Below are 72,089 nucleotides of genomic sequence, written 5' to 3'. Positions count from 1 at the left end.
GTCAGAGTTAAGCAGAAGGAAGTTAATAAGCATCCAGTGTCTAATGTCCTTCACACATTCCTCAATTCTATTAAGCTGGTGTCTCTCATCAGGTTTTGCAGAAACATACAACTCTGTGTCATCAGCATAACAGTGGAAACTAATACAATGTTTATGAATAATATCACCCAGAGGTAACATGTATAAAGAAAAAAGCAGTGGACCCATGACAGAACCTTGTGGAACACCAAACTTTACCTCAGTACATCTAGAAATATTACCATTTATATCAACATACTGATAGCGATCAGTTAAATAAGAGCTGAGCCAGGAGTGGGCCATTCCCTTAATTCCCACAACATTTTCTAGTTTATCCAGAAGAATGGAATGATCAATGGTATCAAATGCTGCACTAAGGTCAAGCAACACAAGCAGCGAGACACAGCCCTGATCAGACGCCAACAGTAGGTCATTTACTACTTTAACCACCCTGGCGAAAAAAAAAAGTATTTTATTGTATTTAAAGTATATTCATATTTTCAATAGTATATTGAAAATGTACTTACACAAATTGTACTTTTTGTAAATATATAAAAAGTATACTAACATCACGCTTTCACACTAACACTTTTAACACACTTTAAAATAATTATACTATATTACACTTTATAGAAATATATTATACTAAAATATACTTTAAGTGAAAGTCATGTGTAATTTCTAAAGTGTACTAATTTTTAAGGTACTTATAATACAAAGTGCTAATTAAGCATATATTAGTACATATAAAGTCATATACTTAAAGTATACAAAATATACTTTTTGTTCCACTTTAGCACATAAAAGTACACTAAATACACGTCAAGTTGCACTTTTCTACAATTTAATTACAATTAAAATATATTTAGTACAAAATTAGTTGTTCCAAAATAGCATGCCTCAAGTTAACTAATCATAAACACACTTGAAGTATATTGATGATTAGTGTGGCTTCAAGTACACAAAAGTATGCTAAATTTTAGTACATTTAGCACATTTATTTTTCACCAGGGCAAAGCTGTCTCTGTGCTATGATTAGGTCTAAATCCTGACTGATACATTTCATGGATGTTACTCCTACTGTATGTAAATAGGAGCACAGGAGGGGGACGAGTCCTCAGGTTCCCCTAGATCCAGCTGCTTTTGCAATTTAGACTGGTCCTGAGCCGGTGCATGTGGGGGGACACATGGCTTTCCCAGGCTGAACACAACAGATGGATGAGGGAACATTGCTGCCTCTATTGCGGTGCACCAGGCCATTTCCAAAGTTCCTGCCCAGAGTTAGTGGGAAAAGGCCAAACCCCGTCCAGCTTCCAGAGGGCTGTGATGGTGGTGACCTCTCCTGATTTACTTGTTGCTGGTCTCTTCATTACAATTTCCATTGCCTGAGGTGGTTAGGAGTACTTTCTTGGAGCTTTTGTGGACTCTGGGGGTTGCAGGTAAATTTATGTACTCTTTCCTTGCTGAGCATCTGTCAATCCCTGTCACCAGCCTGGATTCTCTCCTTTCTTTAAGAGCCTTGGATGGTCAACCCCTGGGTGATGGTTGTTGGAGAACTGTTGCATTGGGAGTCCTGATTGATGTCCTTCCACTTCATCCAGTCCCCAGAGTATCCAGTGGTGTTGGGATGTCCTTGGCTAAAGCTCCATAACCCACACCTAGACTGTAGTGAAAATTCATTATGTCTGATAATTATAACTATTCTTTTAAGTTCGTTTCTTAAGACACGTATTTTTAAGTATGTTACCTCGCTTGTTGACAGTTTCGGCGAACACTTCCGCCTTCTTCAAAACAGTCACCAGATGTCGAGTGGTGACGTGCCTTATCAGCTGATGTTACTCTATGGAGGCGTGAACGTCCCGCCCAATTTGACAGGTAGTCCACGCCTCCTGCTGTCAGGTCGCTGCCCCAGGACTGAAATGAACAATATCTTCTCTGGACATCTGAACATCCCATCGCACACAAAATGTCAGTAATCAGAACACTATACGACCGAACACAGAACATCACGGAGGAGAAAGACAGACAGGAGGAGGAACAACACATCCAACAGGCATTAAAAAACTGCCAATATCCACCGTGGGCAATTCGAAAAGGAAAATCACAGACACAAAAAAAGGAAAGAAACAAACAAACAAGAAAAAACACAGAAAAAACAAACCGGGGCTTTGTCACATTACCATACATAAAAGGAGTTACAGAATGCATCCAACGATCCATGAGGAAATACCACATCAACACCCCGGTCAAACCATACAAGAACCTCCGACAGCTGCTAGTTCACCCCAAAGATAAAATACAACTGGACAATAAATGCAATATCATATATGAAATCCCTTGCCGTTCATGCAATAAAGTCTATATTGGTGAAATGGGCAGATGCTTCCACACTCGCAGGAAAGAACACCAATTAGAATGTGAAAAAGAAACAACAAAAAGACTCACAAGATCCGAAAAAGAAAAAGCACACCAAGAAAACTTAAAATCAGCCATTTCAGACCACTGCAAACGAAAAAATCATATTATGAATTGGGAAGAGGCCAGAGTCATTCGCGCTGAAGAGAATAGATATCAGCGTTGGATTTTAGAGGCAGTGGAGATACGTAAGCGGGCGCAGAGGACCATGAACCGGGATGAGGGAGCGTACGCGCTGTCACACACCTGGAGCGCAGTCCTGGGGCAGCGACCTGACAGCAGGAGGCGTGGACTACCTGTCAAATTGGGCGGGACGTTCACGCCTCCATAGAGTAACATCAGCTGATAAGGCACGTCACCACTCGACATCTGGTGACTGTTTTGAAGAAGGCGGAAGTGTTCGCCGAAACTGTCAACAAGCGAGGTAACATACTTAAAAATACGTGTCTTAAGAAACGAACTTAAAAGAATAGTCACACCTAGACTGGTCTACATGTTTTGTTAGTGAGTGGGACCCTGCCTGTTGCACTTCCTGCCTCTTACGTCAATCAATCTAGTGTTGTGAGCCCTTGTCACTTCCCGAGTTCCCTCTGAGTACCACGACTTGCAGGAAGTGTTCAGCAAAAAGACAGCTACAGCCCTCCCACCCCATAGGCCTTATGACTGATCTGCTGCCAGGTAGCTCTCTTCCTAGAGGCTGCATCTTTTGTGTGTCTGTGTGTGTGTCTGCCCCTGAATGACAGGCTATGGACAGTTGCATCAAGGAGGCTCTGGCATCAGGTTTCATCCACCCATCATCTTTCACCTGCTTCACCTTGAAGACCATGGTTCCACATCTCTTTGGACTTCATCATGGGCTTACCTCCATCCCAAGGTAACACTGTTGTTGGAGAGAGATTCTCAAAGACTTGTCATTTTCTGCCCCTACCCAAACTTTCCTCTGCTGCTGAAACTGATAGACTGATGTGTGAACATGTCTTGAGTTTTTGGTCTTCCCCAGGACATCATCTCTGATCATGGACCCGAGTTCACCTCCAGTTTCTGGCAGGCATTCTGCAAGCTCATTGGTGCCACCATCAGTCAATCATCTGGCTTCCACCCACAGTCGAATGGGCAGACAGAGAGGCTGAATCAAGACCTGGAGGCTACCCTGAGATGTTTAGTGTCAGCTAATCCAGCCTCCTGGAGTGACTGCTTTCCATGGGCAGAATATGCCCATAACACCCTCAGGTGCAGCTCCACTAGTATGTCTCCATTTGAATGTCTGTTCAGTTATAAGCTTCCTTTGTATCCTGAGCAGAAGGAGGATTCTAGTGTTCCTTCAGCCCTGAGGTTTGTCCGGAGGTGTAAGCAGACTTGGAGAAGGGCCTGATGAGCTCTGCTTAGAGCCTCTAAGAGGTACTGGATCCAGGCTAACTGACGGCGCAGACCTGATCCATCTTTCTGCCCTGGGCAGAGGGTTTGGCTGTCTGCCACAGACCTTCCCCTGAGGGTGGAGAACCAGAAGCTGGTGCCTTGCTTTGTGGGTCATTCACAGTGGAGCGGTGGGTCAATCTAGTCTCCTATTGTCTACAGCTGCCCCGGTCCATGAAGGTCAACCTCCCCTTCCATGTCTCCTGGTTGTGGCTGGTTATTTCTTCCCTTCCAAGTCCTTGATGGGCAGCCAGCTTTCACCATCCACAGGCTCCTGAACTCTTGCTGGGTCCAGGGTGGGATTCAATACCTGGTGGAGTGGGAGGGGTATGGACTGGAGGAGCAGACTTGGGTCCTGGCCCAGGACATTTTGGACCGTGACCTCATAAGGGACTTTCATTGGGCACACTCAGATTGCCCTGGGAACATCAGGAGGCCCTCCTAGGGAGGGGAGTCCTGTCAGGATTTGGGACTTTTCTCACGTTGTTGTACCTCTCTTCAGATTTGATTTTATTGATTTAATTAGCTTTGCCATTGCAAGAGGGACATATTTTGTGTGTGTGTGTGTATATATATATGCAACCACTACAGCTTGTGCCAATTACAGTGGCCCCATTGTACCAAATCTGCATGTCTTTTGAACTGTGGGGGAAACCACTAGATGGACTCATTTTGCCCTTTTGTGTCTATTTTGCTAATTCTAGACACCTATGTCTAGTTAGCATAAAGTGTATATATCTTTGTGTCTCTCTACAATTGGGGCTGGTTCATATGCTGTGGTGGCTCAGGGGATCTTGCACCATCTTTCAATCTGGAGACCTGGGTTCAAACCCCTGCCTCTTTGACAATCTCATGAAGCATTGCATAGTATGACATGGATATGTGAATTTCTTTTCAGAAGAAGCACTTCTGTTTGTCTTTTAGTGTTTTGTAAACACGTGGGTCTGCTGCTGGGGTCACTGTGATTTTCTGAATTAATGCCCAGTCTCCTAGAAACAGCCCATGTTTACCTTCTGTGTAGCACCTTCTGGAATAATGAATTTCAGCATCCTGTCACAAGAAGGTTCTGGGTTCAAACCCTGCAGCTGACTGGGTCTTTCTGTATGGCATGTGCATGTTCTCTTTTTAGGTCAGTATCTCAAATAGTTTGAGACTGGACTCTGACTTGGTCACTTTAAAACACAGATTATCTTCATTTTAAACCCTTTTTTTCCATTTCCTTGGAGCACTTCCATCATTCTTATCGCTCAGTCCCTTTGTGAATGTAAGCTGATCTGCACCAGGCCCTCCACCCACCATGTCTCCTGAGATTTGTTTGATCAGGGCCTGGTTCACTGGCCATCATTCTTTTAATCAGGGCTTTTGTAAGAAGAGCAGACTCTGTCCATAATCAGACTTTGTCTGACTCTGCTTACCCTCTAGACAATTTATTTGCCCAGAGGTTTTTACACCATTTAAAAACAGTTGTTGGTTTGTTTGGGTTTTTTTGACTTGGTTGAAGATCAGACTTGTATTATGAGTAATATATTAAACTCAGATGGGGTTAAAGGAACACAAATTTTTATATTGTAACTGGACTTTTGACGCTGGGTATCATGTTAGTTTGAGGAATGGATGTAGCACAACTACATTACCCATCAGCCACAGCACATTGCATGACCTGGTCACATGCCTCACTCATAATTTGCACCTGTTTCTCTATGCTGCCTCCCTGTCCTCTAGAGCAGTAGTGTCAAACTCATGGTTCAGGAGCCACATACAGCCCATCTCATATCAAGTGGGCCAGACCAGAAAAAAATTGCAAAATAACCTTTGTCAACTCCAAATCTTTAGCATTGTTTTTTTCAGTAGGCTATGCTTTATGCTTCAGCCTACATTTGTAGCCTACATAATCTCTGATCACAAGGGATCTAGATTATTACACATTTATTCACAGAGAGGCCAATGGACTTGATCTCATCTCATTTATCTCTAGCCGCTTTATCCTGTTCTACAGGGTCACAGGCAAGCTGGAGCCTATCCCAGCTGACTACGGGCGAAAGGCGGGGTACACCCTGGACAAGTCGCCAGGTCATCACAGGGCTGACACATAGACACAGACAACCATTCACACTCACAATCAATTTAGAGTCACCAGTTAACCTAACCTGCATGTATTTGGACTGTGGGGGAAACCGGAGCACCCAGAGGAAACCCACGCAGACTCCACACAGAAAGGCCCTTGCTGGCCACGGGGCTCGAACCTGGACCTCCTTGCTGTGAGGCGACAGTGCTAACCACTACACCACCGTGCCACCCCCAATGGGTTTGAAATAAAATTAATTTCACTCTCAAACAACTGTTTTTTTTATAGAGTTGAGTGAATACATTTTTACATCTGACAACCTGAACCAACTCCCCACACTAAACTCAAGTGGGAGCTATGAAGAAAGTAGCCTAAACTTCCTGCCTAAAAATGTAAATGTGCAAATTTATGAAAAATAAAGTTAAATTAACAAACATAAGTTATAGCAGTGCATGAGCAATACGATTAGCCTACATCAGATCAAACTATTTTGTAGGCTAGGCCTACTGAAGCTGAGAATGATATACTACACAATATTCATTGTCTTTTAAAGTGAAACCAGAGTAATCTTACAACCCCGATTCCAAAAAAGTTGGGACAAAGTACAAATTGTAAATAAAAATGGAATGCAATAATTTACAAATCTCAAAAACTGATATTGTATTCACAATAGAATATAGACAACATATCAAATGTCAAAAGTGAGACATTTTGAAATTTCATGACAGCAACACATCTCAAAAAAGTTGGGACAGGGGCAATAAGAGGCTGGAAAAGTTAAAGGTACAAAAACATAACAGCTGGAGGACCAAATTGCAACTCATTAGGTCAACTGGCAATAGGTCATTAACATGACTGGGTATAAAAAGAGCATCTTGGAGTGGCAGCAGCTCTCAGAAGTAAAGATGGGAAGAGGATCACCAATCCCCCTAATTCTGTGCCGACAAATAGTGGAGCAATATCAGAAAGGAGTTCGACAGTGTAAAATTGCAAAGAGTTTGAACATAACATATCATCATCTACAGTGCATAATATCATCAAAAGACTCAGAGAATCTGAAAGAATCTCTGTGCGTAAGGGTCAAGGCTGGAAAACCATACTGGGTGCCCGTGATCTTTGGGCTCTTAGACGACACTGCATCACATACAGGCATGCTTCTGTATTGGAAATCACAAAATGGGCTCAGGAATATTTCCAGAGAACATTATCTGTGAACACAATTTACCGTGCCATCCGCCGTTGCCAGCTAAAACTCTATAGTTCAAAGAAGAAGCTTTATCTAAACATGATCCAGAAGCGCAGACGTCTTCTCTGGGCCAAGGCTCATTTAAAATGGACTGTGGCAAAGTGGAAAACTGTTCTGTGGTCAGACGAATCAAAATTTGAAGTTCTTTATGGAAATCAGGGACTCCGTGTCATTCGGACTAAAGAAGAGAAGGATGACCCAAGTTATTATCAGCGCTCAGTTCAGAAGCCTGCATCTCTGATGGTATGGGGTTGCATTAGTGTGTGTGTGGCATGGGCAGCTTACACATCTGGAAAGACACCATCAATGCTGAAAGGTATATCCAGGTTCTAGAGCAACATATGCTCCCATCCAGATGATGTCTCTTTCAGGGAAGACCTTGCATTTTCCAACATGACAATGCCAAACCACATACTGCATCAATTACAGCATCATGGCTGCGTAGAAGAAGGGTCCGGGTACTGAACTGGCCAGCCTGCAGTCCAGATCTTTCACCCATAGAAAACATTTGGCGCATCATAAAACAGAAGATACGACAAAAAAGACCTAAGACAGTTGAGCAACTAGAATCCTACATTAGACAAGAATGGGTTAACATTCCTATCCCTAAACTTGAGCAACTTGTCTCCTCAGTCCCCAGACGTTTACAGACTGTTGTAAAGAGAAAAGGGGATGTCTCACAGTGGTAAACATGGCCTTGTCCCAACTTTTTTGAGATGTGTTGTCATGAAATTTAAAATCACCTAATTTTTCTCTTTAAATGATACATTTTCTCAGTTTAAACATTTGATATGCCATCTATGTTCTATTCTGAATAAAATATGGAATTTTGAAACTTCCACATCATTGCATTCCATTTTTATTTACAATTTGTACTTTGTCCCAACTTTTTTGGAATTGGGGTTGTATTTTCAAAGAACTGCATTCTTCAGACTGCAAACATCTGTGAACATTGCAAGAATTGGGCCCAAGCCTTAATGCTGATTAACCTTCCTCCCCGCTTTCTCTCACCAAGTCTATCGGCTGCTGCTGGCTCCTGACACTTGGCATCTTTTAGCCTTCACGAGGGCATCAATATCAGGTTTCAAATCCTGAGTAGCAGCACATTTCACAATGTCATTCAAGTGTGTGTTTGATAACCTTGAGCGGTGCTTTGTTTTGTTGAGTTTCATAACAGAGAATGCCTGTTCACAAAGATAGGTAGTCCCAAACATGGATAAAACCTTTGCAGCCAGGGATGTTAATTTGGGGTACCCTGGCAAGAGATATTGATAAAACGTGCACTGTAAAAAAAAGAATAGTTGAGAATACTTGAAATTTCAAGGCAACAGTCTGCATTAAGAATTTTATGTTTTGCCAATGATGTGCCCATGATAATCCAAACTATGATAAAACTGTTATCTTTATTAAGAATTCTTAATTAAGTCAATTTTCAATTCCTCATTCTGCCAACATAGATTTCTCTTTTTGCTGAACAGTGGCATTCACAGTAGTACAAAAAGGCAATTGAGGTTATCAGACTTTTTTGGGGGGCTTTTTTCACCTTTATTTGCATAGGACAGTGTAGAGACAGGAAATGAGTGGGAGAGAGGGATCGGGAAATGACCTCAGGTCGGAATCGAACCCAAGTCCCCGGATTTATAGTATGGCACCTTATCCACCTGAGCCACACCCACAACATAGGTTTTAAAAACTTTATTTCAATATTGAAGTTTTGTAATTGTGTAGAACAATGAAAAAAGGCATGTATAGTTTAATGATAAATTGTGAATTCATCCTCAAGTTCACTGAAAACCTGAAATCTCCGCTCGAACTCCTGCAGCAATTCTGTTATCTTGTCTTTGTACTGATCCAAATCAGCATTATGTTCAGTCGCATGCATAGCTGTGAGCAATGGGAAATGAGAGGTGTCACCATTAGATAGCTGTGTCTCCCAGAGTGACTGTTTCAACTTGAATGCGCGTATGCTATCGTAAAACTGAGTGACAACTTTTCTGCGGCCTTGCAACATTTTGTTAAGATTATTCAGGTGCTGTGTAATATCCACCATAAAGGCCAGATCCTGCACCCATTCCGGGCATTTAAATTCCTCTACTGGTCTGTCCTTTTTCTCCATGAACTGTCCAATTTCCTCTCGTAGTTCAAAGAAACGCTCGAGTACGGCACCTGGGCTTAACCACCGTACTTCAGTGCGGTATGGTAAGCCAGCCAGGATGTAATTATCACTGAGAAAACAGTCAAACTGACAGTGATTCAGACCTCGCGCTCTGATGAAATTTACAGCTTGCACAACCACACTCATAACATGATCCATTTTTAGTGCTTTACAACACAACGCCTCCTGGTGCAAAATACAGTGAAATGCCCAAACATCTTGTCCTCCGTTTGTGGCCTGCACTTTCTCTCTGAATTTTGTCGCAACGCCTGCCTTTCTCCCAACCATTGATGGGGTGCGATCTGTAGCCAAACTGACAGCACAGGACCAGTCCACTCTGACCTTGTCCAGCGCTCTAACGAGAGAGCTGAATATGTCATTCACTGTTGTAGTGTCCTTCATAGGCACCAACTCAAGGAACTCCTCAGTGACAGTCAAAGTCTCATCAACACCACGAATAAATATGCACAGTTGTGCAACATCTGTGACATCGGTGCTCTCATCAATTGTAACCGAAAATGCAATAAATGACTTGATTTTGTCATTCATTTAGCTGCCCAAGTCTCGTGAGAGATCTTCAACCCTATCTGCAATAGTGTTCCTCGATAGACTAATGTTGGCAAAGGCAGATTGCTTTTCAGGGCACACGACTTCTGCAGCCTTCAGCATGCATTTTTTCATGAGTTCACCATCAGAAAATGGCTTGGATGCTTGCACCAACTTGTTTGCAGTAAGGTAGCTAGCTTTCACTGCTCCATCACTGACCTCACGACTGCGAGTAAATGCAGACTGCTGTGTCTTCAGACCAGCCAACGATTCGTTTATCTTCTCTTTTCTTAATTGTCCATACAAATTGTGAAATTTTTCTTTATGATGAGTCTCATAGTGGCGCCGAATATTATATTCTTTGAGTACTGCAATCTGTTGATTACATGCCAAGCACACTGGTTTTGTATTCCCCTCTGTGAATAAATAATACTCAGTCCATTTTTCCTGGAAAACTCTGCACTCTACGTCAACTTTTCTTCTTTTTGACAAAGACATTTTGGTAATGGGGGTATCACTCTTGATCATTTTGATAGCAACTTAATAGTGGTGAGGCAAGACTGCCATTCATGGAATCAGACAGCATATCTGGGCACGTTGCTAAAATGTGCTGTTTATTTCCTGATCTGTTATGTCAGTGCTGCTTTTTTTGGCTGCCCCTAGCGGCTGAATTGAGCATTTCGGTTATTTCTTTAAAAATTCATAAGTCGTCACAGGAATGGGCTAGAGATTTACTTTTTTTTGACATCCTTAGAAATTTTTTCTCTACAAGTCTGGGGACGGATCCAGCCCGTGAGCCGTATGTTTGACACCCCTGCTCTAGAGGATGTTGCTCTGCCAACTTGATATCTAATTAACTTCAAATATATAAAAATTTGTGTTTGTGGTATCACCAAAGGTTTGTATTTGGACACTGAACAGTAAAATCTCAGAACTTTTTTTTTTTTAGACAGGTCAAAGCAGACTCTTTTTAGGTAGGTCAAGAGTTATGAGAACAGTTCCAGTGTGTGGACTGTCCAGTGCTGTAAACTCTCTGACTCAAACTCTGTGCTCACACTCATCAAATAGGGACTCCTCCAAGCAGCTGAAAATAAAGCTAATTGATGCCCGCAAAGCAGAGGACGCTATAAAAAGAGTTCCTGTTCACAATTTCCACTGTCTCTGAAATGTGCTTTAGAAATGGCAGTTAAAGGGGAACTGTGGAAGTCAAAGCAAGATCAGAAACACAAACAAAATTCAGGTGTCACCACCCACATGTTGGGCAGAAAGGCATCATGAAATCCCCAAATGACATTCAGGACTTGCAGGAATGGTCATGTCATTCAGGCACAAACATCTGCATGGATGTCACCAGAGGGAAACCTTACCCGTAACCTTATCATAAAATTTCATGCAAAGTAAGATCTCTATCGGCCAAAGGCATTTTGTAAACAAGTTCTATGAGCACAATGCACTAAAAATGGAACTCTCTGGCCACAGTCACCAAAGATTTGTTGGAGAAAAAAGGAGCAACAGTTGATAAAAAGAACACCTTTCCAACTGTACTTTGCACAGGTAGATGGAAAAATATATCTGCAGGTCCTCAGTTCCCAAACATTTAGAATGTTGTTAAAAGTAGATGTGATGCAACACAGTTGTAAACAGGGCCCTGTCCCGACTTTTTTTTTTAAACGTGTTCTTGGCATTAAATTCAAAATGAGCATGTTTTTCAAAAGACAACAAAATTGATCAGTTTCAACATTTGATATGTTGTCTCTGTACCATTTTCAATGAAACATAGGGTTTCTGTGATTTTGCAAATTATCGCATTCTATTTTTATTTACAGTTTACACAGCGTCACAACTTTTTGGAATTGGGGTTTTATAATAAGACAATCAAATTTAGCATACCGCTAAAGGGACATTTACAAGTCACACTTGGAAGACGCTCTGGACACTTGCAGTAATGCTTTTATGGCTGAGGACTACAGTTGACTTGCTAACTTTAGGACTGCAGTTATCATGAACAGTTTTGCACTCAAGTTTCCATTAATGAAGAGTTATAACATCAACGAAACTGACTTCATGTTAAAACTGTTAGTTGTCTGTTGTTGTCCAGGCAGGGCCGGCTCTAGGTCTTTGGCTGCCCTAGGCGAGATTGAGTTTTGGCGCCCCCCCCCCAAGAAAAAAAAAACCCTCTAATAACATCTAAATAACACTTTAATCTAATCACTCTATTCTATTACTATTAAACAATGTACGGTGCATGGACAATAAACAAGAAGTCATTTTTATCTTTTTCATTATTGTTATTATTATTATTATCATTATTAACATAAAGTGTCACAAAGTAAAATGACCACACAAATTCAATACATATCTCCATATAATGAGCAAAAACTCTTCCACACCCTGTTCAAAGTGTAGTGCATGGACAATAAACAAGAAATTATTTTTAGTTTCTTTTTTGCTATTAAAAGTTAAATCATCTCTGAAGAATTAACAAATTAAATGAATAAAAAATTCTACAATTCTAAATTGTGCAAACTTAAGCACCCTGTTAGGACATCAATGGGCTGTATTTTCAAACAAAAGTGCTATTATGGGTACTTTGTTATTGAAGTCTATTGCTGTTTGCATCTAGTTAGCTAGGCAGACATTGATTCAGGCGTCTAAAATATTAATTTGCCACTATAATGGTTGATATGAGAGATTAGATCAGACTTACCTCTATACTTGGCTCTGTTTGTTTCTTCCTGCAGCCTTCGTTTGCGCCCTTGTGCACCCGAGAGTTTGGATTTCTTCATTTAAGCACTTGTAGTCTGGGCTACTTTTTGCAGTGGATAGCCATTCTCATTCCCCGATAAACACCACTCCCTCCGCCCCCCCTTATAACCTATGATTGTGCATTTTTAGTAGGCATAAGGAAATCACCGACCACTACTGCGTAGGTTACACTTGTTTTTCAACCTTTTTGAGCCAGGGCGCACTTTTTTCAATGAAAAAATCTCAAGGCACATCACCAATAGAAAATGTTGACTGAAACTAAAACGCTGTTGCCAATATTTACAATATACAGTCATTCTATAATTTTCCACGGTACACTTGGTGATCTATCACGGCACACTAGTGTTCCGCAGTACTAGAGTTCGGCAGCACAGTGGTTGAAAACACTGTACACCACTGATGCACTTGGTAACATCTCCATTCAATAACTCCATCCCTCCTTTTTGGTGGGGTTTTGGTCGCCCTTGGCACCCCTGGGCACACTTTGTGCTCTAGGCAATTGCCTAGGTTGCCTATCGCAATCACCGGCTATGATTACATGGCCAAAACAGAGAATAGCCGCGGATGCGCACTTGCACGCCTGAAGACACACTATAGACAGGGCGAACCACTGTTGAGCGCTTATTGTTTCATGATTAACAACCACCACCCCACCCCACCCCACCCTGCTTTTTTTGACAAATCGCACCCTGACTACATGCTTTGCTGTACAATTAAATTAGGCTAAGACATTATAATGCTGACTCATTTTCAGAATAGTGGAAGTCATAATTTTTCTCCCCCCGTTTCTGCGCCCCTGGATGGACGCAGCGCCCTTAGCATTTGCCTATATTGCCTATGCCACGGGCCGGCTCTGTGTCCAGGTGAGCATGGGTTCCTTTTTGGGTCTGGTTCCTCTCAAGGTTTCTTCCTCATGTCATCTGGGGGAGTTTTTCCTTGCCACCGTTGCCACGGGCTTGCTCATTGGGGATAGATTAGGGATAAAATTGGCTCATGTCTTGGGTCATTCAGATTCTGTAAAGCTTCTTTGGGACAATGTCTATTGTTAAAAGCACTATACAAACAAACTTGAAACATTTTGTGCTCTAAAATCTTTGGTGTTGGCCTTTTATTTTAAGTCTCTCCTCATAAATATGAGCATCATTTTTTTTTCTAAAATCAGGTTAACATTCTGTGTCTGCTATTTTGTGCCAAAACACATCTGAACAAGGAAGAGAAAATAACAAACTTCAGAAATGAATGTAAATAATCAAATACAACTTTACATTTTATTTACAATTATAAAGGATATACTTGTGTGTGAACCTGTTTTGGATTATGCTATTCAACAAGCGATCCTGCAGCTCCGAGTGATTTGACTGGTCTCGATATGTTTGAGATTTCAGTCATGTTCATGACTGTTTCAGTGATTGGCAGCTGGTTATGAGGTTCTGCCCCATTTGAGAAGTTTAATCATCATATGGAGAAGCCAAGCATCTAGAAGAGGGAATAAATGTTTTGTCTGTAAGAGTCTCTGTTAATATAGAACTTCACTGTGGCCTCAACAGGACCATAAATATTCAGCCAGAAGCTCAGATGCAACCAAAGGTCAGACGTCCAAAAACATCAGACCTATACAACACAAACACCAGCCAACAAAATGTGTATAAGATCAGGTTAACTGTCCCTGTTCCAGATGTTCCTCAGATCTTTAATTATCATACAAAAATGCTATCACTGGTCTCTGAAACTGAATCAATCAAACCCAAAGCTAAAACATCACAGATTCCTTCCTGCTTTTCAAAAGATCCCACACAGTCACCACTAGATGTATGAATATGCCTGTAATAATCCCCTGCAGAATCATGGGGGTTTATATTTATGAGATCAGAAGCTGTGTTGGGCAGCATGGTGGTGTAGTGGTTAGTGCTGTCACCTCACAGCAAGAAGGTCTGGGTTCGAGCCCTGTGGCCGATGAGGGCCTTTCTGTGCGGAGTTTGCATGTTCTCCCCGTGTCCGCGTGGGTTTTCTCCGGGTGCTCCGGTTTCCCCCACAGTCCAAAGACATGCAGGTTAGGTTAACTGGTGACTCTAAATTGACCGTAGGTGTGAATGGTTGTCTGTGTCTATGTGTCAGCCCTGTGATGACCTGGCGACTTGTCCAGGGTGTACCCTGCCTTTCGCCTATAGTCAGCTGGGATAGGCTCCAGCTTGCCTGCGACCCTGTAGAACAGGATAAAGCAGCTAGAGATAATGAGATGAGATGAGAAGCTGTGTTTGTTTTTGTCCCTTCTATAAGGGATGAGTGGAAACTCTTTAAAAAGGGAATAAATCTTAGGATTATGCTGGTTTTTTTGGGGTTTTTTTTCAGTATGATTTCCACAGCTGTTTCATTCATGGTGTAGTGGTTAGCACTGTCACCTCACAGCAAGAAGGTTCTGGGTTTGAGCTCAGTGCCTGACGGGGGCCTTTCTGTGTGGAGTTTGCATGTTCTCCCCATGTCTGCGTGGGTTTTCTCCGGGTGCTCTGGTTTCCCCCAAAGACATGCAGGTTAGGTTAACTGGTGGCTCTAAACTGACCATAGGTGTGAATGGTTGTTTGTCTCTGTGTGTCAGCCCTGCAATGATCTGACAACTTGTCTAGGGTGTACCCCGCCTCTCGCCCATAGTCAGCTGGGATAGGCTCCAGCTTGCCCATGACTCTGCACAGGTTAAGTGGTTATGGATAATGGGATGGATGTTTCATTAATGGGATAAAAAAATGAGTAGCAAGGAATTTTCTCTATTCTCGTGATGAACTGTGTCAGAGTCGGTGCATCAGTTCTCTCAATCGAGCAAACACGGGCCATGAGACCATGGACTATGACCTTCTTCAGGAATCCACTTTCAAAAAATAATCACACATTTTGTCATGAAAATCTTCATCCTTTCTGCAAATGTGTTTCAGTCTCGCTGGCTGTGAATAAAGGATGGGATTTTTGCAGTGCTGGGCTGTGAGGAGCCGAGCTGCAGGAAGTGATGATGATAGTTTCCAAGATAATATTAGTCTAAAAATATCAAGCAAGGCTGAACAATACTCCATGAGGCTGAAGAAGGATGAGGACATGTCCTGTGAATTTGTCATAAAATGTTTGCTCGATGAATCCAACAAAAAGTGGGCAGGTCCTTTTCCAGGGTTCTCAATCCTCATTAGGAATTCCTTTGTCCAGGCTTCTGAAGTCCGTGGAAAGAAAAAAAAAGTGCAAGAGAAATGTTCTTGGTGGAATAGAGGAGGAGGAGGAGGAGGATGGGGTCAAGAAACTCTTTATGACTTGATCATCCACAGTTTGGTGAAACGTGCTGTTTCTGTTTCAGATTGAGGATAACTTGATGTCACTGCACACACACAGAGCAGGAGAAGAAAACAGACACAAGGCACGATTACACTGCAAACTGTTCGCTTCTGGACAAGATTTAAAACCTGAGATCTGGATTGATGAGATTAGTTATCTTGTTTTAAAAGTAATTTACTAGTTTCTTCCTTGGAATCCAGTGCATTTTTGTGAACACCAATCAGAGCCCACTTATTCCCAGACTGGAACCAACTTATTTAAAGACTTTTTATTGTATATACTTTTTTTTCTGCATGGACAGATTTCATGAGCACTGAGTATTTTTTTTTCCTAGAATTCAGTGTTAATTTGCTGTATTTTAGTGACTCGTTTTTGCACTGTAATCATCACAGCACTATGATATAAAACAACTGGAGACAACAAAGATGTCGTCTTTTAAAAGACCAGTTTCAGGTTAGAGAAAAAAGAACAAAAATTATATTGTAAGATTAAATTGTAATTCAAATAAAAATGATAACACTGTTTGACATTTAAAAGCAACATTAAACCACAGTATTTCTCATCTCATCTCATTATCTCTAGCCACTTTATCCTTCTACAGGGTCGCAGGCAAGCTGGAGCCTATCCCAGCTGACTATGGGCGAAAGGCGGGGTACACCCTGGACAAGTCGCCAGGTCATCACAGGGCTGACCCATAGACACAGACAACCATTCACACTCACACCTACGGTCAATTTAGAGTCACCAGTTAACCTAACCTGCATGTCTTTGGACTGTGGGGGAAACCGGAGCACCCGGAGGAAACCCACACGGACACGGGGAGAACATGCAAACTCCGCACAGAAAGGCCCTCGCCGGCCACGGGGCTCGAACCCGAACCTTCTTGCTGTGAGGCGACAGCGCTAACCACTACACCACCGTGCCACCCCCACAGTATTTCTTTTGAATAAAAAATTATTAAAAGTAGCAAATGTATCTCCCAATAAAATAAAACTATTTCAAACTTAATGTAAAACTGTCTGTAAATAGATTTAATAATCTCATATTTGGTTTATTTGAGTCTGATAATATGAACTATGACATAAATCTGACAGTATTTTGTGATTATTCCACTGGCGATGATGCTATTTATGTTTTGCAGTAAATGATGGCTCTGAAGAACTCTGAGGATGGGTCATGAGATACTGAGCTTCTTTAGAAATACATCCAGTATGTGCACTTCTGTGCTTTCTTTGTGATGTACTTAAAAAAAAAAGTGACAGTATTTTGAATATGGGTAAATTATTCTCATACTTCTTGTCATGGCATTATAAATCTTGTTATCCATTATTAATGTCCAGGAACATTGCTGACTACTTCAATGACAGCAGAGACACCAGGAACCTGTGGCAGGGGATTCAGACCATCACAGACTACAGTACAAGCCCTTGCCACAGACCTGTGATAACTCCACCTCTCTGCTGAATCAGTTGAACGACTTCTTCGCTCGCTTTGAGACAGACAACAGCACCACGGCACAGAAGACCCCACCACCTCCCGGCGACCAGGTGTTGATGCTGTCCCCAGACAGCGTGAGGAGAGCTCTCAGGACGACAAATGCACGGAAAGCACCGGGTCCTGATAAAATTCCTGGTCGTGTCCTGAGAGACTGTGCCGAGGAGCACACAGATGTCTTTACAGACATCTTCAACATCTCGTTGAGCCAGGCTGTTGTCCCCACATGCCTCAAAGCCACCACCATCATCCCGGTTCCGAAGAAGCCGTCTCCCTCCTGCTTCAATGACTACCGCCCGGTCGCACTCACTCCCATCCTCATGCGGTGCTTCGAGTGGCTAGTCATGCGGCATATCAAGTCTGCCCTCCCCCCCACCCTGGACCCTTTCCAGTTTGCATATCAGTCCAACCGTTCGACCGATGACGCCATCTCCACTGCCCTCCACTTAGCCCTCACCCACCTGGAGACAAAAGGCTCGTACGTCAGAATGCTGTTCATAGACTTTAGCTCAGCATTCAACACAATCATTCCTCAGCAGCTCATTCATAAACTGGACCAGCTGGGACTCAACACCTCCCTGTGCAACTGGCTGCTGGCCTTCCTGATGGGGAGACCACAGGCTGTACGGGTTGGCAGCAACTCCTCCAGCACCATCACATTGAACACAGGGGCCCCCCAAGGATGTGTGCTGAGCCCCCTCCTCTTCACTCTGCTGACCCACGACTGCACACCAACATCCAGCTCAAATCTCTTCATTAAGTTTGCGGATGGCACGACTGTAGTGGGTCTCATCAACAATGGCGATGAGACAATCTACAGGAGTGAGATGAGCCGCTTGGCCATGTGGTGCAAGGACAACAATCTCCGCTTGAACATGGAGAAGACGAAGGAGATTGTTGTGGACTTCAGGAGAGCGCACACCCAGCATGCTCCACTAACTATCAGTGGTGCTGCAGTGGAGAGGGTGAGCAGCACCAAGTTTCTGGGTGTGCGCATCTCTGAAGACCTGTCCTGGAGCAACAACACCACATCACTGGCCAAAAAAGCCCAACAGCATCTGTACTCCCTCCACAAACTGAGGAGAGCAAGAGCCCCGGCTCCCATCATGCACACATTCTACAGAGGCACCATCGAGAACATCCTGACCAGCTGCATCACCGTGTGGTAGAGCACCTGCACCGTGTCCTGCTGCAAGACTCTGCAGCGCATCGTGAGAGCAGCTGAGAGGATCATTGGTGTCTCTCTCCCTTCTCTTATGGATATCTATAACTCCTGCCTCACCTGCAAAGCCATCAGGATTGCAGGTGACCCCACCCACCCATCTCACAGCCTTTTCAGCCTGCTGCCGTCGGGGAGGAGACTGCGGAGTCCCCGGGCCAAAACCAGCAGGCTCAAGGACAGTTTCTTTCACCAGGCGGTCAGGAGGCTCAACTCCCTCCCTGTTCTGCCCCTCCTCCCTCCTCTGCCCCCTGCCACAGATTCTGCCCATACACCCCCCTGCCCCCCCTTCAGCAACTGACATCATGTCACCCTCACTGCCCCCCCCAACACACACACACACACACACACACACACACACACACACACACACTCTCAACATTCATTCGCACACTGAACTCAGGGACTGCACATTTCACTTTACCTCGCTCATTTGCACTATTCCGCACTACCTCACCTTAACAGCTATTAGTTTGTTTATACTGCTTATTTCATGTTTACCTGCTATACCTCAAGTGCCCTTGACTGTTTATTTTATGTCCTTTTGCTCCAATTTATATGTGTGTATATGTGTATGTATGTGTGTGTGTGTGTGTGTGTGTGTGTGTGTGTGTGTGTGTGAGATATATATATACACGTGTGTGTGTATGTGTATATACATGTACACATTATATATACAGTTGAATTTTATATACTTACATACACTTATATTTACATACACTTTAGGAAAAGACACAATCTTTTTTTTTTCTCATAGTCAGACATGAAATCAGACATTCACTTTAACTTTTTCATGTCTGTCTGAATATTTAAAATTATTTCAATGTACTTAATGCCAAATTAATCAGAGAAGGAGTTTTTTATTCAATATTTTAATTGCTTTTATCAAATCAGAAGTTTACATACACTGCAGTTTGTGTGCCTTTAAACAATGTAGGAACGCCCAGATGATTATGTCATGTCTTTGGAAGCTTCTGATAGGTTAATTGGCAACATTTGAATTAATTGGAGACACACCTGAGACACACACCTGTGATTGTATTTTAAGGAACACCTCAAACACAGTGCTTCCTTGTACACAACATGGGTAAATCTAAAGAAATTGATCAAGATCTCAGACTAAGAATGGTTAACTTGCACAAGTCTGGCTCATCTTTGGGGGAAATTTCAAGAAGCCTGAAGGTGCCACGGTCTTCAGTTCAAACCATTATACGAAAGTATAAACAATGTGGGAATGTCGAGCCATCATACCGCACAGGAAGGAGACGGATCCTGAGTCCCAAAGATGAGCGGGTTCTGGTCAGTGCTGTGCGTAAGAACCCAAGAATGAATGCAAAGGACCTCGTGAAGATGATGGCTGAAGCTGGTAAGAGTGTGTCACTGTCCACGGTGAAACGAGTTCTGCACCAACATGGGCTGAAAGGCCACTCTGCCAGGAGAAAGCCATTACTCCAACACAAACATAAACAGGCCAGATTACAGTTTGCAAATGAACACAGGGGAAGGGATCTCAATTTTTGGAGACATGTCTTGTGGTCGGATGAAACTAAAATTGAGCTGTTTGGCCATAATCAACAACGATATGTTTGGAGAAAAAAAGGAGACGCTTACAATCCTAACAACACCATACCAACAGTGAAACATGGCGGAGGCAGCATCATGTTGTGGGGTTGTTTTGCTGCAGGAGGTACTGGTGCACTTCACAAAATCAATGGAGTAATGAAGAAGGAACAGTATGTGGAGATACTGAACCAACACCTGAAAGCATCTGCCAGGAAGTTAAAGCTTGGCCGCAAATGGGTCTTCCAAATGGACAATGACCCGAAGCACACCGCCAAACTGGTCAAAAAATGGCTTGATGACAACAAAGTCAATGTTTTGGAGTGGCCATCACAAAGCCCCGACCTCAACCCTATTGAGCATTTGTGGGCAGAGCTGAAACGACATGTGCATGCAAAGCAGCCAAAAAATATGGCCCAGTTATACCAGTTCTGTCAAGAGGAATGGGCCAAAATTCCTGTCAAGTACTGTGCAAAGCTTGAAGGTTATCCAAAACGTTTGACCCAAGTCAGACAGTTTAAGGGCAATTGTACCAAGTACTGATGAAGTGTATGTAAGCTTCTGATTTGATAAAAGCAATTAAAATATTGAATAAAAAACTCCTTCTCTGATTAATTTGGCATTAAGTACATTGAAATAATTTTAAATATTCAGACAGACATGAAAAAGTTAAAGTGAATGTCTGATTTCATGTCTGACTATGAGAAAAAAAAAGATTGTGTCTTTTCCTAAAGTGTATGTAAATATACAGTTTCAACTGTATATACTTGGATGTCCATCGCTCCGCGATGATGACTTCAATGGCATCTAAGATGGGATCGCAGCCCAAATGCTGAGGCATACGTGCGTCCGCACACTGGGAATATGAGGGTGGTGGTGCTGGGGTCAGGTATCCTCTCCTTCCTATCTTGTCGTTTCCGATCCAGCTCGTCAAGTCTGTTCTCCTCGAAGGTTTTTACTCCTTGGCAGACAGCATGGCGTCAGGCACATCTGTCTGTAGCAATGGTCTCCCATTCTTGATGTGGAATGCTGCATGCAGCAAGGGACAATTTCAACGAGTCCTTGAAGCGCTTGTATGGGTGTCTGACCTTTCTTGTACCAGAAGCAAGTTCGCAGTAGAACACCGTCTTCAGGAGTCGTGAATCGTCTATTCGTACCACATGGCCAGCCCATCTCAGTTGAGATTTCATGATGAATGCTTCAATGCCAGGCATGTTTGCTCGACGGAGCACTTCTGTATTGGGAACCTTGTCTGTCCAGGAGATACCGATGATCTTGTGCAGGCAGCGGAGGTGAAATCTGTCCAGTGCTTTTAGCTGCTTTTTGTACAGTGTCCATGTTTCACAACTGTAAAGAAGGGCCGTAATGACGACTGCCTTGTAGACTGCCAGTTTTGTCTGGAGTCTGATGCCATGTTCACCCCACAGCCATGTCCAGAGCCTGCCAAAAGAGGAGCCTGCCTTCGCAATCCTGTTTGACACTTCTTTGTCCATGCTGCAGGATGAGGTCAGTGTACTTCCCAGGTAGGTAAAGCTCTCTACATTGTTCAGCTCTATTCCTTCAATCACAATGTGAGGGGCTGGTAGTGACAGCCCTGGCGCAGGCTGAAGCATCACTTCTGTTTTCTTCAGGCTAATTGTCAAACCAAAGGCTTTGCTGGCTGTTGACAGGCAACTAGCGAGTTCTTTCAGCTCTGCTTCACTGAGAGCAGCAAGGGTGCAATCATCTGCAAAGAGGAAGTCTCTCACTAGGGCCTCCAATACTTTGGTTTTAGCTTTAAGACACCGTAGGTCAAAGACCCGCCCGTCGTATCTGTAGTGGATGGTTACCCCTGCATCTGTCGCAGAGAGTGCTTTGAACAACATGGTAGCAAACATGAGGCTGAAAAGGGTGGGTGCCATAACACATCCTTGTTTTACACCATTCGTGATCGGAAAAGAGTCAGACACCATACCGTTTCCCACAACACAGGCCATCATCCCATCGTGGATGGACCTGATGATGCTGACAAACTTCGGGGGACAGCCCAGTTTAGACAGGATAGACCACAGGCCCTCACGGCTAACAGTGTCAAACGCCTTTGTTAAATCCACAAACATAATGTACAGGTTTTGATTTTGTTCGCAACACTTTTCCTGGATTTGACGGAGTGTGAATATCATGTCAATAGTTCCTCTGTTGCTTCTGAAGCCACACTGGCTTTCAGACACCACGTCATCCAGCAGGTGCTGAGTGATGCAGTTGAGGACAATGCGGGCCATGACTTTCCCTGCAGCACTTAGCAGCGAGATCCCCCTGTGGTTGTCACATGATGCTGTGTCTCCTTTATGCTTGTAAAGGTGGATGATGTTGGCGTCTTTGAAGTCTTGTGGTACTGATCCCTCCTTCCAAAACATTTGCATCAGTTCTGTCAGCTTGGCTGTGACAGCTTCCCCTCCTTCTTTGAGGACCTCAGGAGGTATACCATCTGGCCCTGGTGCTTTTCCTCCTTGGAGTTGCTTAATGGCCTTCTGGGTTTCCTCCAGGCTGGGAGGGTCGTCTAGAAAGGCCATAAGTGGGTGCTGTGGCATGTCCTGGATTGCCTGTTGGTCAATGTTGGAGGGTCTGTTGAGCAGCTGACTGAAGTGTTGTCTCCAACGCTCAGTTATGTCACTTTTCTCTGTAAGGAGAGTACCATCAGCTGAACGGACAGGTGCCATAGCGTTGGAAGAGGGGCCATACACCGCCTTCAGACCAACGAAGAACTTTCTTGTGTTGTGCTCATCTACAGTACATACTGTTGCAGTTCAGCAGCCTTGAACTCCTACCATTTGTCCTTCATTCGTCTGAGTTCTGTTTGGACTTTACTCCTGAGGTGCTTCAAGTGGTCATGCTTTGCGGTGGAGTTCTTGTCATTCAGCCACCTTGTGAAAGCTTCATGCTTTTGCTTGAGGAGGCTGGTGATTTCTTCATTGTTGTTATCAAACCAGTCCTGGTGTTTGCGCTTTGTGTGACCTAGTGTGAGTTCGGATGTGCCATACATTACTTTGCAAAAGTTTCCCCACGCTTTCTCTGGGTTACTTTCAGCGGGCAGTTTCTTGATCTGTTCCCCGAGGTTTCGTGCTAACAACTCTTTTGTTTCTGGATGTGAGAGTTTCGAGACATCAAGCTTCTTCTTGATGCTGTCTTTCCTCCTCCTGTGTGTATGGTGTGCACTGGCAGTTGAGAAGAAGACCTTTGATCGCAGCAGCGTATGATCAGTCCAGCAGTCAGCTCCTCTCATTGCCCTTGTGATCTGCACATCTCGAATGTCTTGCTGTCTTGTTCTTATAAAGTCAATTTGATGCCAACACTTTGAGCGGGGGTGCATCCAAGTGACCTTGTGGATGTCTGGTAGCTGGTACAGGGTGTTTGTGACTGTGAGGCCATGCTCAGAGCAGAGAGTGAGGAGCATCTGGCCATATGAGTTTTCCCTCCCTATACCATGGGGTCCTATGACATCTGGCCATGATTGGGAGTCGCTGCCCACACGAACATTGAAGTCTCCCATAAGCAACAACTTGTCATGTTTGGGTACAGCATGCAGCAAATGTGCGAGTTTCTCATAGAATAGTTCTTTCTGCTCTTGTGCATAGTTCATGGTAGGGGCATACACACTGATGAGTGTCAGCTGCGTCTTCCCTTTCAGGGGTAGTCTCATTACCATAAGGTGATCATTAATTCCTCTGGGAAGGGTTTCTAGGTTTCTCACAAGTGGGATACGGATGGCGAAGCCAACTCCAGATTCTCTGGGCTTGTTCTGATACTTTCCTGACCAGAAGAATGTGTATCTGCTGCCAGTCTTGGTTACCTCCCCTGTATTGGCCAAGCGTGTTTCACTCAGTGTAGCAATGTCAATGTTGTACCATTGTAGCTCATGTGCTACAAGAGCTGTGCGTCGTTCTGGTCGGTCAGAGTCTTTCCTATCCATCAGGGTTCTGACGTTCCAGACTACAACACAAAGCATTGTCTTCTCGTGTGTGTGCTTTGATGCATATTGTCTCTGGTTTTGACCGCATTGTTAGATGTCCAGACAGTTGCGGTACACTGACAGGATGAGCTGAGACAAGCTTTCTTTAGGTCACCTTTTCTAGACCCCACCCCTGCAGGGGGGAGCAGTGCTAACCCTGAAGAGGGCTGCTCCATTGCCAGGATGGCTGCCGAACCCTACCCTTGCCTCATGTGGGCAGAGAGTGACCATCCAGTCCTGACCGCCTGCGTGCAGGTCCATGGCTAGCAGCTCCCAGCACCATCTTACACCTGCCACCGTTGCCACTCGTCCATCGCCACAGGTCTTTGGGGAAAGAGAAAGATAGAGCCATTGAGTCCTGGGCAAGTAAGGCAGAGGGTGAGAAAGAAGTCAGAGACCGTGGGTTGCCCAAGCTCCATGACCTCCCTCTCGGTTCAGCCGTGTTATGCCAGGAGGGATGCAGAACATAACATCCTGGCCACAACTAAACTGCAGACACTTAGCCATGGCAGTGAAATGTAGAGAGAGGGTAGCTGGTGGTTTGGAGTCAGGGTTTTCCTTCCCCTAGATGGACTGCCTGCCATGGCTGACGAGCTCCATCTGCCCGACTGTTGTTGCTGTTGGTGATATATACACACACACACACATACACACACACACACACACATACAGTGTGTATATATATATATATATATATATATATATATATATATATATATATATATATAAAATCATACACCTGTGAGTGTTTAGTCTATGTCTATTTCTTACCTAGAGTGTTTATTACTGTTTATATTGTTTATTTCAGTTATTCTATTTTTATTTATTGCATTTCCTGTTTGCACCGTGGGTCAGAGAGGACTGAAATTTCATCTGTGCTGTATGTTGAGCATGTATAGCATATCTGACAATGGTTGACTTGACTTGATTATAAATAAAATATGATTATTCAGCCTGGTTTTTAGATGCTTTTAGTTTTATTTCAAGCTTTAAAGTTTATAATTGTATTGACAGATAATTTAGCTTCTTTTTAGAAATAAATTCTTTAAAAAATATGCCAGTAGAGCAAGACTATTTCAACTGGTTCAACTATTTTAACTGGTGACTCTAAATTGACCGTAGGTGTGAATGTGAGTGTGAATGGTTGTCTGTGTCTGTCAGCCCTGTGATGACCTGGCGACTTGTCCAGGGTGTACCCCACCTTTCGCCCGTAGTCAGCTGGGATAGGCTCCAGCTTGCCTGTGGCCCTGTAGAACAGGATAAAGCAGCTAGAGACAATGAGATGAGATGTATACTATAAATCATGCCATCTGAAAGAAAATACCAAGGAGTTCAGGACAAATCCACCAGATCCCAGAAGAACTTCTCCCTCAGCTGTCCACCCTCAGTGATAAACTGCCTCCCAGATGGCTCCATCTGGGCATTTTTCTTCTCCCACATTCATCCATACAGGAACTCAGGAATGTCTGATGCACAATCCACCTACACCAGTAGGCCTGCTACCTGTCACACAGGTACAGCACAACAGTCACTTTATTCCTCAAATTCAGGGATTTTTATGCTGCTGGATCCTGGTGACAAGCTTTACTTGACTTATTCATAGTAGACATATCAGGTGAAAATTCACTCCAACTTTCTTGAAACTGCTCTCATTGAATTCAGAACTGAATGCAGAACAACATACTTTTCACAGAATTAAAATGTTTATCCGTTCTTGAGATATTACAAATCAAAGATTGAAAAAACAGCTTAATTTTTTAAAAACTGCTGTAATATGTATTAGGATAATATGGTCTAAAATGGGCCTCATTAACGAATGAGATCAAATGTTTTTTCTTAATAACTTTTCTATTTTTCCATAAAAAGTAATAAAAGATCATTTTTAATACCCTCTTTGTGCTCTGTCGGCCTTTTGTATTTCTCAAAAGTAGGGCCTACTCATGTCAGTAACATCGTTGAGAGCACGAGCTCAAAACAGCCTTCAAACATGGCCGCCACCAACTACAACTCCCAAGAACCACAGTACCCTCTGTCTCCAGTTTATTAAATGCACGTGTCTCTCATTATCGTCACGGGGCTCGAACCCAGACCTTCTTGCTGTGAGGCGACAGCACTAACCACTACACCACCGTGCCGCCCCCCAATGACCATTATTTTCTAAAATAGTTATTTATTTACATGGATCAGTTTGATTTGAAAAAAATAAGAAGGTAAAGCTATGAAAACTCACTTCAAAGTCTCCCATGAATCATAAAATCAAAACTAGCAGACTGGAAAATTTTGCTGAATACTTCATCAGTGAGAGTGAGAGAACATCCCTATGAAAGTTATCCGATTGATATTCATGAGTAATTCAGTCAGAAACCGATCAGGAGAGGGAGAGAGAGAGAGAGAGAGCCTGACCACTTTCCTGTCACTCAAAAAGCACCAGCAGTTTCCTGATGTCCCGTGAGCAGAGAGTGTACCCTGTTGTACCAACTTCAACCTGTCATTACTCCCAAAGTACTGAACAGATCATAATGAGATAATTTTCTTTGGAAAGCAGAAATTATAAGCTTTTTAATGATAGTATTCATGATTAGAAAATATTCAAGAGTTAAGCAGTGACAGATTTGGAAACTTACATGAGTGTCTGCATGCAGAACTTTCACAGCACGGCCAGCAAGCATCTGATATGCCTACTCATAGCCTTATTTTACTGAAGTCCACACAGCTGCAGTATGTATAACAGTTGTGTTGTGTGTATTGTATTGTCCTCAATGGAGAAATTCCTGCTCTGTCATCCATTGTGCCTTTTTTTTTCTTCTAATTTCACTGTTGTCTGCAAACAGGCCTTGGAGATTCTATTTCACTCTACTTTACTTTAAATTTAAATTTAGTTAGAATGATAATCCATCCATTATCTGTAACCACTTATCCTGTGCGGGGTCGCAGGCAAACTGGAGCCTATCCCAGCTGACTATGGGTGAGAGGCGGAGTACACCCTGGACAAGTTGCCAGGTCATTGCAGGGCTTTAGAATGATAAATACGCTATCTAATCTAATCTAATCTAATCTAATCTAATCTAATCTAATCTAATCTAATCTAATCTATCCACTCTTTAAACTCCTCCCCTGTAGTGGCAGTCCAGATGTGCACAGTTTTTTTTTTTAATACATTTTGTTTCTGTAGTCATGTGGACACCAGCTGAACCATCACATGATAACCAACAAGAGAGTGGAGATGGAGCACCGTGGTGGCTCTGGTCAACACCATCTTACTGAAAGGAGCTGCACAGTGAAATTTACAGAAATGTTTTTCTTTATTCTTGGTCAAATAGAAACTGCTGAGAAAAATCAAGTGGTTAAAAAAGAAAGCAGAACAAAATAAATGGTATCGTTTCCTCAAAGAAGAAGCTCTATAATCAAAAACATTTCAAAGAATTTTTCCTACATTGGGCTGTGCTCTGAATCAGCAACTTAAATCTATGATTATGCAGCTGGTTGAGTCAATTTTCTGGGCTCCTCATTCAGATGATGCAAACATGCAGTATAATATAACAGCGGGATACAGTTAAAAAATGAAGAAACAAATTATTAATATGATGTATGAATCAGAATATATTGTGTATTTGTACCGTATATGGCTAGAACCACAATAAAGCTCTGTAGTCTAATCTCTCTCAGCTCTCCCACTGCACAGATTCACTTTCTGCTTTTGTGTGTGTGTTATCTGCACCATAACGTGATTTGAATTTCCAAGAGGTGCTCAAGGTTGAAAATAATCAACAGCTTTTATTTTGCTGTTGAAATAATCCAGAGTTTTCCCTCATCACTAGTTGGACAGGAAATTAACTGTTTGTGCTTTTCCTCTTCCTCAGACAAGTTTGTCATTAAAATCACCAAGAATAATGATCGGAGTGTTACGGTGCTTATTATCCAGCTGTGTAATGCAGTCACCGAGCAGACAATGTGTGTCAGGGCTTGTGAAGGAATTTACGCACCAGCCACAATGAGAGAAGAGAATTCTCTAGAACAGTGCACTGGTATACAGTTGATGGAAAGCTGTTCCAGGTAAAGGTGATGGTATAATTATTATTTCCAGTTAGTAAAAGTCAGTTTGTCCAGTTCATTTCTGGAAGCTCGCACAATGGAGAGAAATAATCCATGACACAAGAGACTCGACACACTTCCCTCCCTTTCACGTGATGTATTTTTTGTTTGGTAAGAATTAAGTGTTTGCCAGTTACATTTCCATGAGGAATTTGTATGGGCTTGTGTTGTGTATGCACAACCACCGATTGCTTGTGTATTTTATCCATGTGATGTGCATTTTATTGGAATAGAAATGGAACAAGTAAGTGAGCAGACACCAAATGCAGCTGCCCTGGTTGGCATCATCTTGGTAAAATGAGTCATATCAAGAAATTTATTGGCGTTTCTTTCCTTCTCCTGTTGCATAAGGGTGAAAAGAAACAGCCATGAAAAGCCATACAGTGTCTTGCAAAAATATTCATCCCCCGTGGTGTTTGTCCTGTTTTGTTGCATTACAAGCTGGAAGTAAAATGGATTTTTGGAGGGTTAGCACTATTTGATTTACACAACATGCCTACCACGTTAAAGGTGCACATGGTTGTTTTATTGTGACACAAACAATAATTAATATGGGAAAAAAATTGAAATCTGGAGTGTGCATAAGTATTCACCCCCTTTCATATGAAACCCCTCAATAAGAGCTGGTCCAACCAATTCACTTCATAAGTCACATAATTAGTTGATTAAGATCCACCTGTGTGCGATCAGTGTCACATGATTATTTTTGTTTGTTTGTTTTGTGTATACGCTTTTTATCTGTTTTGTACTATGAGAGCTAAGTAAAACCGGAGTCAAATTCCTCGTGTGTGTCCACATACCTGGCAATAAAAGTGATTCTGATTCTGATTTGTCACATCATGTCTGTATAAATCAACCTGTTCTGGAAGGACCCTGACTCTGCAACACTACTAAGCCAGTAACATGAAAACCAAGGAGCACTCCAAATAGGTCAGAGACAAAGTTGTGGAGAAGTATAGCTCAGGGTTGGGTTATAAAAAATATCCCAAACTTTGAACATCCCAGGGAGCACCATTAAATCCATTAGAGCAAAATGAAAAGAACATGGCACCACTACAAACCTGACAAGAGAAAGCCGCCCATCAAAACTCACAGACTGGGCAAGGAGGGCATTCATTGGAGATGCAACAAAGACACCAAAGATAACACTGAAGGAGCTGCAAAGATCCACAGTAGAGTTGGGAGTATCTGTCCAAAGGGCCACTTTAAGCCATACACTCCAAAGGGTGGGGCTTTATGGAAGAGTGGCCAGAAAAAAGCCATTGCTTCAAGAAAAAATAAGAAGAAGAAGAAGAAGGAGAAAACACATTTGGAGTTTGCCCAACAGCATGTGGCAGACTCCCCAAACACATGGAAGAAGATTCTCTGTTCAAATGAGACTAAAATCCAACTTTTTGGCCATCATGGGAAATGCCATGTGTGGTGCAAACCCAACACCCTGAGAACACCATTCCTACAGTGAAGCATGGTGGTGGCAGCATCATGCTGTGGAGATATTTTTCATCTGCAGGGACAGAAAAGCTGGTCAAGACTGAAGGAAAGATGGATGGCACTAAACACGGCAATTCTGGAGGAAAACCTGTTTGAGTCGGCCAGAGGTTTGAGACTGGGACGAAGGTTCACGTTCCAGCAGGACAATGACCCTAAACATACTGCTAAAGCTCCACTGGAGTGGTTTAAAGGGAAACATTTAAATGTCTTGGATTGGCCTAATCAAAGCCCAGACCTCAATCCAATTGAGAATCTGTGGCATAACTTGAAGATTGCTGTACACCAATGCAACCCATCTAACTTGAAGGAGTTGGAGGAGTTTTTCCTTGAGGAATGAGTAAAAATCTCAGTGGCTAGATGTGCTAAGCTAATAGAGACATACCACATGAGACTTGCAGCTGTAATTGCAGCAAAAGGTGGCTCTACAAAGTATTGGCTTTGGGGGGTGAATACCTATGCACACTCCAGATTTCTGTTTTTTCATCTTAATTGTTGTTTGTGTCACAATAAAACAACAATTTTCATCTTTAAAGTGGTAGGCATGTTGTGTAAATCAAATGGTGCTAACCCCCCCCCCCCCAAAAAAAAAAAAAAAAATCCATTTTAATTCCAGCTTGTAATGCAACAAACAAAACAGGACAAACACCAAGGGGGATAAATACTTTTTGCAAGATGCTGTATATCATATAGTGTGTCTGTGTGTGTTAAATATATAATGGTTAAAAGAAAGCAGAACATATAGGTGTCATTTCCTCATCGAAAAAAGCTCAATAATCAAAAAGCTCATTTGTTCTCATCCTGGGTTATATTCTGAGTTGGCATTCCCGACACTGTTTTACTAACATGTCATCCATTCTGCCTTCCTGTCAGCCCAACCCAGTCAGATCATTCTCCTCTGATTTCTGGAATCAATAATGCATTTCAAACCACAGACCTGCTGCTCAGTGGATGTCTTTTTTAGTCTGTGTTGCATAAAAATCACAGTTTCAGTCCATCTGGCACCAACACCCAGCTGCGATGTTGAGTCACAGAGATCAGACTTTCTCTTCATTCTGATGTTTGATGTGAACATGAACTCAAGCTCTTGACCTGAATCTGTATGATTTATTCATTGTCCTGCTGTCACTTGATTGGCTTATTGCATCATTGTACAAATGCTCAGAGTGGTGTTATTATTTATGATTGCACAAACTGCTCAAAATAACAGACAACACTTCACATCCCCTGTACGACTAACTGGTCAGACATCAGAGTGTTTTCAGTCAGAGGCTCCTTCAACTCGACTGTAACAAGAACCACGACAGGAAGTCATTCCTGCCCTCTGCAGAAGAGATATGATATAACAGCTTCCCTCTGTTTCAGGACAGGAGACTTATTCTCCAAGTGGCATCACACATTCTTCAACAAAAACAATGAGAAGTTTAATTTATATAACACCTTTCACCAACCCAAGGATGCTTTACAGAGTAAAGGCACAACAGAAAGACAAACAAATCAACCATCAGAAGACATCACGGATGAGAGACACAGAGAAGGAGCACAACAAAGTCACAATAACATGAGTATAAAGACAGCAGATGGGCTCAAAGCACAGAAAAGGAAAGAACAGTCAGTGATCAGGAGATGAAGGAGACTAGAGGGAGAAGAGAGAAGATTTAAGATGAGTGTTGACTTTGGGGAGAGATGTACAATCATGAAGGCTCTGGCAGAGACAATTCCACAGCTTGGGGCTGCAACCCTAAATGCCCTGGAATCCATGGTGGATAGTTTACATTAGGGACAGACAACAGAAGATGAAGATCTGAGACTGTGAATGAGAGAGTAGGGGTGAAGTAGTTCCATTAGATATTGAGGAGAGTGGTCATGGAGTGCTTTAAATGTGAACAGAATCATTTTATACTGAATGTGATATAGAAGAGAGAGTCAATGGAGGTTCTGGAGAATAAGGGTGATATGTGCCAAGTGTTTAGTGTGGGTGAGGACTCTGACTGCAGAGGTTTGAATATACTGAAGCTGAGCAATAGATTTGGCTGGAAGACCAATGAACAGAGGATTACAATAATCTCATCATGATTTAATAAAAGCATGGATGAGTGTTTCAGTATCCTTGGTATTGAGTGCAGGATGGAGATGTGCAAAGTTGTCAAGTCAAAGTCCCTCTCATGCCAGAATCTGGTCTTCCCAGGCAGTCTCCTGTCCCAGTACTAACCAACTCTTTAAGGTGTATGGGTGTGGTGCCAGTCTCCATTTCGATAGCCCTCGGCCTCTCACTTATATAGCTAGGGTTACAGTGGGGGGCTAGTCCTCTGGTAACCGCAAGAGTTTGACTTCCCCCCTCACATCTGTATGGCAGCGTGCCTTACCAGATGGTAGTATTATGTTTTTAAAAGTTATCATTCAGCTTTAGATTGTGGATTCATTCAGAAAGGGAGGGGACAAGGCAGATGTGGAAGGCCTGCAGATCATGGAAATCTGCATTTCATCTGCATATCACTGAAAATTCAAACCTTGATGGCAAATAATTTGGCCCAGGGGTAGGAAGTAGGTAATGAACAGAAGAAGACCGAAGACAGGACCCTGTGGGATGCCACAACTGATGGATGCCATTGAGAACTTGTATTTGGTGATGGAAATAAACTGCTGTCTATCTGTCTGAGAATATTTTAACCAGGAAAAGACAAGCTGTAATGCCAATAGCAGAGAGACAGGAGACAAGTAGTTCAAACAGTATCAAACAGTATCAAAAGCACAGTGAGGGTCTAGAAGAAGGAGGATATTCAGAGCCCCAGCTTCAGATGAGAGATGGGCTCAGCAATAATGGATGTCAGGGTTTTATGAGAGGGAGGGAGCAGGATCTAACTGACAGGAAGATGAGTTTGAGTTTTTAATTAGCTCAACAACAGGCAGTGGAGGAGAAACAGTGAAAGAAGATGGTAAGTGCAAAGAGAAAACCACTCTACAGGAATTTTGGGAGAGGAGGAGATAGTGTTAGTTGTAAATAAAGATAATTTCAGAAAGAAGCACTCCACCCAGTAGCAGATGGCTGAATAATCTTGTTAATCATAGAAAAAGTTATTTAGACCTACTGGGGAATGCAACTCCCTCGCATTCTGAATAATAAAATAATTGATGCTCACAAAGCAGGAGAAGGCTACAAGAATGTAGCAAAGTGTTTTCAGGTAGCTGTTTCCTCAGATTGTAATGTTATCAAGAAATGGCAGTTAAGAGAAACAGTGGAGCTCAAGGTGAGATCTGGAAGATGAAGAAAACTTTCTAAAAGAATTGCTTGTTGGATTGCTAGAAAGGCAAATAAAACCCCCTGTTTGACTGCAAAAGACCTTCAGAAAGATTTAGCAGACCCTGGAGTGGTGGTGCACTGTTCTACTATGCAGCGACACCTGAACAAATATGACCTTCATGGAAGAGTCATCAGAAGAAAACCGTTCCTGCATCCTAGCCACAAAATTCAGCGTCTGAAGTTTGCAAATGAACATCTAAATAAGCCTGATGCATTTTGGAAACAAGTCCTGTGGACTGATGAAATCAAAATAGAACTTTTTGGCCACAATGTGCAAAGGTATGTTTGGAGAAAAAAGGGTGCCAAATTCCAGAAAAAGAACACCTATCCAACTCTAAAGCATGGGTGTGGCTCGATCATGCTTTGGGGTTGTGTTGCAGCCAGTGGCACAGGGCACATTTCATTGGTCGAGGGAAGCATGGATTCGAATAAATACCAGCAAATTCTGGAAGCAAACATCATACCATCTGTAAAAAAGTTGAAGTTAAAAAGAGGATGGGTCCTACAATAAGACAATGATCCAAAACACACCTCAAAATCTACAATGGAATACCTCAAGAGGCACAAGCAGAAGGTTTTGCCCTGGCTCTCACAGTCCCCTGACCTAAACATCATTGAAAATCTGTGGATAGATCTCAAAAGACCAGTGCATGCAAGACAGCCCAAGAAACTTGTACAACCCCGATTACAAAAAAGTTGGGACAAAGTAAAAATTGTAAATAAAAACGGAATGCAATAATTTACAAATCTCAAAAACTGATATTGTATTCACAATAGAACATAGACAACATATCAAATGTTGAAAGTGAGACATTTTGAAATTTCATGCCAAATATTGGCTCATTTGAAATTTCATGACAGTAACACATCTCAAAAAAGTTGGGACAGGGGCAATAAGAGGCTAGAAAAGTTAAAGGTACAAAAAAGGAACAGCTGGAGGACCAAATTGCAACTCATTAAGTCAATTGGCAATAGGTCATTAACATGACTGGGTATAAAAAGAGCATCTTGGAGTGGCAGTGGCTCTCAGGAGTAAAGATGGGAAGAGGATCACCAATCCCCCTAATTCTGCACCGACAAATAGTGGAGCAATATCAGAAAGGAGTTTGACAGTGTAAAATTGCAAAGAGTTTGAACATATCATCATCTACAGTGCATAATCAAATCAAATCAAGTTTATTTGTATAGCGCTTTTAACAATAAACATTGTCGCAAAGCAGCTTTACAGAATTTGAACGACTTAAAACATGAGCTAATTTTATCCCTAATCTATCCCCAATGAGCAAGCCTGTGGCGACGGTGGCAAGGAAAAACTCCCTCAGATGACATGAGGAAGAAACCTCGAGAGGAACCAGACTCAAAAGGGAACCCATCCTCATTTGGGCAACAACAGACAGCCTGACTATAATATTAACAGTTTTAACAGGTATAACCCTCAACTGTCCTCATGGGGCCGTCCTTCACAGGAGTGGTGCGATAAAACTCCGACCAGACACAGGGCACCAGGATGGATCAAGCAGGTCCGAGGGGCAGAAGAGGCCAGCATCTCAATCCCAGGATCAACATGTAACTCAGAGGGACAGATTGGGGGGGGGGGGAGAGAGAAAGAAAGAAAACACGTTGTTAGGTATGCCCTAAAAATGACAAGTATTAAATCTGTGTGGTAGGCTCGCAGAGACGAGAGTCTTTACATCAGGCATAACACACAACAATGGCATGTTAATATGGTAAAATATATCATGACCTGCTCTGGCTGGATGCTTGATTGGGTGATGGAAGCATACTCCTCAGCAATGATGAGATGCAGATGGGACCCTTAGGGCTGGCCAAGACAATTCAGTTACATTTCACCGGGTCTGGGACATACGACAGAATGTCTGACGGCCGATTCCCTGCAGGCTATGATAGCCAGTCGAGGTCTCCACCCTCTCCACCAAAAGATTTCCTGTTGACTCCATGTAACTCAGAGGGACAGATTTGGGGTGGGGGGGAGGGAAAGAAAACACAGGTGGTTAGGTATGCCCAATGTCACCTGAATAAGTAGGAACAGTATACATATTGCACCGAGTACAAGCAGGGACTCCGGCAACTAACTATGACAGCATAACTAAAAGGAGAGAGCCAGAAGGTAAAACAGGCATGAGGGAGCCCCGGGACATAAAGCAGCCAGCCACTACACCGTCAACAAACTCGAGTGAGCAAGCGAGTGAGGACTGACAGCATCCATACATCCCAGTTTACCAAAACACTCTATGTCTGAGGACCCTCCAGATCTACTCCTTTACCTCATAAACACCATTAACAAAAGGCTTGACTAAACAGATATGTTTTCAGCCTAGACTTAAATACTGAGACTGTGTCTGATTCCCGAACATTACTTGGAAGGCTGTTCCATAACAGTGGGGCTTTGTAAGAAAAGGCTCTGCCCCCTGATGTAGCCTTCACTATACGAGGTACCAGCAGATAGCCTGCACCTTTTGATCTAAGTAGGCGTGGCGAGTCATAGAGGAGCAGAAGTTCACTCAGGTACTGTGGTGCGAGACCATTTAGTGCTTTAAAGGTCAATAGTAGTATTTTATAATCAATATGAAATTTGATTGGGAGCCAATGCAGTGTGGATAAAACAGGCGTGATGTGGTCATATTTTCTAGTTCTAGTAAGGACTCTTGCTGCTGCATTTTGAACTAACTGGAGCTTGTTTATGCACTTATTGGAACATCCAGACAATAAGGCATTACAATAATCCAACCTGGAGGTAACGAAAGCATGGACTAGTTTTTCTGCATCATGCAATGACATTAAGTTTCTTATCTTTGCAATATTTCTGAGATGAAAGAAAGCTATCCGGGTGATGTTATCAATGTGAGTTTCGAATGAAAGACTGGGGTCAATAATCAATCCAAGGTCTTTTACTGCTGCACGTGAAGAAACAGAAAGGCCATCCAGAGTTACTGTGTAATCAGAAAACTTACTTCTAGCTGTATGTGGTCCTAGTACAAGTACTTCAGTCTTGTCAGAGTTAAGCAGAAGGAAATTAATAAGCATCCAGTGTCTAATGTCCTTAACACATTCCTCAATTCTATTAAGCTGGTGTCTCTCATCAGGTTTTGCAGAGACATACAACTGTGTGTCATCAGCATAACAGTGGAAACTAATACAATGTTTACGAATAATATCGCCCAGAGGTAACATATATAGAGAAAAAAGCAGTGGACCCAAGACAGAACCTTGTGGAACACCAAACTTTACCTCGGTATGTCTGGAAATATCACCATTTATATCAACATACTGATAACAATCAGTTAGATAAGACCTGAGCCAGGAGAGGGCCATTCCCTTAACTCCCACAACATTTTCTAGTCTATCCAGAAGAATGGAATGATCAATGGTATCAAATGCTGCACTAAGGTCAAGCAACACAAGTAGCGAGACACAGCCCTGATCAGACGCCAACAGTAGGTCATTTACTACTTTAACCAGTGCTGTCTCTGTGCTATGATGAGGTCTAAATCCTGACTGATACATTTCATGGATGTTATTCCTATGTAAATATGAGCATAACTGCTGTGCCACAGCTTTTTCAAGGATCTTGGAGATAAAGGGGAGGTTTGATATTGGCCGATAATTGGACAGCTGACAGGGATCAAGGTCAGGTTTTTAATCAGGGGTTTGATAACTGCTAGTTTAAAGGATTTGGGTACATAGCCAATCATAAGAGAATAATTTATTATTTTTAGAAGCGGTTCAGTTACTCCAGGCATTATCTGTTTGAATAGATGTGTCGGTAAGGGATCTAGTACACAAGTTGAGGCTTTTGATGTAGAGATTAATGAAAGTAATTCAGTTTCTTTTAGGGGAGTAAAACATTCTAACTGATGATCTGATACAGTTATATTGTTAACTACAAGGTCACTTACATTGTCTAACCTTAAATTAGTAGTTTGAATTTTTTGTCAGATATTCTCAATTTTGTCATTAAAAAAATTCATGAAGTCGTTGCTACTACATACTGCAGGTGTGCATGTGTTGATAGTGGACTTATTCCTGGTTAATTTTGCTACAGTATTAAATAGGAATCTAGGATTATTTTTGTTATCTTCTATTAGGGAGGAGAAATATGTTGATCTCGCAGCACTAAGAGCTTTTCTATACTTCAGGAAGCTCTCCTTCCAAGCTAATTTGAACACTACCAATTTTGTTTGACACCATTTACGTTCCAATTTTCGAGTGGTCTGTTTTAATGTGCGAGTGTCATCATTATACCAGGGTGCTAATTTTTTGTCTCTGACCATTTTCCTTTTTAGAGGAGCTACATTATCTGGAGTATGGCGGAATGTTGACTCTAAACATTCAGTTGCCTGATCAAGTTCTGCAGGGGCTGACAGTGACCCAATCAAAGTTGACAGCTCTGGGAGATCATTTATAAAGCTCTGTGCAGTAGTTGACGTGAAAGTACGTTTAATACAGTAGCGTGGTGAGGTGCATATATTATTACTCAGACATATTTTGAATGAGATGAGATAATGATCTGAGATAACTTCAGACTGTGGAAGTATGACTATATTGTCTACGTTTAATCTGAATGTTAGTATTAGATCAAGGGTGTGACCACCATTATGGGTCGGTCCTATGACATTCTGCTTAATCCCGACTGAATCTAAGATGGACACAAATGCTGTTTTTAAAGGGTCTTCTGGGTTATCGAAGTGAATATTAAAATCTCCGACAACTAAAGCTTTGTCTAAGGAAATAACCAGATCTGAGATCAAATCTGGAAATTCAGAAAGAAACTCAGAATATGGCCCCAGGGGCCTGTAAATAATAAGCAATGGAATTAACTGGGTAGACTTATTTTTCGAAGCTACATACATTATATGAGTATGAAGAACTTTAAATGTATTAAATTTATAACCAGGTTTGTGTGTTACACCTAAATAATCGTTATAAATAACCGCGACACCTCCTCCTCTGCCAGTTAGACGAGGCTGGTGTATATAACTGTATCCAGGAGGACTCGCTTCATTTAATGCTATATATTCATTTGGCTTAATCCATGTTTCTGTTAAACACAGTACATTAAACTCCTGATCAGTAATGAGTTCATTAACCATTAGCGCTTTAGATGTAAGAGATCTAATATTTAATAGCCCCACCTTTAGATCAAAGGTGCTGGCAGCAGCTGTACAGTCAGTATGATCTAATTTTATATTGATTAGGTTACTGGAACAAACTCTCTGAAAATTTCTACCTTTTTGTTGAGCTCGGGGAACAGACACAGTCTCGATGTAGTGGGCCCTGAGTGACGACTCTGTGCAGCTAGCAGACAGTCGGTTTAGCCTGTTCGTCTGCTCCCTGGCCTTGGCTCTGGATTGTCAGAAATTAACTAGGCCTGTTCTAAGACTATGACCTATGCTGCAGGAAATGAGAGCAGCACCTTCCCGAGTGGGATGGATACCGTCCCGCCCTAACAGGCCAGCAGTGCCCTCAAAATTAGCCCAATTATCTATAAAGCCCACACTGTTTTCAGAGCACCACCTGGACAGCCAGCAGTTCAGCGACCATAACCTGCTGTAAGCTACATCGCCACGCCGCATTGGGATATTGGGATAATATCATCAAAAGATTCAGAGAATCTGGAAGAATCTCTGTGCGTAAGGGTCAAGGCTGGAAAACCATACTGGGTGCCCGTGATCTTCGGGCCCTTAGACGGCACTGCATCACATACAGGCATGCTTCTGTATTGGAAATCACAAAATAGGCTCAGGAATATTTCCAGAGAACATTATCTGTGAACACAACTCATCGTGCCATCCGCTGTTGCCAGCTAAAACTCTATAGTTCAAAGAAGAAGCCATATCTAAACATGATCCAGAAGCGCAGACGTCTTCTCTGGGCCAAGGCTCATTTAAAATGGACTGTGGCAAAATGGAAAACTGTTCTGTGGTCAGATGAATCAAAATTTGAAGTTCTTTATGGAAATCAGGGACGCCGTGTTATTTGGACTAAAGAGGAGAAGGACGACCCAAGTTGTTATTAGTGCTCAGTTCAGAAGCCTGCATCTCTGATGGTATGGGGTTGCATTAGTGCATGTGGCATGGGCAGCTTACACATCTGGAAAGACACCATCAATGCTGAAAGGTATATCCAGGTTCTAGAGCAACATATGCTCCCATACAGACGATGTCTCTTTCAGGGAAGACCTTGCATTTTCCAACATGACAATGCTAAACCACATACTGCATCAATTACAGCATCATGGCTGTGTAGAAGAAGGGTCCGGGTACTGAACTGGCCAGCCTGCAGTCCAGATCTTTCACCCATAGAAAACATTTGGCGGATCATAAAATGGAAGATACGACAAAAAAGACCTAAGACAGTTGAGCAACTAAAATCCTACATTAGACAAGAATGGGTTAACATTCCTATCCCTAAACTTGAGCAACTTGTCTCCTCAGTCCCCAGACGTTTACAGACTGTTGTAAAGAGAAAAGGGGATGTCTCACAGTGGTAAACATGGTCTTGTCCCAACTTTTTTGAGATGTGTTGTTGTCATGAAATTTAAAAATCACCTAATTTTTCTCTTTAAATGATACATTTTCTCAGTTTAAACATTTGATATGTCATCTATGTTCTATTCTGAATAAAATATGGAATTTTGAAACTTCCACATCATTGCATTCCGTTTTTATTTACAATTTGTACTTTGTCCCAACTTTTTTAGAATCGGGGTTGTAGAACTGGAAACCTTTTGCAAGGATGAATGTGTGAAAATCCCCCAGGTAAGAATTGAAAGATTATTAGTTGGCTACAAAAGTGTTTACAAGCTGTAATACTTGCCAAAGGGGGTGTTACTAGGTACTAACCATGCAGGGTGCCCAAACTTTTGCTTCGGGCCTTTTTCCTTTGTCATTTTGAAAATGTAAAAGATGAAAAAAAATGTTTTTGCTTAAAATACAAATGGAATGAGTCATCTTTAACTTTATGCCTTTTGGAGATCATTTCATCTTCAGCTTGCTTAACTGTTCACAGTAACAGCAATTTTGAGCAGGGGTGCCCAAACTTTTGCAGACCACTGTAGACTCTTACCTTCTCTCCAAGCTTGATTTGAATTCAGATTTTCCTGCTGTAAACCCTCGACGTTCTCCCCCTCTTTAAATCACCAATTTCATTGTCTTCCACGACAGAGTATGGCAAAATCGTTCCTCTCACATCGCTCTCACGTAAAATTAATCTGACATCCGTCATATCGCTCAACTACTGACCCCGGTACATTGCAACTACATTGCAGTAAACAAGTGATGACGTAGTTATGCTTGGGGGCTATTAGAGGTTTGAGGCCAGTAATTTTTAGTGTAAGGTATTCAAAAGACAAGAACACTGTGAAGGTTAATGGACACAGTTTTCAGAGCATTCCTGTAAATAACAGCCAGGCCATGCCCTCTACCTGTGGCATGGGGTTGGGCACAAAAACTATAGCTGGAGGGAGTGAGCAGATTAAATTGTGTGCATTCTACATTTAATTTGCACATTGTTTATTTATTTATTGATTGATTGATTTATTACTTATTTATTTAAATCGATCAGTATAGTATGGGTATATATCTGTAAACACTAACACACCACATTGTCTGGTTTGTGTAAGTTGTTTGTGTTTTGTGATTTATGCGAATTTGCTGCTGCAATACTGCAATTTCTCCTTTGGGGATTAATAAAGTTATCTATTAATCAATCAATCAATCATGGCAGTGATTGTTTAATCATAAATTATGCATTTTTTAATGAAATGTGTCTTAAGTCCTCCATCAGTAACATTAAAGTCTAGAAAAGAAACTTTCCTGTTAAAATGTGTATATTGATGGATTTTTTTTTGTCTGTCCTGATGTAATAGAAGAAAAGTGAATTGGTTTCCAAAATTATGATTTTTATGATCTTTCATTCAGTTGAAGCTTGTCATTTTCACAAAATAATACCCACACGTCATATTTGATAGATTTTCCTCAAAGAAATTTCTTGTTGCACTTTTACTACAGTTCCTTTCATGCTTTTTTCCCTGCAGAATATCTCTGAAAGTCTTCATCTAAACTCCTCTTCATTTTTAGTAAAAGTCAGAAAATGTGGTGAATAGAGACCAGAACATTCTAAAGTCTAATGTGAAGAAGTTCTGTTGCTGTGACAGGATGTGGGGTAGGACCGTTAGTTTGTGAGTTTTTATATACCGTACCATGACAGACATTTGGTGGTTTCCTTTCAGAAGTTAGAAGTTACCAAAAGCAGCTGAACTAAAGTTCACCTGTGGGAGTTTTGGGCTGTTTCGGCTTGATGCACTGCTGGTTTCACACTCGCAATAAACAGGCAGCTACGGTATACATATAAGGAAGAAATGTCAACTCAAACCCACGCAGTGGTTACATACCATACCAGTCGTTACACTCCACAAGACCACTATTCAAAATAGGTTATTTGCATGAAAAGTTATTAAGGTTTTAAACATCTCATTAGTCCCCCATGCACTGCCTGTCGCATCGGAATAAAGTAAGAATGCAGTAAATAGACAGTATTTTATCTTTTATTCTATATGTTCACTGCTTTTGCTCAAAAGTTCACGAGTAGATGATTAGGATAATTTCATATCTTGTGAAAATAAATTTGAGAGCATTTCAAGCTTAAAGTTCTGTAGAATCACAGTGTGGCTTATTCAGAGGCTGTATAGGGCAATTCCATGTAAATGTCAACCTCACCATGCAAAAATAAAGCAACATGTAATACATCAAAACCACTCCCAGAGATCTCACCTAGGCCTGTATTTTACAGATGTGAATAAGTTGAACCAATTTGTCACAAGAATTGTTCCCTTCTCCTTAATATGTCAGTCTTTCTTTCTTATAATGTAAACCCCAAGCTAAAATCAACTTTGATCATGTACAATTCTATATTATTGCCACAAGCCACAGAAATGTATGCTAAAATCCACAAAACAGCAAAACAATAGCCATCCTAAATATTATTTAAGAACTTTGATAGTTTTAGCTGATATTTAGAGAGTTTTTCAAAGGGTTATGGTGGTTAAATTGCTGATTTTCTAAACATATGCCATGTCCATTTCAGACGCGTCACATCCATAACGGAATTTCGTCACATCCATAACGCTGACTTTTCCTTCCGAAACTCTGCATGAAATACAAAATATTTTAAACAAAGATTTTTTAATATTCACCTTGGACCCCTCTATCAAATGGATATCTCCATTTCGACATTAGGTTTACAATTTCACAGAGTTTGATAAAAATGTACAGTCACCCAAGAAAAGTGATATTTTTTCTGTCACATCCATAACGCATCTTTTATTGGCGTTTTCTGGCATGCCCTAGATGTACTATGGGAATTGTTCTTGTTCTATCACTTCTCCAGTATGGTACAGCCTTAAAATATGCAACACCTGTTTAAATACTGGGAGACAATAAAACATGCACTGGGTCATTTGTTGCCATTTTGAGTTCAAGTGTCACGTCCATAACGCTGGAATTGCTCACAATTTATTTTCCTGCACTTGATATTTAATTTACTCGATTGTCATTTACAACCTGTTCCTACCTACGTCTCAAAAAAGCTTGTGATTATTGCTAATTAAAACTCCAACACGAAAACAAGATATAAATCAAAACATACGCTCACCAGTCACTTTATTAGCAGCACCTGAAAATGCCTTGTTAAGAAGAGAGAGAGGTCAGAGGACAAGGGTTTGAGCTGCCAGGAAATTTAACTCAAATAATCACTCTTTACAACCATGGTGAGCAGAAAAGTGTCTCAGCATGGACAACACATCAAAACTTGAGGTGGATGATCTATAACAGCAGAAGACCACATCAGGTTCCAATCCTGTCAGGAGTCTGAGGACATCATGGACACACACACACACTACTGTATCCTCACAAGGATAGTTTGTCTCGCTATGCTTGTGAGGACCTTCCACTGACATAATTATTATTGCAGTTAATTAATGCTGTGCCTGCACCTAACCCTAACCTTAACCTCGGTAATGAAAAGGAAACTTTTTGGCTCTCAGTTTTGTTTGTTTGTTTGTTTGTTTGTTTTCTAAACACAATAGCAGTTTTCTTGTGGGGACCATCCAAATGACCCCACAAGGTCGAACTTGTCAAATTTTACTATCCTTGTAGGGATATTTGGTCCTCAGTAGTATATAAACACAAACACACACACACTGGACAGATGAAGGTGAAGAAAAACAACTGTTCAGTCTGCGCTCATGATCTCTTTAAAAATCAGAGTTTGTCATTTCTTTTTTGTCTCCCTGTTGAGTCTGTACGTTTACTGACCAAAGTTGATTATGCAAGCCCTGTGATGACCTGGCGACTTGTCCAGGGTGTACCCTGCCTTTCGCCCGTAGTCAGCTGGGATAGGCTCCAGCTTGCCTGCGACCTTGTAGAACAGGATAAAGCGGCTAGAGATAATGAGATGAGATGGCATGAGATGAGTTGATCATGCAATGATGTCAGAGTCATGTGTGTGAGAACATGTGGGTGGAAACCAACCAACAATCATGAGGGCGTTTATAATAATAGACCTGAGAGATGAGCCTCAGAAACCCCACAGAAGCATTTCTTTTAAACTGTAGGTGACCTTCTTTTAAACAATCCCAAACCATCCTGAACGTCATTTTCAGTTCCAGTTGATGTTTTCTGTTCGCAAAGTAAACGAAAGTTTTATTCACCCTGGGTTTTTTTAAACATAAAATATGAATTCTTGTATTCAAGACCAAATGAAGAGCTTATATAAATATACTAACTAATGAACTAATTGATATAAATTCACTAATTAACTTCAAGCTAGACTGACTTTCAGATCTTTCAAGTGTAGGTCATAATAAGAATTTTTCCCAACACCCAGTTATTTTTGTTTAGTGGACTGAAAGCTACTGTAATCAAATCACAGACTTCCAATTTTATGAGTTTTTTTTAAATAGAACAATTAATGAATTTAGAGCCACGTGGCCCTAAATTCTCCACTATTTTTTCCTGCTTCACCGTGATATAATACAAGCTACTACATCATGCATCAAATGGTGGGCTTTCCCCATTCACACAAGGTATTGTAGGATGCAAATTTGAAACAGGAGAGAAAAATGGATAATGCGAATGAAACATGGAAGACTAACTACAGTAACAGAAAGCGAGAAGAAAAGACGTGATGTTATATATGAAGGAAAGGAAACGCAGGACCAAACTAATAAATATCGGCAGTCAGCAAGCACCTCGGTGTGATCAGCTGTTCGTTTAGCAACAAAATGATGTAACTGTCAGTGCACGGTCAAGGTAAACCTGTGCATGCACACACACACGGACTTCCTGTATTTGCTTGACTGCGCGAAGCAAGTGATTTCATGCACATTATTTGCTTTAATCCCCTCAAATTAAATAACTTCCCAGCCACAGAATGGCCTGATATATATTTTTTTAGATATTGCAGAAATAAACATATATCACAATGACCAAATTTCAGAGGGAACTAAATTTCAATGGTTTTATGAAACCAAAAGGCCTTCTACTTTTAAGTTTCTGTCAGTTATGGCTTTTTATGGTGATTATTTCTATCAAATTTGAAATGTTCTTCTTTGGTTTTGAATAATCATGGGGCTTTCCATTTGTGTATTCAAAGAACTGATTATTAAAATTAATTCTGTTTATGATTAACATCACTCACTCATTCACTCACTCAAGTTTCACCTTCTTTGTTTTATTTATAGGTTTACTTCACCCATAGTTTTGAAGAAGGGGATGGGTGTGACCTGTACTAGAAGTGCTTTTGTTTGTTTTATGTTTTCCTAGAAATTATGAACCGTATGTCACCGGAAAACACCAGAAAAAAAAGAAAAAAAACCTGAGAAAGAAACAGTCTGTTAGCTTTGACTCTCTTGCTCTATTTTACATCACTATGATTCATAATTGGTTTGAACTACATATTATCTTGGTTTGTATCTTCCAGTGATGTTTTCTAACAAATTTTGTTGGCTCAATTCCCTAAAATAGAAACAACCTAGGAGCCAAATATTCCCCATCACAACTCCGAGGAGGCAAATGTTAAAGACTGACGCATTTTAATGAACAAGTTCATGAACATAGTCTTTGTTTGTTCTGAAACCTCCAGAAACACACCCTTAATATTCACATCCAAATGACGTGAAGGAAAAAAACGTCCTGCTTCAGCACCTTTTTTTTGTTGTTTCCCACAGGCTCCAAGTGACAATGGAGACAATCAGACTGAAGCTGATGCCCTGTGATTCACTTTCTTCCTTCCTTTCTTTCTTTCTTTGAAAAATAAAAATAAAACAGTACAATTTAAAAAAGACAACACAGTAGTGTATGTTGTGTTTCCACTGAGTGATGTGATTTAAAGCTGGTTTTCTCCTCTCGTGATATCTCTGACAGAGCGCACATTTTTTTGAAGGGTTTCCATTTGCTTTTCATGTCATGTGACTTAAATGTGAAATGGAAACACAATTTTCCATTTTGCAAAATATTACTTCCTTGAATTAAAAAAAAATATATTCAAAGGAAACTGCAGCTGAGTGAATGCTCTGAGTGACTTCTGTTGGCTAGAAATCACCAAGCAAAAGGCATTATCATTATAAAGTCCTCATGAAGTGATTTTTTTTGTTTATGGAAAAGAATAAGGACAAAATATATGCTATATGATAAAGTAATTTGTTTTTATTTATTTATTGGTTATTACAAATTTAGAATTAAACTGATCAGAAATTGGACAAACCAGTTTTAATTAAAACTGACAGATCATGAAAATATGATGACTGAAATAACTGTGTGTTTCCATAGACAATTTATTCCTCTCTGCTCAAGGCAGGTTTTTCCACCAACAAAAACATGCACAGCAGCCCATGTGGGGAGGAGAAGAAGTCTACCTACAGACATGGTCTGAGTTTTAGTCTTGGTTTTAAAAGGATTTATTGAATTCTCCTCACCATTTCCCCATGTGGGAATCCTCAGTGCTATCTAAAAGGCGAAGATAGAGAGTGAGTGAGTGAGTGAGTGAGTGAGTGAGTGAAAGAATAAATAGGTAGATAAATAAATATACTTAGTATAAATACAGATAAGGACCAGTACTGTTTCTGTATCCTCAGAGCCGAATCTGTTCCGGTTCTGACCCCTGTACGATCAGGGCACATATGTGTTGCGCTTTATTAACACTGTAATGTCTCAGATATACACAGAATACCACATAAAGTGTTTCTGAAGACTGAGGAAGTCACTCTGAGTGGCAGAACAAAATGTTCTGTTCTTTAATTCCTCCAGGTGTTGTGCTTGAATCATTCCTCATACAGCAGACATTCATCTTAAACAATTCAGCACTTGGCGAGTAAAAGAATAATCAGTACGACTTTTCAGGAGTCATAAACTGTCCGTTTTTACACATTTAAATAACTATTCTATCAGATAAAGAACTTGATCATCACAGAATAGTTAAATCCGTAAGGCCAAGGAAGCATAAATGATCTTATTACTGCACTGTAGTACATTTCAGGCATTCAGAAAAACAAATGGTTTACAGTTGAATCAAGAGCAACACATATTTTGGCTGCTATTTTCTCCTTTGCCTTTTTTATTTTGTAGAAAGATCATCTGTTCATAGCCCATCTGACAATTTGTCCATCCTTTATTCTGTCCAGATTGGCTTATATTTGCATCCCCAGTTGATGATGATGATGAAACTCTTAATCATCTAAAATTATAATCTATGCAGTGAGTAAGTCTGTGTAAAAAAAAAAAGTGTTTGAATATATGACTCATTCTTTTCTCACGTTCCCTTGAGAATGTAGCTGAAAGCGAAAGGCCATGTTTCCAGTCACATTGGTTCCTTTTTCATGCAAATGCCACCAGCAAGCAGTTCAGGAAACTCTAAGTTCCATGTTATCAAGTGTGAAAGACCTTGTGCTATCGAGTTCCTTTTCATTTTGCAGAAGTAGTGGACATGACAAGAGAATGAGAGAAGACTCAGAAGCGCAGTTATTATCGGACTCTGTTGACGGGACTTCCATATTTAAAAGGTTTACTGTCTGCTTAAAACTCTTCTTCAAGTAGCTCGAACTCACAGAGTTTCCATCATCAATTTGTCGAAAGTCTGGCTGTGATTGAGTTACTGGTTGACAGTTGACAGTGAAAGGATTCTTAAATTTGCACCAAATGCAATATTCATGGGCTGAACATGTACATGTCACCTGACCAGACCTGTATCCAGCAGATGGAGCAGCCAAGTTTGAGTCCACGTCAATTTGGACGTCCACGCTAGAGGGACTCTGACTCCGATATCCATCTCCAACCACTACCTGGGACAAGAGTCCAGTGTCCTCCCCCTCTAGAGAACCAGACACTTCATGATTGCCCAGTCCCAACCCACTGTCCTCAGTTCCTTCATCTTTACCACTGTGGTGTATCTCATGTATGGAGAGTTGTCTCGTGATTCTGCCAACACTCCCACTGATCTCAGTCCCTTTTAGACTTCCACAACCGCTGTCCACTTGTACATCTCCGGTCTGTTCCTCCGTCTTTGCCTTGCTGACAGACAGGTTCAGGTGTTCTATGCTTAATCCGCTGTCCACGCTTCCTTTCCTCTCTTTGTCTTCCTCAGTAAATTCAGTGCTCTTTTTTGTATCTGTGTTGTTGGTGATGATGACCCATCCTTTGTCTGTCACGGTCTCCATTTGATCAGATTTAATAATCATGGGCTTCCATACATTTACAACAAGTTTCTGAGGGAGAAAAGACACACAAGATACACATTTAAGCAACATCACATGAGCAAGAGTGCTGTTTTACTGAATGTCAGCATGGCTGTGATTCGTTTGTCGGTAATAAAGCCATGCTGATATTCAGGACAGCAGCATGATTGTAAAATTATTATCAGGTAAGTGATACAATATGGCCAAATTTGAGGACACAGTCAAATGTACCAGTGCTGTTATATTAAATACACTGTATGATCAAAGGTTTGTGGACATCTGACCAGCACAGTCACATGCGGCTCTTTGTCCAAACTGCTGCCACGAAATTGGGAGCACAAAATAGTCCAGAGTGTATTTGTATGGTATTACAATTTCCTTTCACTGGAACTAAAAGAATGTGCAGCATGGTGGTGCAGTGGTTAGCACTGTCTCCTCACAGCAAGAAGGTCCTGGGTTTGAGCCCGATGGCCAAAAGGGCCTTTCTTTATGGAGTTTGTATGTTCTTCCCGTGTCTGTGTGGGTTTCGTCTGGGTGCTCTGGTTTCCCTTATAGTCCAAAGATATGCAGGTTAAGTTAAGACAGGGCAGCCATGGCCTGGAGGTTAGGCTGAAGTGCCCTTGAGCAAGGCACCTAACTCCCAACTGCTCCCCGGGCGCTGTAGTGTAGCTGCCCACTGCTCTGGGTATGTGTGTGTGCTCATTGCTCACTGTGTGTGTTCACTGCTTCAGATGGGTTAAATGCAGAGGTTAAATTTCACTGTGTGCTTATGTCTGTGCTTGAGTGTACATGTGACAAATAAAGGCTTCTTGTCTTGGCTTCTTTTTCTTCTTCTTCTAATTGGTGGCTCTAAATTGATCATAGGTGTGAATGTGAATGGTTGTTTTGTTTCTATGTGTCAGCCCGACAATGACTTGTCCAGGGTGTACTCCAACTCTCGCCCGTGACCCTTCATAGGACAAGCGGTTACGGATAATGGATGGATGGAACTAAAAGACCAAAAAAGCGTTCCAGCATGACAATGAAAGTGATGAAAGAGTGCTGACTTCAACTCCACTGAACACCTTTGGGATGAACTGGAATAGTAACTGCAGGTCAGACCTCCTCACTTAATATGGGGTGGAACAATTGCACATACTGTATGGGTGTGATTGTCAGGTGTCCACAAACTTTTGCCCATAGAGTGTGTCAGTGCTTTTGGAACACTGCTAGTCAAAATCAGAGCATCACTGTTGTAAAACTCAAAATAAAAATCACACTTCTCACAAAGAAAAATTACAGAAAATTTTCAGGTTACAGCTTTCAGATTAAAAGGTCAGTAACTGTTGATACAAAAAGCCCCGGTCCTATTGTTTCTCTCTGGTTAGGTTTTTACAAAGTGTGAAGTATTGTTTCACTGATCATATGCATCAGCGTGAATGAGGTGTTTTGTTCCTCTTTTGCTCACTAAAAGCTGCTTGTTCACCACTTTTGGTTTTGATGAAACCAGATGAAGACAGAAATGACTCACCAAAGCACTGGGCATTTTCCGAGGTCGCCTTGTGAAACACATCAAGAACATGATAAACGCCATAATGGCCAGCAGCCCCAGGCCCAGCAGAAGGAAGTAAATAAGCAGGGTCACATCTATAAACAAGACATGATGAATAAACAAGATAAGAATTTATTGTCCCAAGGCAATACATTTATATTCATGCTCTGAGGATAGATTTACACACACACACACACATATCGAGTGCTGTTGAGAGTACCTAATGGTAGCTTTATGCAGTGTACAGAAGAGACATTGCTCGCAAGAGTTGTGCTACTCTCCACCTTCACATACACACAGTACACTTGCATTGACTGCAATGACATGAATGTGATCTCGCCATCATCATCATCATCATCATCATCAGTGTCATCACTCTTTGTCAGTGTCTGTGTACCAAGAACAACACCAGAGCATGGTTAACTCACAGGGCGTTCTTCACCAGCCAAAACACGCATGAAAATGTAAAACAGGTTAAACATTACTCTCTGGCTGACGTTAAATGATCTAAGACCTAACATACAATTAATGAGTGAATTTTAGCGTAAACTGTACCTGGTTTTTCTTCCCATCTGGCCACAGGTACGTAGTGTATTGCACACCGTTAGGAAAGATTTCATCAAGTATCTGTTTCTTGTGTATTTTGACTCGCACAGAGGATGAAGTGGATGACAGACTGAATGTTGGGGCAATCAGCTGACCTATGACACAAAGGTTTTGTCATCAACACTTTGAGTTACAGGAGGAAGTTGGAATTAAAATTCTGTATAATTCCCAAAACTGAAGAATAAGTAGCAAGTAGAATATGAATCTCTGCTGTTGTAAAAGATGTACAGATTGTCACGTTTCAGTTTATAAAAGAAAAGAAAGCAGATTAAATACTCACTTTCCCGAACATTAATCCACCGTTTAGTACTCCACAAGAAAATGTTTTGAGTCGTGAGTACTCCAACTTTCACTTTGAAATTTGAATTCACTGGAAGGTTTTCAATATTACAGACGGTGGTTTTAATAAGTTGGCAGTGGGAGACATTGAACCAGTCTCTAGAAGAATCAGAATAACTAGTAAAAGAGAGAAGGTGCACATATTAGGTGATTGCACTGACACAGGACACACACACATAGAGTAGTGCTTGAAAGTTTGTAAACCCTTTAGAATGTTCTATGTTTCTACATAAATATGACCTAAAACACTGTCAGATTTTCACACAAGTCCTAAAAGTAGATAAAGAGAACCCAGTTAAACAAATGAGACAAAAATATTATACTTGGTCATTTATTTATTGAGGAAAATGATCCAATATTACGTATCTGTGAGCAGCAAAAGTATGTGAACCTTTGCTTTCAGTATCTGGTGTGACCCCCTTGTTCAGCAATAATTGCAACTAAACGTTTCCGGTAACTGTTGATCAGTCCTGCACACCGGCTTGGAGGAGTTTTAGCCCATTCCTCCGTACAGAACGGCTTCAACTCTGGGATGTTGGTGGGTTTCCTCACATGAACTGCTCGCTTCAGGTCCTTCCACAACATTTTGATTGGATTAAGGTCAGGACTTGGATTTGGCCATTCTAAAACATTAACTTTATTCTTCTTTAACCATTCTCTGGTAGGACGACTTGTGTGCTTAGGGTTGTTGTCTTGCTGCATGACCCACCTTCTCTTGAGATTCAGTTCATGTCAGATGTCCTGACATTTTCCTTTAGAATTCACTGGTATAATTCAGAATTCATTGTTCCATCAATGATGGCAAGCCGTCCTGGCCCAGATGCAGCAAAACAGGCCCAAACCATGATACTACCACCACCATGTTTCACAGATGGGATAAGGTTCTTATGCTGGAATGCAGTGTTCTTTTTTCTCCAAACATAATGCTTCTCATTTAAGCCAAAAAGTTATATTTTGGTCTCATCCGTCCACAAAAATTTTTCAAATAGCCTTCTGGTTTGTCCACGTGATTTTTAGCAAACTGCAGACGAGCAGCAATGTTCTTTTTGGAGAGCAGTGGCTTTCTCCTTGCAACCCTGCCATGCACACCATTGTTGTTCAGTGTTCTCCTGATGGTGGACTCATAAACATTAACATTAGCCAATGTGAGAGAGGCCTTCAGTTGCTTAGAAGTTATGCTGGGGTCCTTTGTGACCTCACCAACTATTACATGCCTTGCTCTTGGAGTGATCTTTGTTAGTCGACCACTCCTGGGGAGGGTAACGATGGTCATGAATTTCCTCCATTTGTACACAATCTGTCTGACTGTGGATTGGTGCAGTCCAAACTCTTTAGAGATGGTTTTGTAACCTTTTCCAGCCTGATGAGCATCAACAACACTTTTTCTGAGGTCCTCAGAAATCTCCTTTGTTCATGCCATGATACACTTCCACAAACATGTGTTGTGAAGATCAGACTTTGATAGATCCCTGTTCTTTAAATAAAACAGGGTGCCCACTCACACCTGATTGTCATCCCATTGATTGAAAACACCTGACTCTAATTTCACCTTCAAATTAACTGCTAATCTTAGAGGTTCACATACTTTTGCCACTCACAGATATGTAATATTGGATCATTTTCCTCAATAAATAAATGGCCAAGTATAATATTTTTGTCTCATGTGTTTAACTGGGTTCTCTTTATTTACTTTTAGGACTTGTGTGAAAATCTGATGATGTTTGAGATCATATTTATGCAGAAATATAGAAAATTCTAAAGGGTTCACAAACTTTCAAGCACCACTGTGTGTGTGTGTGTGGGTGTGTGTGTATATATATATATATATATATATATATATATATATATATATATATATAAGCAATGTCACACTCAAGGTCATGCTGTTGTGCTGGATATCAGCATGGTGTGATTTGGTCACAGGCACAAGGCCAAGTGTCGTAGCTAATTACAGCTGTGCTGAGAGTCAGTACAACAGCACGATCTCAAGTGTATTATCGCTTTCATACAACAGCTTTAACAAGAAATTAACACTGAGAGACATTTTGTACACAATGTGGCTAAATATTCCATTTAATTGTGATCCATGAACAGAAAAAGACCCCCAAAACAAGCCACACTGACTTTGTTGCATTGTACCTTTGTACATTCATGTGAAAGTAGCTTCTGGTAAAATGAACGTCCCTTCTTCCTTTCCATCTACATCTGATGAGCTTTCATATTTTACATCAAAAGTAAAAAAAAAAGTCAAAGTCCATTCCCATGCCAAGATCTGGTCTTCCCAGGCAGTCTCCTGTCCCAGTACTACCCAATTCCTTAAGGTGCATGGGTGTGGCGCCAAACTCCGATTCGTTAGCCTTCGGCCTCTCGCCTATACAGCTAGCGTTACAGGTGGGGCAAGTCCTCTGGTAACCACGAGAGTTTGACTCCCCCACTCGCATCTGTATTGCAGCATGCCTTGCCAGATGGCAGTAGGTACCATTTTTATGATGGTCTTTGGTATGACCCAACCACGAGTAGAACTCAGGATTTCCTGGTTGAGACATGGACACGCTAACCACTAGGCCAGTTTGTGGTTTTACATCAAAAATAATATTCCTGAAAACTATTGATCATCATGGCTGCTGATGATGTTGTTGAGTTTGCTGCCCTCTTGGCCAGATCACTCTTGGAAAAGAGACTTTTTAGGGTGTTTTCACACCTGGTCCCCTTTAAAGGAACCAGACTCAGTCCTTTTTAAGTGGACCAAAAAGTGGACCAACAGAAAAAGAACTCAGTTCTTTTTGTGTTCACGCTGTGACTTTATTACAAAGAGGACTGGGTTCTCTTTCTGGTCCAGTTAAGCTTTGATGGGGCCTCAGTCCTCTTTCTGTTCACACCAGGTCCTCTAGAGCCCTCAGACCCCCAGTGCACGGAATTCTGGGTAATTTTCTCTTGAATCAAAATGTCTGCTGCCATGCTTGCCCTGCTGTATTCTTTGATCAAAATAGTGCAGATTAAGGAAAATAAATTTATTCCAGCGGCTGTGGTAAGTTCCAAAAGGAAGTTGAGTTTCCCTGCTCCAGTCACATGACCAACTACGGCAAACGAAGAAGGTTAAACTACAGTGAAAAAGGCGAAGTGAACCCGGTGCGCTTTTTGTTCACAATGCGCAGATTAGGCGAACCATACCATTGATTTTTAGCGAACCGTACTGAGACCACCTCCTGAGGTGGTCTCAGTTCGGTTCGCTTTAAAGGGGTCTGGGTACGGTTGGAGTGTTCACATATGCGCAAAAAATGCTGAGTCATCGATCTGAGTTCGGTTAGATGGCTGAAAGGGACCAAGTGTGAAAACACCCTTAATCTCAGTGAGTCTTTTACCTGGCTAAATAAAGGATACTGACTAATTGATGAAGTGGAATTTTATGTGGATGAGTCACAGTGAAACATTCCTTTGCTGTTATTGCGAAATATTGGCCTTCTTAGAACACTGCTCAACTGGTCAGATTAGTGAACTGGAACTGTTGCATTTATACACACAGTATACCACGGGGTCCAGAGGTTCTGTGTTTGCCATTCTTTTTCAACATAAAGCTCAACAACCAGACTGAAAAGTAGACTCTTAGAAATATTGACATGAATTTCAAAGTTTTAGTATTTGCTCTGTTGGCTTTTTTTTTTTTTTTTGCTTTAATAGCAGTGTTCAGTCAAGCTGGGATGGACTCCACCAAATCCATCGGACACACGCTGCGATGGAAAGGATAAGACTCAAAGAAAGAATATTGACTGAGAAATTGTGCAACATGTTGAATATTGTCTAGTTAAGATGTTGCAGATTTCCCTTTCTGTGTTTCAGAATGTTTTAAAACTTTTGGTTTATTTCCTCTTTTAAATAAGAAAAAAATCCAGATTTTCAGTGTACTCATGGAACCACTGAACCCCACTGTACACACATATACACACCCTCACCTTCTAGTTTATTAGGAACAATTGCAGTTATCTAATCAGCCAATCATGTCGCAGCCGCACAATGTATAAAATCATACAAATTCAGGTCACGAGCTTCAGATAACGTTCACATCAGAATGAAGATAAAGTCTGATCTCTGTGGCATGAATTGTGTGCCAGATGGACTGCTATCGGTTTCTGAAAAACTCATGATCTTATGGGATTTTCACACACAGTAGTCTCTAGAGTTTACACAGAATGGTGTGTGTGTGTGTGTGTGTGTGTGTGTGTGTGTACACATGACTTACTTAAGCAGCTGGACTAGAGAGAGATAATCCCCAAGATTTTCCTCAGGATAGTCCCATGTAAGAGTTACATTCCCCTCCCATATGTGCACAGTAACATTTGGGACACTCGCTCCTGAGAAACACACAAACCATTTCAATGTTGACACACAGTGTGGGAGTGGATTTTTCACAAAACTTCCCAGATGGTGGATTTTTTTTTAAGCTTATGTCATGGCTTCATTCTAACTTTGTGCTTTATACATCACGTAATGTCACTTTCCATCACAAGTGTAAGTTATCATTTGATTCCACACACAAATCATAGACGTACTGTACAGAAACTCCATTGCTATTTACTGACGGAAAATGGAGGAAAGTACATGACACACATATACGCATGTACGGTAAGTGACATTCATAACACTCAGGTAAATGGGTATTTTATTTCACACACACACACACACACACACACACACACACACACATATATATATATATAATTGTAAAAAAAGAATATTGGTAAAACCAAAGATATTGGCTGTCTCAGAGTAACATAAAGGAATTCATTCTCTTACCTGAGAGGTAAAGTGTAAAGTGGAGTAAAATGATGAGAGCTGAAACCCAGGGGTTCCTGTCCATGGTTGTGTTTGTATCATATCAAGATACAAGTTCACAAAAAAACTGGCTGAAAAATCTACAGGACATCGACGCGTAGTGCTGTTTTACACACATCAGATTCAGTGTGTATATGAGTGTCAGCTCTTCCGTCTCTGACTGATACTCTTCACAGTTCAAATTGTATGAATTCATGTTTGACTGAAAGGCACCGCCCCTTCTTACGTTTCCTCTTTCTTCTTTCCCTCTTGTCAACATTCATATACAGTTCCTGTTTTGCACTGTAATTCTGAAAGCACTGGGTTTTTTTTTTTCCATTACTGAATTTAGATTAGTGAGTAGACATCATGACATAAAGACACACAAAATTAATTGCGATTACCAAAAGAGTGCTGTGTGATTAAGAAACAGGACATTTTACAATCCCAAATCAGAAAAAGTTGGAACGGTGCATTGAAATTTTATATTAAATCTGAAAACCAATGAGTTGTCAATATTTTTTTTTACCTGTATTACACTCAAACCAGCACAACAGCACATTATTTTATTGTTATTTTGTCCCATTCTTCCTGCAAACAGGTCTTAAGGTGTGCAACAGTATGGGGTCATCACTGTCATATTTTATGTTTCTAAATTCTCCACACATTCTCTATTGGAGACAGAGGGATCAGGCACAATCTTCTTCCACAGCCATGCCTTTGTAATGTGTGCAGAATGTGTCAAGTCAAGTCATTTATTTATATCGCACATTTAAAAACAACAGGGGTTGAGCCAAAGTGCTTCACAAAAAAGTTAGCTAAGGAGTCTTAACATGGGCAATAATAAGACCATACACTACCATTCAAAAGTTTGAGGTCACTTTGAAATTTCCTTATTTTTGAAAGAAAAGCACTGTTCTTTTCAATGAAGATCACTTTAAACTAATCAGAAATCCACTCTATACATTGCTAATGTGGTAAATGACTATTCTAGCTGCAAATGTCTGGTTTTTGGTGCAATATCTCCATAGGTGTATAGAGGCCCATTTCCAGCAACTCTCACTCCAGTGTTCTAATGGTACAATGTGTTTGCTCATTGCCTCAGAAGGCTAATGGATGATTAGAAAACCCTTGTACAATCATGTTAGCACAGCTGAAAACAGTTGAGCTCTTTAGAGAAGCTATAAAACTGACCTTCCTTTGAGCAGATTGAGTTTCTGGAGCATCACGTTTGTGGGGTCGATTAAATGCTCAAAATGGCCAGAAAAATGTCTTGACTATATTTTCTATTCATTTTACAACTTATGGTGGTAAATAAAAGTGTGACTTTTCATGGAAAACACAAAATTGTCTGGGTGACCCCAAACTTTTGAACGGTAGTGTACATCTAAACAAGATTATGTGTGGTTATTGGTGGCACAACAACAACAACAAAAATAAGTAAGTAAATAAAATAAAATATCAGATGTCAATCTGAATTAAAAACAAGTGAGAAAAAATAGGTCTTAAGATTAGATTTAAAAGAGGTAATTGTAGGGGAGGATTTGATGTGTGGAGGGAGGGTACTCCAAAGCTTTGGAGAAGCTACAGAGAAAGCTCGGTCACCATGGGTTTTGAGGTGTGAACATGGGACGGTAAGAAGTGATTGATTTTGTGACCTGAGTGACCTGGGTGCAGAGTGTGGGAGCAGAAGTTCAGAAATGTATGGTGGGGCTAAACCATTAATGGCTTTAAAAACAAAGTAAAATTTTAAACTCAATTCTGAATTTAACTGGAAGCCAGTGGAGCTGAGCTAAAATCAGCGTAATGTGTTCCCTCTTTTTTGTGTTGGTAAGGAGCCTGGTAGCAGCATTCTGTACAAGCGGGAGTTTGTTGAGATTTGATTGTGACATACCTATGTGCAGGGAATTACAGTAGTCTAAATGGGAGGAGATGAATGCATGGATGACTGTTTCAAGGTCTGTTGGGGGTAGAATGGGTTTCAGCTTGGCTATAGTTCTTAATTGATAGAAGCTGCCTTTAACCACGCTACTGACTTGCTTGTTGTTAAGGAGCTGTCTAGTAGAATGCCCAGATTTCTGACTACGCTATGTAGGTTTGACGAATGAGGACCAAGTGCATTACCAAGGCTACTGACAGAGGAGGAGGAGCCAAATAGAATGATTTCAGTTTTGCTTTATTTAAGTTGCAAAAAGTTGCGTGCCATCCAAGATTGAATATCCTCAAGACAGCTAGACAGTTTATTGAGGGTGGAAGTGCAATTTGGAGTGAAGGGCAGGTAGAGCTGTGTATCATCGGCATAGCAGTGATATTGAATGTTATGCTTCTCAAGGATAGAGCCCAGGGGCAGCATGTAAAGGGAGAAGAGCAGGGGGCCTAGAATGGATCCTTGGGGAACACCATATTTACTTGCAGCAGTGGAGAAAGACTGGCTGCCTACTTTAACACAAATGGTTCTATCCTCCAAATAGGACCTAAACCAGTTCAGGACTAGGCCTTGCAGTCCTACTTTGTCATGTAGGCACGCCAACAGAATATTGTGGTCTATGGTGTCAAATGCAGCACTGAGGTCAAGCAGGAGAAGGATGGCACATGAACCAGAGTCTACGGTGAGCAAGATGTCATTATGCACTTTAAGTAAGGCAGACTCCGTGCTGTGAAGGGCTCTGAAATCTGACTGAAATTTATCCAAAATGTTAAAGTTGGTTAGGTGGGAGGAAAGCTGCTGGAAAACCACTTTTTCTAAAATCTTAGAGAAAAATGGTAGTTTAGAGATGGATCTAAAAATTTTGGGGTCATTGGGGTCCAGACTGGGCTTTTTTAACAGAGGCTGGACTACTGCATGCTTAAAGATAGAGGGGACAATACCATTAGATAAGGAGCAGTTTACAATAGCTAGTATAATGGGGCAGAGTGTACTAAAAACTTCCTTGAAGAGTCGAGAGGGCATGATGTCAGAAGGGCAAAAGGAAGGCTTCAAATGAGACACTATATCAGACAGCTGAGAGGAGGATACCAGAGAGAACAGCTGAAAGGAGCTGACTGGCTCAAGAGTCTCTGGTAGAGCAGAGTTTACAGGTGAGATATTAAATCTGATTTTGTCCATTTTTTCAATGAAGAATTCTAAAAATTCCTCACAGGTAATTGATGTGTCAGCAGGGTTTACAGCAGGGTTAAGGAATGAATTTATTGTTTTAAAAAGTACCCTAGGCCTGTGAGCCTGGGTGTTGATCAACTGATAGTGGAGCAGGTTAAGGCAGATTTTGCTCCAAATCGTGCACTTTGTGATATAAGCATGAAACTTGGCACGATTGTTGCTGATAGGTCACTTTTTCAGAAAAAAGTGCTAGCCATGAAAAAAATTCAATATTAGGGTTCACCCAGTCAGTCGCCCCAAGATCAAGCTGGGGCAGTCACACGGTCAATTTACTTCTCGAGGCCAATGCCCTCGCGCCACCCAGAGCTCTGGGGGGTTAGTCGCAAAAAAAGACAGGAACCCCAATGTAGTTCACATCTTTATTCGCAAGTTCCCCCATTAGACAAGAATACAGAGGGTTATTATATGTGAATATTATCTGTGTGTAAATGACATCACTATAGAGGGTGTATGTGTGTCTATGGGGGGGTGTGAGTGAGTGACATCATTTTGATATCTGTGTCTGTGTGTGTGTGTGTGTGTGTGTGTGTGTGTATGACTTGCGTGCAAGTGAGCTGCTTGATCTTGGGGCAGGTCAAATAATTTCCATCAGTGTGTGTGTAAATCATAACATAATGACATATTTCTGATGATATGACATGATAGCAAGGTACAGACAGATTTTAAAGATCATTGCTTACGTACACTCCTTCAGGTCAGATATAACATGGGGCAATATGTACTTAAGATGGTGATGGAATTTTTAACCACAGATAATATATCTAGTCTGTGAAGTCTATTCAAAGAAGGTCAAATACATCAGAGATTAATGCCAAGTTAAACAGAAATAGTTTAAAGGATGAAAAGCTAAAATATTAAAATCATAATTTCTTAACACATGAATGTGTGCTAAGTCAGCAAATTACATCTTGATTTCATCAATATGTAGTAAGACAATCATAAGCAAAATAACAAATAAGAATATGTCTTTAACAATGTTAAACAAAGATATGTTATAAGAAAGTAAACAAAAAATAAGAACAAACTTAAACAAAGACAGTCATAGGAAACATAAGAAAAATAAGAATAGAAGTGGGGGTGGCATGGTGGTGTAGTGGTTAGCGCTGTCGCCTCACAGCGAGAAGGTCCTGGGTTCAAGCCCCGTGGCCGGCGAGGGCCTTTCTGTGCAGAGTTTGCATGTTCTCCCCGTGTCCACGTGGGTTTCCTCCGGGTGCTCCGGTTTCCCCCACAGTCCAAAGACATGCAGGTTAGGTTAACTGGTGACTCTAAATTGACCGTAGGTGTGAGTGTGAATGGTTGTCTGTGTCTATGTGTCAGCCCTGTGATGACCTGGCGACTTGTCCAGGGTGTACCCCGCCCTTCGCCCGTAGTCAGCTGGGATAGGCCCCAGCTTGCCTGCGACCCTGTAGAACAGGATAAAGTGGCTAGAGATGATGAGATGATAATAGAAGTGCTACTTCCCCAGAGGAAGGATTCAGGATTAAACTCATAAAGTCTTAACATTAGAATCATAAAGTCTTAACAATCCTAAATTATATTCTGTAATTATAAAACTAACTTAAAACTATAAAACTAACTTAAATCACTAAATGCATCTTAGATCTAACAATTAAATCTAAATCACTGCCATAGTATATGCAATAGTCCAAAATAATAAAGGATCTTAAAAAGCTCTAAAATATAAAGTCTTAACACTTTGTGCAGCAATAAGGCAACAAATCTATAAACTATAAAACTAACATGAATCACTTAATGCAGCTTTAAATCTAACATTAACGTTGGATATGCAGCTGTGGGTGTGTGTGACATCATTGCAGACCTTGGTGCCGTCCAGACACATCTCTGATCAATAATACACATTTCATATCAAGAATATGTTCTTAACAACTCAGCATTTACCATTTTAAACAAAGACATGTTTATGTCTAGTCTAGCAAAGTAGGTCAGCACTTCTCTGTGACTGGAGGAAGGTCACACAGTCACTTACAAGTTACACAGAATTCAATGCCTTCTAGCTGGCATTCTAACTACAATATTAAGTATTAAGAATTACTGCCTTCTTGGTCAAGAACAAATATTTACAACTATTTATCCTTACAAAGGAATAAGACCTTACAGTACAATATAATAAACCTAACAATCAATATGGCGGCCATTTTTCAAGATGGCCACCAGACGTGTCCCTGTTTTGTGGTTTTGCTAAAAAAACACAGTGCAAATTATGATATGAACATGAAATTTGGCAATAATGTTCTGTGTAGGTCATGTTATCAGCTAAAAGTGCTAAAAGTGCACTTTCAACTGAAAACATGACCTACACAGAACATTATTGCCAAATTTCAGGTTCATATGACAATATGCACTGTGGCTTTTTAACAAAGCCACAAAATGGGTATGCATTTGGCGGCCATCTTGAAAAATGGCCGCCATATTGAATTTTCTGGAGGGCTAGCACTTTTAACTGATAACATGACCTACACAGAACATTATTGCCAAATTTCATGTTTATATAACAATTTGCTCTGTGTTTTCTTAACAAAAACATGAAACGAGGATGCGTCTGGCGGCCATCTTGAAAAAATGGCCGCCATATTGAATTTTTTTCATGGCTAGCACTTTTTTCTGAAAAAGTGACCTATAAGCAACAATCATGCCAAATTTCATGCTTATATCACAAAGAGCACAATGGTTTGCTTAACCTGCTCTTCTATGAGCAAAATAATCAGCCTTTGCTTCCTTAACAGAGAATGTTAGGACTGGGGACTGTTTTGGCCTCTAGAGGCCGCTGTTATTTCTTTATCTTGTCATGTTTGTTTTGGCCTCTAGAGGCCGCCACTGTTTTCTGTGTTTTGTGTTTGTTTTGACAGCCTTTGTTTTCATGTGCTTTTTGCCTCACCTGTTCCTCATTTCCTGCCCCGCCTAGTTTCTAATTACCCTGTGTATAAATACTTCCTCAGTTTGGTCCCTAGTCATGGAGTCTTTGCGCTGTTATGTTATCACCTGAGAGCTCTGGTCCATGTTCTTTGTGGTCTTTTGTACTTTGTTTTCTTGTGGACATTTTGGACTTTGTGTTTACCATTTTGGGATCTTCTGAGCGTTTGGATTTTTGCCTTTTCTTATCTTTGGCTTTTTGTTTTGACTTAACTTTTGGATTTTTTATTTTTTCTTGTATATCTTCTGAGCGTTGGGATTATACTTTTGTTTTTTGCCTTTTTGCATTGTAAATAAACTTTTTTTTTTTTTTTCTACTCTACTTTTGCCTCACTCCTCTGCACTTGAGTCATTCCCCTGGTGGCCTAGTGGGGGTTTGCTGGATTACTACACCAGTGACCCGGGTTCGATTCCCAGCAAAACCCTAACAGAGAGTTGATAAAGCTTTACGGTCATCATTGTGCGCCATGTGAATAGCAGCAAGTCTAGGTAGCTCTGTCTGGTGCATCTTCTTTGTCTTTTGTTTTACTTTTTCTATTGTGTTGCTCTTTGGATTATACACTTTTGAGTGTTTTTTATATTTTATCCTATGGATATGGAGGCATCGCATCATTCCGGTGCTAAACTTGGATATACAAGGAGTAAACTACTGGCGCTTCGCAAAGCTGGCGGCGGGGAGGTCTGTGCTGATGTCCCTGAGGAATTGTGGTGTTTTCGTGGATGTAGAGCTGGAGTTAAAGTTAGGGTGAGGCAACGTGAGAAGTGGTGGAGATACAAGCCAGCAATCCCTTCTATAGTTATGGGGAATGTTAACTCACTCGCTAATAAGATGGATGAACTGGCTGCCCTGGTAAGGAATCATAAACTTTACAGAGAGTGTAGCTTGATTTGCCTTACTAAGACGTGGCTCACAAGCTGTAATCCCACTGCTAATGTTGAGCTACTGGGGTTAAACGTTGGACAGAGATAACAAACTTTCTGGCAAGAAGGGTGGGGGACTGGTGGCGTATGTTAACAACAGATGGTGCAATCCCGGTCACGTTACAGTGAAAGAGACTGTATGTAGTAAGGATGTGGAAATACTTGCGGTTAGCCTCCGTCCTTATTGTTTACCTAGAGAACTGTCCCACGTTATTGTCGTCTGTGTGTACGTACCACCACGAGCGTGTGACGCTATTCACTCTACGATAGCTGGGCTTCAAACTCAACATGCAGATGCTTTTTTTTGTGATTTCAGTCATGTCACCTTAGACTCCACCCTTACTAATTTTTATCAGTTTGCTGACTGCCCTACTAGAAAAAATAGAACAATTGATCTCTTGTATTCAAACGTGAAGGATGCATACAGTGCTACCTCCCTTCCCCCGTTAGGTAGGTCAGACCACAACCTCATTTATCTTCAGCCACTGTATAAGCCTCTAGTTCAGAGGCTTCCCATTGCCACACGCACCTTCAGGAAGTGGACACCAGAGGCAGAAGAGGCCTTGTGGGACTGCTTTGAGTCCACAGTCTGGAGTGTGCTATTGGATGCTGTGGATATAGAAGAAGCCTCACATTGTATAACGGGCTACCTGAACTTCTGCATGGACATAGTTGTTCCCATTAAATCTGTGCACTGTTTTCCTAATAACAAGCCCTGGGTGACCAGCGACGTCAAAAACCTCCTCAATAATAAGAAACCGTTTAAGAACGGTGATGTGACAGAACTGAAGGGCATGAAGAAGGAGCTGAAAGAATATCTGAAAGCAGCTAAGGAGTCCTATAAGAATAAGGTTGAGAGCAAACTACAGGAGAACAACATGAAAGAGGTTTGGTGGGGAGTGCGCAACATTATGGGCTGTGGGGGTAAGAGCAGTAAGGCTGAAGGTGATTATGGTTAAAGCCAACCAGCTGAACCATTTTTTAATCGATTCCAAAGCTCTGCTGCTGTCCCTGCCACCTCCAACTCATCCCCTCCTCTTGTATCTAAAGACTCTGCCCCCCCCCCCCCCCATCCCTGTACCTCTGCTTTTAAACTCGGCACCCCCCTCCCCACATGCTCTACTTTTACTTATGTCTCTACCAGCTTTGCGCATCTAGACACTGAAATTTTTGCCCATTCTTCTTTGCAAAATAGCTCAAGCTCAGCCAGATTGGATGGAGAGCGTCTGTGAACAGCAATTTTCAAGTCTTGCCACAGATGCTCAATGGGATTTAGGTCTGGACTTTGACTGGGCCATTCTAACACATGAATATTCTTTGATCTAAACCATTCCATTGTAGCTCTGGCTGTATGTTTAGGGTCATTGTCTTGCTGGAAGGTGAATCTCCTTCCCAGTTTCAAGTCTTTTGCAGCCTCCAACAGGTTTTCTTCCAGGATTGCCCTGTATTTAGCTCCATCCATCTTCCTATCAACTCTGACCAGCTTCCCTGTCCCTGCTGAAGAAAAGCATCCCCATAGTATGATGCTGCCACCATCATGTTTCACAGTGGGGATGGTGTGCACAGGGTGATGAGCAGTGTTAGTTTTCCGCCACACATAGCGCTTTGCATTTAGGCCAAAAAGTTCAGCTTTGGTCTCATCTGACCAAAGCACCTTCTTCCACATGTTTGCTGTGTCCCCTACATGGCTTCTAGCAAACTGCAAATGGGACTTCTTATGCCTGTCTTTCAACAATGGCTTTCTTCTTGCCACTCTTCCAAAAAGGCCAGATTTGTGGAGTGTATGACTTTATAGTTGTCCTGTGCACAGATTCTCCCACCTGAGCTGTGGATTTCTGCAGCTCCTCCAGAGTGATCATGCACCTCTTGGCTGCTTCTCTGACCAGTGCTCTCCTTGCTCGCTCTGTCAGTTTAGGTGGACGGCCATGTCTTGGTAGGTTTGCAGTTGTGACACACTTTTTCCATTTTTGAATGATGGATTGAACAGTGCTTCTTGAGATGTTCAGAGCTTGGGATATTTTTTTATAACCTAACCCTGCTTTAAACATCTCCAAAACTTTATCCCTGATCTGTCTGGTGAGTTCTTTGGTCTTCATGATGCTGTTTGTTCTTCAGTGTTCTCTAACAAACCACTGAGGCCTTCACAGAACAAGTGTATTTATGCCGAGAGTAAATTACACACAGTAGGACTCTATTAACGAATTAGATGACTTCTGAAGGCAATTGATTGCACTGGATTGTATTTAGAGGTATCAGAGTACAGGGGGCTGAATACTAATGCACATCACATTTTTCAGATTTTTATTTGTTTAAAATTTTGAAGACCTTTATCATTTTCGTTTCACTTCACAATTATGTGCTACTTTGTGTTGGTCTATCACAAAATCTCAATAAAAAACTTTAAGTTCATGCTTGTAAGGTGGAAAAATGTGAAAAAGTTCAAGGGGTATGAATACTTTTGCAAGGCACTGTAGTAGATGGTAGAAGGTTTAATCCAAAGCAAGTCAGAAATCCGTAATAAGATAATCCACTCAGATCTGGTCAAGTTAAAAGAAGTGCAGACATAACAGATAAAACAAACAGCAGACCAGTGAGCAGCAGAAGCCAACAAACGCGCCAGCGTACACTCCCAGCTCATATATCGTAAGTAGAGAAAAACAACATGGTTCTATGAAACTGCCATGTGGAATGTAGTTTTGCATTGTCTTGTTGAAATCTCAGATGTTGCTTCAAAATCTCAGTGTACTTTTCTGCATTAATGCTCCATCACAGAAGTGTACGTTACCTTTGCCAAGGACACTGACAACCCCATTCCATGACACATCCTGGCTTTTGGACTTGTTGCTGGTAACAGTCTGGATGGTCCTTTTTGTCTTTGGTCCAGAGCACATAGCATCCTTTTCTTCCAAAAAAAGTCCTGGAATATTGATTTGTCTGGCCACAATATATGTTTCCACTGGGTCCATCCCAGATGCCTCCGAGCCCAGAGAAGTCGACGGAACTTCTGGACACATTTAACATAAGGCTTCCTTTTTGCCCAGTTAAGTTTTAACTAGCATTTGTGGATGTAACTCCGTGTTATAGAGCTTGACAAGGGTTTGTCAAAGTAATCCCGAGCCTATGTGTCATCAGCTATAGACGGTTCTTGATGCAGTGCCGTCTGAGGGATCGGAGATCATAGGTGTTCAGATTAGGCTTGAGTCCTTGACCTTTGCAAGCTTAAATTCCTCCAGATTCCTTGAAATGTTTAACAATATGATGCACCATTGAGGGTGAAATATCCAAATCCATATCTATCTTTGAGGAACATTGTTTTTAATCATTTCAATAATTTTCTCATGCATTTGTTGACAAACAAGATCCTTGGCCCATCTTTACTCCTCAAAGACTAGGCCTTTCCTGAAGACTGATTTTATACCGAATCATGATTACAGTCACCTGTTTCAAATCACATCATTATTTAATCATTTTACCTCATTACTAGCCCTAAATTACCCCTGTCCCAACTTTTTTTGTCATGTGTTGCAGGCCTGAAGTGCAGGAATGGATGTATATTAACAAATGAAATGAAGCTGATCAACAAAACATGAAATATCTTGTTCAATCTATCTGCAAAGAAATACAAGTCAAAGTACATTTCTAAATGTATTGTACATTCATGAACAGTTCTGCACTCAAGTTTCCATCAGTGAAGAGTTATAACATCAACGAAACTGACTTCATGTTAAAACTGCTAAAAATGTTATAATCACGTTGTCTGTTACCACCCAAATGAAGATGGGTTCCCTTTTGAGTCTGGTTCCTCTCAAGGTTTCTTCCTCATGTTGTCTGAGGGAGTTTTTCCTTGCCACCGTCACCACAGGCTTGCTCATTGGGGATAAATTAGGGATAAAATTAGCTCATGTTTAAAGTCATTCAAATTCTGTAAAGCTGCTTTGCGACAATGTCTATTGTTAAAAGCGCTATAAAAAATAAACTTGACTTGAAATCACTGCTTTCTTTTTTTTATTTGCATTTTCCAAATCGTCCCAGCTTTCTCTGATTTGGGGTTGTGTAAAGTTAAAATTACTGAAAGTTTTTAGTGTAGTAGTAGTAGCATAGGCAGCACGGTGGTGTACTGTAGTGGTTAGCACTGTCACCTCACAGCAAGAAGGTTCTTGGTTCAAGCCCAGTGGCTGATGGGGGCCTTTCTGTGTGGAGTTTGCATGTTCTCCCTGTGTCTATGTGGGTTTCTTCCGGGTGCTCCAGTTTCCCCCACAATCCAAAGACATACAGGTTAGGTTAATTGGTCACTCTAAATTGACCATAGGTGTGAACGTGAGTGTGAATGGTTGTTTGTCAGCCCTGCGGTGACCCGGCAACTTGTCCAGGGTGTACCCCGCCTCTCGCCCATAGTCAGCTGGGATAGGCTCCAGCTTGCCCACGACCCTGCACAGGATAAGTGAATAATGGATTATTATTATTATGAATCACTTAGCCAGTGTCATCATGGGTTAATTTGCAGCAGTGAATAGTGCAGGATTGTAGTGCAGCCTGTGTTATGATTACACACACTTTCTGTATCTTGAGTTCTTGCTTATAGAAAATATAAGTTTGCTTTTCTAGTCCATGGGGATAGGATTTCACGACTACAAGGATATTATGACAACATGAACACAGGCCCCGTCATGATGGCAGAGTCTGATGCCATCTAGTGTTCAGGATAAATAATAATCCATCATTCTGTTGGTTGTTTTCTATTTCAACATTTTCCAGGATCTTTGATGGACTATAGCTTTAGGGTCAATGAAATATGACATTTTTTGGGTCCAAGTTCAATAATTTATATTATAAATTAAAATATTTAATTTAAAATGCATTTTATTTATAAATAATCATGATTATTATTTCTCTCAGTATACTATTCAATTATGAGCAATGTCTTTTGTATGTAATTTGTAAATTGTGTGTATATTTTGTTTTTTGAGTTTTTCTCATTTCTATTACACACTCTTTAATGTCTGTTACAAAAAACTCTTACTCTTTTTTTCTACTTTGGAGGTTCTGTAAGATGAGAATTTCCATGACACAAGATCAAAAAGTTTATCTTATCTTAAAAATACATGTCATATATCATATGACTCTACAATATGCCCTTTATATGCATACCTTTTCAGTACTTCAAATAAAATATTCTCCTCCCAAAGTCAACAAGATTCAAGGACAGTTTCTACCTCAATGCTATAAAACAGCCAGACTTAGATTTAAAACATCCTGGTATTTCATAGAGTCCATAATGCCATGTACCTGAACAAGGTTTCAGGGCCTTTGGAGGAAAAAACAGCCCCAAAACATCACAGAACTTCCATCATATTTTACAGTTGGGATTGGGTTCTTTTCATTATAGCCATCGTTCTTTTTGCACCAAACCCAGATTGAGTGTTTATTACCAAAAAGCTCCATTTTTGTTGCATCAGATCAGAGAACACGGTTCCAGTCAAAGTTGTAGTAGTGTTTCACAAACTTCAGGTGCTTACATTTGTGGTTAACTGATAGAAAAGGCTTTTTTTCTGGCAGACCTTCCAAATAATCTGTTCGTATGAAGGTGGAATCTGATGGTGATTTTGGAGACTTGGAAACCCTAAGATTTAATTTTTTTCTTGTAATTCACCAACAGTGATCCTTGGGGATTGATTGATTTATTTATTTATTTACTTACCTTTCTTACCCTCCTTCTCACTGTACATGGTGGTAAAATAAACTTGGGCCAAAATAGTTTTGTTCCATTTTAATTAGCACATGCATGTTTGTTTAGAGCTCTACGATGACCTAGCAACTTGTCCAGGGTGTACCCCGCCTCGCCCATAGTCAGCTGGGATAGGCTCCAGCTTGCCTGCGACCCTGTAGAAGGATAAAGTGGCTAGAGATAATGAGATGAGATGAGACCTTCCAAATAATCTGTTCGTATGGAGGTGGAATCTGATGGTGATTTTGGAGACTTGGAAACCCTAAGATTTAATTTTTTTCTTGTAATTCACCAACAGTGATCCTTGGGGATTTATTTATTTTTTATTTATTTACTTACTTACTTACTTACCTTTCTTACCCTCCTTCTCACTGTACATGGTGGTAAAATAAACTTGGGCCAAAATAGTTTTGTTCCATTTTAATTAGCACATGCATGTTTGTTTAGAGCTCTACGATGACCTAGCGACTTGTCCAGGGTGTACCCCGCCTCGCCCATAGTCAGCTGGGATAGGCTCCAGCTTGCCTGCGACCCTGTAGAAGGATAAAGTGGCTAGAGATAATGAGATGAGATGAGACCTTCCAAATAATCTGTTCGTATGGAGGTGGAATCTGATGGTGATTTTGGAGACTTGGAAACCCTAAGATTTAATTTTTTTCTTGTAATTCACCAACAGTGATCCTTGGGGATTTATTTATTTATTTATTTACCTCTCTTACCCTCCTTCTCACTGTACATGGTGGTAAAATAAACTTGGGCCAAAATAGTTTTGTTCCATTTTAATTAGCACATGCATGTTTGTTTAGAGCCCTGCGATGACCTAGCGACTTGTCCAGGGTGTACCCCGCCTCGCCCATAGTCAGCTGGGATAGGCTCCAGCTTGCCTGCGACCCTGTAGAACAGGATAAGCGGCTATATGATGGATGGATGTTTGTTTAGTTATTGGTTGAAGCTACCACTGAAATTTCAAATGAACATTATCAATTCACAGGTTTATATTAGCAACAAGACTATTTATGCTGCCAGAAATTTGGTGATGTTGCTATTTTGGTTTGGTGTAAGCCAGTTGTTTTTACATTTGTCCTCTGTATTTTTGTGCTCATAAATTAGCATGCACTGCTGACATGGTGCAAGCTGCACAAAAGGGGATGTGAATTTTCCAGTGTCATGTGATTTTGGATCTATTTTGGTCCAAAAAATTTGCATTCCTGTCTACCACCCTGGAACCTGTTTTAGTGCTGATGCAAGGAAAACTGGATTTTCATTACTTCAAGTGCAGTATTAAAACAGGAAGTCCTTTTTCTAACAACAGTTTACTGCATGTTCACAAATTACCTTCCCACTTCAACAAAGACTTATACTGGGTAGTGAAGTTAGGATTTCACTGGTAAGCTAACATAAAGCAAAATATCAGTTGTACTTCACTGTTCACAATTAAATGGAGATTATATAGTGTGCAATATAAAGTATTTGTTTTTTATAGTATACATTTAGGGGCGGCATGGTGGTGTAGTGGTTAGCGCTGTCGCCTCACAGCAAGAAGATCTGGGTTCAAGCCCCGTGGCTGACGAGGGCCTTTCTGTGTGGAGTCTGCATGTTGTCCGTGTGGGTTTCCTCTGGGTGCTCCGGTTTCCCCCACAGTCCAAAGACATGCAGGTTAGGCTAACTGGTGACTCTAAATTGACCGTGAGTGTGAATGGTTGTCTATGTGTCAGCCCTGTGATGACCTGGCGACTTGTCCAGGGTGTACCCTGCCTTTTGCCCATAGTCATCTGGGATAGGCTCCAGCTTGCCTGCGACCCTGTAGAAGGATAAAGCGGCTAGAGATAATGGGATGAGTATACATTTAAAAATGATGTAATGTATTGCAAGAAAATTTTTTAAACAACATGTGATGTTATCTTAGAAACATGACTTTTGAATGAGGAGGCTCCCACCTAGGCTGGGACCAAATTCCCCCCACCCCACTGAGGACATCCCTCTATCCCTCTTCCCACTGAAGATGGTGGTGAGAGAAAAACTCCCTCAAACAACATGAGGAAAAAACCTTGAAAGGAACCAGACTCAAAAGGGAACCCATCCTCATCTGGGTGATAACAGATAGCGTGATTATGAATAACTCACTTCTAAAAGTGTCCTATCGAGTCACGAAGTATAACTGTGTAACCAGGAAATTCATTATAGTTTTAACAGGAAGTCTATTGTGTTGAAGATATCAACTGTTCATTGATGGAGACTTGAGTGTAAAACTGTTCATGACAACTGCAGTTCTAAAGTTATCATGCCAATTGTAGTTCTCAGCCATCATAGCAAAACTGTAAGTGCCCAGATCCATCTTCTAAGTGTGCCTTTAGCCTGTTCATAAGGGGCCATCCTCCACAGGAGTGAAGTGATGAGAATCCAGCAAGAAATAGGGCATCAGGATGGATCAGGCAGGTCCTAAGAGCAGGAAAGGTCAGCATCACTGGTGTCTCTGGTATATTTAAGGTATCTTTTACTGATATATTTAAGAAATGTTTTGACTAGTCTCTTTGCTCCCAGCAGCAAAAACTGTAAACCCATCCCTACTTCCACATACACTGTCCATCCATCCAGCCAGCCATTATCCATAACCGCTTATCCTGTACAGGGTTGCGGGCAAGCTGGAGCCTGTCCCAGCTGACTATAGGCAAGAGGCGGGGTACACCCTGGACAAGTTGCCAGATCATCACAGGGGTGACACATAGAGACAAATAACCATTCACACTCACATTCACACCTACGGTCAATTTAGAACCACCAAGCAGCCTAACCTGCATGTCTTTGTACTGTGGGGGAAACCGGAGCACCCAGAGGAAACCCATGCAGACATGGGGAGAACATGCAAACTCCACACAGAAAGGCCCCCATCAGCCCCTGGGCTCAAATCCAGAACCTTCTTGCTGTAAGGCGACAGTGCTAACCACTACACCACCGTGCCGCCCTCACATACACTGTAAAAACTCCAATCTCTCATGTTTTGGAGCAGAAAGAGAAAGCTTTCCATTTGCCTGCATACATGCAGCACATAGATGGGGCACAAACACTCGCAAGTATTTGTCTGCTCTTTTCCAAACATGGCAGTATGCTCGGATCACTATAAGGGCCAAACCCTGAATTTCAAAGTGTGTAGTCTGCTCGGGTCACTACCAGGGCCAAACCCTGAATTTCAAAGTGTGTAGTCTGCTGTATTTCAGTGATCCATTCAGTTGGGACTGCAGATCTAGTCTGATGGGTCGTGGGCACAGCGGGCCCATCAACAACAGATATCAATCACTGATCTGTCTGCCCAGAATGAGGCTGTCGACACTCTAGTAACATTGTCTGTCGGAATGGGATCCATTCTCACCCTGTGGAAACTAGAAGCAGTAGATTTCACCAATTGTGTGGAAACATATCCTGGCTCAAAGCATGAACCACACTGGACAGTGAGTTGTCTGTCAGTTCACAAACAGATCAATTCCCATTATCCTGCAGTATGTCTGTGAAGGCTCTCAGTCACCCAAGTCATCATAAACCGGAGGTGCTAAAGAAGGCAAATGGACTTTCTTGAAATCCTTGAAGACGTTTCACTTCTTGTCCGAAAGGCTTCTTTAGTTCTGTCTGATTAGTGGGGAGTTCCAGATATTTATCCTCTAGTGGACCAAAAGCAACCCTAAGGAGAGTCACTGAGGTCACATGGGTCGTTGACACTCTCAGCCCATGTTTACATTAGACCGTATCAGCGGATCATCAGATTAACGTTTTTAAAATGATTAGTGTGCACACAGCAACACCGATACACGATTTGCGTGCACACAACAATACCAATACATGGATACGCTCGGCTCCGCAGGCATCCTGCGCTCCAAATCACTCCGCCCTGAACAGCGAGTGCCCTTTGGAGGGTGCGCACTCCGGCCCTGAGCAGCTCACAGAGCACGCGAGTGAAGCACACTAGCAGTGTTTTCGGGACTGAGCCGCTGTGTGTGTGTGATCCCAGTGCATATCACTTACCACTTGCAAGTGGAAGGATGGCAAGCCTAAAGACAATCATAACTACACAATGGGCAGTATTTGCATCAGTATTTGCAGTATTTTCATACTTTTATACTCTTTAATGAAAGGTGATACAAGGTGGAAGTCCACGCCATTTTTCAGCAGTCGCGTCACATGACCAACGCCAGCGAATCAGGAAGGTGGATGTCACAGTGACGTTGTCCAGTGAGATGCCAGCTAGAGCTCAGCA

General features: G+C 41.4%; 1 protein-coding gene across 1 annotated transcript; it reads right to left on the bottom strand.

Annotated features, from left to right (window-relative positions):
• Window positions 1–45,778: 45,778 nt before the first annotated feature.
• il10ra (interleukin 10 receptor, alpha) lies at window positions 45,779–55,298 on the bottom strand. The gene is made up of 7 exons (XM_060943224.1): window positions 55,092–55,298; window positions 54,538–54,649; window positions 50,242–50,417; window positions 49,911–50,056; window positions 49,576–49,744; window positions 49,335–49,450; window positions 45,779–47,854 (listed from the first exon to the last, which is right to left on the bottom strand). The coding sequence occupies exons 1-7, from the start codon at window positions 55,153–55,155 to the stop codon at window positions 46,994–46,996; spliced, it is 1,644 nt and encodes a 547-aa protein (XP_060799207.1). The 5' UTR covers window positions 55,156–55,298; the 3' UTR covers window positions 45,779–46,993.
• Window positions 55,299–72,089: the final 16,791 nt, after the last annotated feature.

The sequence above is a fragment of the Neoarius graeffei genome, chromosome 16 (genome assembly GCF_027579695.1).
Source record: "Neoarius graeffei isolate fNeoGra1 chromosome 16, fNeoGra1.pri, whole genome shotgun sequence".
NCBI classification, from domain to species: Eukaryota; Metazoa; Chordata; class Actinopteri; order Siluriformes; family Ariidae; genus Neoarius; species Neoarius graeffei.
This window is presented reverse-complemented; position numbering and strand designations above follow the sequence as displayed.

Coding starts and splice junctions, on each gene's coding strand:
- il10ra (XM_060943224.1), bottom strand. CDS start 55,155: ATGGACAGGAACCCCTGGGTTTCAGCTCTCATCATTTTACTCCACTTT. Junction 50,057..50,241: donor GTGGATTAATGTTCGGGAAA/GTGAGTATTTAA, acceptor TTTGTGTCATAG/GTCAGCTGATTGCCCCAACA. Junction 49,745..49,910: donor CAGATGGGAAGAAAAACCAG/GTACAGTTTACG, acceptor CTTGGTACACAG/ACACTGACAAAGAGTGATGA.